Genomic DNA, 72,089 nt, shown 5'->3' with positions numbered 1-72,089 from the left:
ATACCCATCTTGTTCCTATGACCAGTTGATCTTTCGGTCTGGGAACTAGATACCAGACTTTTTTAATCTCAAACTGGTTTAACTCTTCCTACATTGCTAAGATCCAATCCGGATCCACCAATGCTTCATCCACCTTTTTCGGCTCAATCTGGCATATGAAAGCGGAATTAAAGTATTCCTCCAGTTTTTGTCGCCTAGTTTGGATGATTTTTGAAGGGTCACCTATAATAAGCTCAGGAGGAGGATTTGTGTTCCTTTTAAAATTCGGTTCATGAGTATCTACCAAATTACCGTTTGTTTGATCAAGGCTAAACATATCGGTAGGCTGAACAATAGTGTCAGACCAACCGATTTCCTCAGTTTAAACCGAGGTGTCAGCTTCCTGCTGTGTGGCAGCTTGATCCGGCTGAGTTTCAACAACACCCATTTGGTAATGGACAACCCGTCTGTAAACCGGAATTTCATCTTCACTATCAGAATGGATATTATGATTTTCCAATTTGTTGTGTAGATCAAAGGATGATGCGGTGTTACTTTCAATCGATTCATTAAATACAACATGAAGAGATTCTTCCATAGTTAAAGTTCTAGTATTATATATTCTATATGCTTTATTAACCGCTGAGTATCCTAACATTATCTCAATATCAGATTTGGTATCAAAAGCAGATAAGTAGTTTTTGCCATTAATGTGAATGTAACATTTACAACCGAAAATCTTAAGATACCGAATGTTAGGAATTCTATCAAAATATACTTCGTACGGTGTTTTATTGTGAAATTTGTTGATCAAATACCGGTTTTGTGTATAGCATGCATTACTGATAGCTTCAGCCCAAAATTTTTGAGCAACACCTGAGTCGGCTATCATAGACCTTGCGGCTTCCTTGAGAGTTCGGTTTCTTGTCTCGACTAGGCCGTTCTGTTGAGGGGTTCTAGCACTGGACAACTCGTGTCTAATATCGGATTCCTCAATAAATGCATTTAGAGTATTGTTTGTAAATTCGGTTCCTCTATCACTTCTAATGCTATTTATACGTGTTGATTTTTCATTTTATAAACGCTTACGCAGTGTAATTAAATTGGATGCGGTTTTCACTTTTAGATGCCAAAAATGTGACCCATGTATATCTAGAATAATCATCAATAACAACCATAGTGTAATGCATACCACCTAGGCTGGTGACCCTAATCGGTCCAAATAAATCCATGTGAAGAAGATATAAACATCGGTTAGATTGAATGTGTCCTTTACTCTTAAAGGTTGATTTAGTTTGTTTACCCATTTGACATGCTGAACACACCTTATCCTTATTGAATATTATATCAGGAATTCCTTCGACTAACTTTTTATTGCGGATATAGTTTAATGTTGTGAGATTTAGATGGTTTAACCTTTTATGCCATAGCCAGGTTTGATCAGTTTTAGCTACCACGCAAACAGGATGCTCCATTTCATTTTTCCAATCTACCTTGTATATATTTCCTAACCTATTTCCGGTTAGTAGTGTGCTACCCTGAGAGTTTTTAACTAAGCATGCACGTCTAAGAAATTCTACAGTATATTTAGCATCACACATCTGACAAATACTTAGCAGGTTAAAATGTAGATTTTCAACTAGAAGTACATTGTTAATTGTTAAGTTACCATGGACAATCTTACCCTTTCCCACAGTTCTACCTCTTGAGTTGTCACCAAAGACTATCATTGCACCGGTTTCTATTTTGATGTCGGTCAGAAGGTTGTTGTTTCCAGTCATGTGTCTGGAGCAACCGCTGTCCAGGTACCACTCAGAGTTTCCTAGCCGTTTCTTCAAAACCTGCCAAATACACATATTTACAACTATTTGGTACTCATATTTACTTGGGTCCACAATTGATTAGGCCCTTGGGTATCCAAACTTTTATGAGTCGAATAACTTTCCCCGTTATGGTTCTAATTCTTTTTCCTGTGCTTGGCTTGACATCTTTCTGTTGTCCTAAGAGTGTCTTATTTTGTAGTGTCTTTTGGTTTATTCTATGTGGTCGTGGATCGGTTTGTTTACCTTTTGGTCGGTTGTCTTTCCTTCTCTCAGGATGAAGCCATTTTTCGGAGTCAATTGGACTTACATATTTTATTTCTTCTTCGGTTTTGAGTCACTTTGTGCCTCATTGTCGGTTGAAGAGCTCTTGACAAATCTTATAAAGGGAAGATTGTCTTTTGTGAGTTTCATCTCGTTGGATCGGTTCCGGTTGGCGGATCTGTTGTTTTTGTATCCAAGACCAAATTTGCATTTGGGATGTCTTTGATACTTAGACAACTGGTTCACCGCTTCACTGGATCTTTTCCATGCGGCTATTCGATACCTGGTTCGTGCATCTTCCTCTTCGGTCAACTCTTGAACTGACTCCTTGAGCTGTTCAGTCTCAAAGGATAGTTCAGATGCTGCCTCGATTTCTAAGATTTCATCAGGTTGAATACTATCGGTTTCAAGATTGGGGGACCGGGGTGGTACTATGGAGTCAGTTCTAAAGTTGAGTCGGGTTGGTACTAAGGTTAATAGATTTTTATACTCTACTACCATGTCATTTAGTGCATTAACTAAATCATCTTTAGTAAGTTCTTCAAGAGAAAAATCAAATACATGTTCTTCGTTTTCCATAAGACAAGAGAGTTTATCATCGTTGTCACTGTGAGCCCATAGACTTCCTCCATCATCGACTATCAGTGCTTTCTGAATTTCCCTTCCTTCATCGGTTTGTGAGTTGTTGTTTCTTTGGCTCTGATCATCCGGCTTCCGGTCATCCCGTCTTAGTTTTCTGCATTCCTACCTGAAATGTCCCAAACAGTTGCAATTATAACATCTAATATTAGATTTATCACCGTAGTTATAGTTGTTGTTTGTCGGTTGTCTTTTCTTCATGAATCTGCCAAACTTCTGTGCAAGCATTGCCATTGCATCCTCAGTGAATTGTTCAGCGGATTTGATTAGTGCAGCAGCTACAGGTTCTATAGATGTGACTAGTGCCTTAGTAGCAGTTGAGGTTGCTGCTTCATCTTCGATCTTGGATCTCATTTCAAACTCATATGCCTTCAGATCTTCGAATACATCGTGTAGCTTCATTTTGTTTAAGCAGTTTGATTCTCTCATCACAATCGTCTTTATGTCATATGCACTCGGAAGAGATCTTAAAGCTTTGATGATTGTTTCCTTGTTATCATACTTCTTTCCAAGAGTTGATAGCTCATTTATCACATTTGTAAACCGGTCACTGTACTCCCTCATGGTTTCTCCTGGCTTCATCTTGATGTTTTCAAACTTATGGGTAGCCACCATTATCTTGTTTTCCTTGGTTATTTCATTTCCCTCATGAAGTTGAATCACCGTTTCCCATACTTCCTTTGAGGATTTGCAATCTATGACCTTATAGAAGGTATTTCTGTCCAAACCTTTAAAGATATGGCTTTTGGCGTGATTATCCAGATTGTTTCTCCTCTTATCCTCAGCTGTCCAATTCTTTCTATCTTTATCAATCTTTATCGGTCTTTCAGACAGGATGAACGACATCTCATCATCCATAGTGATTAGGTGCAAGTGCATGCATATCTTCTAGTTGGCAAAATCATCACCTTCTAGCATTGGAGGCTTCTCGAAAGTCATGCTTGCTTGCTTCGGGTTGCTTGAGTATTGAAACTAACTGCTCTGATACCAATTGTTAGGATCTAGATCGCGGATGGCGGACCGGGGTCTGGCTACAGGAGAATCTCTTACAACACTCAACGGTTGGCGTTTAATCTGGTTAGAGATTAACACCGGTTTCAATACTACACAGGCTGTCACAAACCCTTGAACCGAGTTCAAGTGCGGAAGTGGTTTGTTTCAGACTGAAGCAACACACACACAAGATGAATAGAGATAGGTTTTGGAGAATATTGGTTTGGAGATTAGGAGATCGGTTTGAGGTTTAGTGAATCGGTTAGAATGATGTAATTCGGTTATGACAGTGTGAGTCGGTTAGAAAGCGGAACCGTCAAAAGTAAAGAACAAGACAGGTTTTTATGGATGTTCGGAGATAAAACTCTTACGTCACCCCTTCTTCTCAAAACCGCGAGAAGGATATTCACTAAAGAATACACAAACACAATACACGATCGAGTATTATTTACTGCTCGATAAACACTCTTACAATTTTCACAGAAATTGTAATCACACTTCAAATGCACACTTAAACTTTGAATCTTGTAGAGAGAAACACAACTTTTAACTTCTTGGTTGTTGGCACTCTTAATTGTTGTAACTGTTCTCAATTTTTGTAACTGCCAACGGTCACATTTCTTCAACGGATACCTTCAGGGTAATCCTTGAATCTGATTGGTTGAGCAGAGGTTCAGCATTGCATTAATTGCGGTTTAAGCTTCTAAGGCATGGAGCAGACTGGCTTCATTTGTCTTTTACTTAATATGGCAACTGCCGGTTGGCCGGTTGCCTATATCTGGAAGACTACACCTTAGACTTGTACCAAAATGGTAACTGTTTCTTCAGGCAATCTTCTACAGCCTTCAGAGTATCATCAGACTTGTATGGATATGGCAATGTCACAGTCTGTTCCTTTGATATCATCTTCCGCAGATACTTAAATTGTTCGTTTGCACCAATTTGTAGATTGTACTTAGTTTGATAATCCTGACTTCTTTCTTTAAGTAGTCTCCTTGTCGGTTTTTCGGTTGAATACTGCATTTTGGTTTAGGAGGTCTACCGGTTGTTCATAGCTTCAGGTTAACCGGATAACTTTCTAGTTTTGGATACATCCTTTGTTTCTTCTTCTAACCGGTTGATTACTTGACCGGTTGGATTCTTGACCGTTCAAAGTTCTTGACTGTTCCTGCACAGGAAGTTTGTTTTGTTAAGTTTTTATTTTAACCAGTCTAATTTATCTATCACTTTCAATCTCTCGAAATCCTTAAGAACCCTAGCTTTCGTTGCATTTCTCTCTCTAAATCTCTCTGAAATATTGTGTCGGTTCACATTCTTTCGAAAATGGTGAAGAAAATCACTCTAGGTCACTGTACTTTGTAGGTGGATTTCCCATCTGTATACACGTTTGATCAACCGGAGGTGGTGAAGATGTTCCAAACCCTAGAATATTCTGGGCTAAGGAAGTATCTAGGCGGACCGTTCATATTCTACAAAAACGAAGTTTGCGAGTTCTTCAAAATGGCAACTATGGTGGGTGATTCCATCGTAGAAACCGTCAACGGAATGGAGTTCTCTTTCGATGAAGCAGTTTATGCGGAGTTCTTTGAACTTCCGATAGAGGGACATTTATTCGACTTGATCCTTTCTTCAGAAATCATGGAGGAGATGAAGAGAACCTTTTCTGTCGATGGTTCGATGATCCATGTTAATGGACTCAAGAAGGCGTTCAAACCGCATTTCATTCTACTGAACGATGTGGTGGCAAAGGCACTGCAAGGGAAATCTGGCTCTTTCCATCTCTATAGTCAAGACCGCTTTGACTATATGTGTTCTATCTCAAAGGGAATCCAAGTAAACTGGGCTCATACCCTTTTTCCAGAACTTGTGCTTTTCTATCTGTTAGACGAACAAGGAAAGTATAACATATGCGGCTCAACTGAGTCATCTGTTGAAGCATTTGGGGGTTCCTGTTGGTGAACCGGTGCAGATCAACTCTCCAAGAGTATTTACTGCTCTTATAGTGGCTAACACACTGATGAGGTTGAAGAACAACCTTGAATCTGCATTTGGTGCTTCTAGTTACCAAACCGGTGGAAAGCCTTCTACCCGATCCAAGCCTTCTGCTTCTGTTATATCAACAGGGGCAAAGAGAACGAAAACAGTGAATAAGTTGGAGGCCAGTTCCTCCAGTTTGAAGAGTCCAAACAAGAAGGACTCTAAATCTGTCGATTCAAGGTTGAAGCAAGGTCCAGGCGTACTTGCTGCAACTCCAATGTCCTCATTATCCACTCCCGCAACTATTTTGAGGAAACCTTCGATATCTTGTGTCTCAAAGGAGAAGAAGACGAAGGCGCCCCGCGCATCTAAATCTGTAAAGGTAAAGTCTTCCAAATCTTTGGCCGTTGTGCCTAAGTTTAATGTTCCTATTGTGGAACAAGCTGAATCTGTATTTTCTCCGTTGAGAGAATCTGCTGAAGGGCCTGTTGTTGAGTCAGCCGGTCCAAATGTTGAAAGTGTTAATAGGAACGTGTATCCTATTATTCCCACTGATCTGGTAGCCGCCGGTTCTACAGAGTCATCTCAACTAGAACAAGGTGTTGTTCTTACCCTTGTGGCTGGTGAACCCAATGTTCCAGTTCCTAAAGATTCATTGGTAGCTGGGAAAGTTGTTCGTGTGGAGCTCCCTGCCGAGCTCTTTAAGAAACTTCAATCTGCATTTGAACTAATGCGTTCCAGAAGACAGGCAGGTGGAATCGTGATTGGTGAACCTAGACCTATTCCAAACCCCGTAGAGGTTGTTGGAAAAGGCAAAAAGATCGCAACTCAAGTTCCTGAGAAGGTATCGGAGGCAACAGGGATCGTTGACCTCATCTTAGAGCAAGTTAAAGTTATTACGGCTGAGAAACTGGAGATTTATGAATCTTGGTCTCTGGAGAGATTGTCTTCCAAGTACAATGATTCTCTATCAAACTCTGCAATAACTAAAGAATGGAAGAAGAGGGTGGCAAACGAAAAGAAAGATCTGAAATGCGCAAGAACTTCAGAGGTCGTTGAGGCTCTGAAGAGAAAAGATCTAGTGGAAGCTTGTCTGTTTGGAAAAGCTCTTTTCCCAATCTTTGAAGCCAGAAAGGCCAACTTTAACCCTGCTGAGAAAGGTTCTGAGGTTGAATTGAAAGTATTGAAGAAGCTGAACGACATTTTGGATAGTTACGTCTCGGTAGCTTCTCGACACATTCATGGTGTCGATTGCTCTGGCACAAAACCCCTCAATGATGATGAAGCTATGGATATTCCAGATGCTGAGAATGATGCCGATGAGCTAGATGCTGCTCTCTCTTGATCGAATTCGGGAATCTTTCTGCCGAAGAGAGACGCATTCTAGATCAACCTATTCAAGAGTGTCCGAATGAAGAAGAAGAAGAAGAAGTGATTATCCAAGTGCCTGAACAAGCTCTTGAGACAAATGAAGAAGAAGTTCTTATAGAAGATGTGACTGAGGAGGTTGTTCAAGCTCCTATTGAAGAAGATGAGATGATAACCCCTGTTGCGAGAACAGAGGTTGTTCAAGAGAAAGTGGTCGAGGTAACTCAGCTAGAAACTGTCAGATCTGAGGGGGAACCCTCTAAAGAAAAGGTTAATGAAGAAGAAAGTTCCTCATCTGAGGAGGAACAGGACCAAAATTCAACATTTAAGAAGACTCTTTTATTTCGCGACACCATTGTGGGAAACGTTCATGAAAATATCAACATTCCTCTTCACTTCACCGGAAATCTCTATGAGAGATTTCAGAGAGCAGAAGAAGAAATAGAAGAAGAAGAGCGAGATAAAGCTGCTAAGAAAGCCGAGGAGAATCAACTGGAGCAATCCTTGTAGATTCATACAAACTTTGAGCCGATTCAAAGTATGGCAGCAGAGTCTGAAGAAAATTCATCAAGTGAAGAAAACTCTGCTGGTGGCAACAAGATGTTAAAATCCATGTCTTCGGTGCTCTCATCTCTTTAGAAGAGCATGGTAAAGTCCTTGAATAATCAGGAAGAAGAAAGAAAGGACTTTGCTGAAATTCTCAAAGTTCTCAAAGAGTTGGACAACACCTTGAAGAAGAACACGTATGAGACTCATGTCTCAAATATAAACTACTCAAAGTTTGAAAAGCAATTTATCCATCGTCAAACTGAATTATTGGACATTTAAAGGCAAATCAATGATGAACGCCACAAGGAAATCTTGGAAGAATTCAGCCTAGTGAAGAATCAGATGGTGAAAATTCAGGGCTGTTTGAGCAGAAATGATAATGAACGTCAGGAATTTGCTGACTCCATTGAAAGGAAGTTTAAAGCAAAGGAGGACGCAAAAGCCAATGCTGAATGTGCTCAACCTCGACCAGCTCAAGGTGAGTCAAGTAGAAGAAACGATGGTGTGTCAACCGGCACAAGATCCAGGCGAGCTCCAAGCACCGATGACAATCCTAGGCCAACCAAGAGAGGTGGAGGTCGAAGTGGTGGTGAGCGTGGAGGTCGAAGTGGTGGTGGCCGGAGTAGGCTATCCAATGTTGATCAAGGTGGATGTGCCAGTGGTGTTGAACGCGGCGGAAGATCAAGTGGAGGCAGTCGTGGCGGTCGCGGCTATCTTCCTTATCTTAACATGCTCCCTGGTCAAGAAATGAGTCCAACCGATCCTCGAGTTAAAAGAGAAGAACAATGATCTCCTTTTTTCTACTTTATTTAACTCTATTAAACAATTTTTCTTTGATGGTTTTTCGAATACTGGTTTTGAATGTATAATGTAAGTGAACAAGGGTTTTGTTTATTTATATGATGAATGCATATTTTGATATATGTTTGCAGGTTTCCAATTTCTTCATCAAAAAGGGGGAAATTGTTGGGTCAAATTATTTTGACTATGTGTTGAAATAATTTAACCACTGAAATTTTGATGATGAAATGACGTATGAGTTTTGATGCAGGTGTATTGAAACAATATGTCATAAGACTTGGATCTAATGAGGGTCATTACACCGATTGTTGGCATTCAATGCATAGAATTAGACGTACGGTCTAACTCATCGGAGTTAGACGTGTAGTCTAATGAATGTAAAGAATTAGACGTATATTCTAACTCATCGGAGTTAGACGTGTAGTCTAATGAATGCATAGAATTAGACGTACAGTCTAACTCATCGGAGTTAGACGTGTAGTCTAATGAATGCAAAGAATTAGACGTACAGTCTAACTCATCGGAGTTAGACGTATAGTCTAATATACACGGAATTAGACGTAAATCTAATGTATTCGAAATTAGACGTACAGTCTAACTCATCGGAGTTAGACGTGTAGTCTAATAGACTTATAATTAGACGGATGGTCTAATAGATATTCAGAATTAGACGTACAGTCTAACTCATTGGAGTTAGACGTGTAGTCTAATATATTTGTAATTAGACGGATAGTCTAATTTATGCGGAATTAGACGTGCAGTCTAACTTAGTGGAGTTAGACGTGCAGTCTAATAGAAAGTGAAAGTTAGACGTGCGTCTAGCTCCTTCAGACAAGTCTGAGGTAGAACCAGAATTATACGTGCAGTCTAACTCAGTGGAGTTAGACTTGCAGTCTAATGGTTATTGGATAATCAGACGTGTAGTCTAATTGATGAAAGTTAGATGTGCGTCTAACATCTTCAGACAAGTCTGAGGTAGAACCAGAATTAGACGTGCAGTCTAACTCAGTGGAGTTAGACGTGTAGTCTAATGGTTATTGGATAATTAGACGTGTAGTCTAATTGATGAAAGTTAGACGTGCGTCTAACTCCTTCAGACAAGTCTGAGGTAGAACCGGAATTAAACGTGCAGTCTAACTTAGTGGAGTTAGAAGTGCAGTCTAATGGTTATTGGATAATTAGACGTGTAGTCTAATTAGTGAAAGTTAGACGTGCGTCTAACTCCTTCAGACAAGTCTGAGGTAGAACCGGAATTAGACGTGCAGTCTAACTTAGTGGAGTTAGACGTGCAGTCTAATGGTTATTGGATAATTAGACGTGTAGTCTAATTCTATTACACCAGGCGGTCTATTAGACATATTTATTTAAAAGGAGATGTGTGATATCATTAGACTGATTATACAATCCGTCTAACTGAAATACATCTAATTCTCAGTTTAAGTAGTATGCTTGAAACTAGCATTTCACCTACCCACGTGCTATAGCTGTACCCTACTCTTGCTCCACTTACTAGTGAAGATTAGTACAACAGCTATATGCAGCCAATCAAGGAATACCACGTAAGAGAATTTTCCTTACATTACATTACTTGTTTTGCAGGTACATCCCTGATGGAATATTCGGCGCACTAATAGTGTTGTACGGCCATGATCCTTGTACTTAGAACCTGCTGTGTACAATGGAGGCTTTCCAATGGAAGAGTGTCACATATCATTCTAAAGATTCGACCGTTAGCTCCTGCTCAGTATTTAATAAATCTCAAGGACAACGGACAATCTACCCCCAACGAACTTAAGCGAATACAACGGACAAGCAATCTGATTTTTGCAGAGAGAGAAACTACTCAATCATCTTTCTTACTAAATTCATATTGTGAAGCTATTTTCTGATTGTACTGTGTGTGAATCAAGAGAGAGCTAGAATCAAAACACCTTTAACTGAGTGATATTCTTCATCTTGTAATTGAACAGAAAGTGTTCTGTTCAATAGTGAGCTAAGTGTGTGTGTAAACTTTATTTGATTCGAATCATATTATAGTGAATCCTTCCAGTGGTTGGAAGAAGGGGTGACGTAGGAGAGTTTCTCCGAACATCCATAAACAAACTGTTGTGTTCTTCATTTATGTCATCTTTTTATATTTCATCTTGTGCTTCAAACCCAAGTAAACAATTCTGCCTTGAATCCATTTCAAGTGTTTACACAAGTTTACGTAGAATAGAAAGCGAATTAAATCCCTAACAGGATTTCTTTCAAACTGTTTTTCATAAGCCTTCATCCTTAGCCAGACTCCAGTCTCTATCGATAAAGCCGACCCTATCACATCCCTACAGGATTCGAAGAAATCCGCAAGGAAATGATATTTAAATGACGCATAATTGTACCACTAGCCTTGAATGGACAGTTCCACAAGGGATAAATCACATTATGCTTTGATTTCCCCGAACCCTTTACCGATCCAGATTTACATATCTAGGTCTTGAAATCTTTTCAGATTGTCCTCATAATCCTAACCCTTTTGTTTGCGTGATTAGGAAAATAACAGATTATTGGCATGACGCCTTGGAAAACTTGGCTCAGATTCCCAAGACAACTGATCTAGCTTAGTAACCTAGCTCGCTTGGTTCCCTAGAAACTGATTCCCTTTCATTCGTTGATACTGTGATCGGCAAAAGTATAATTATTTCTTCTTTCATGTGTAGAGAGTGTTCAAATAATGTATATTGTAAGAAATCTAAGAATAATGATCTTGTTAGATCATCTTTTCTTGCATGTAATAAAATCATCAATGTAACACAATAAGTAGACTTCGAATCTATGAGTAAAAATGATATTTCCTTTTACTCTAACTTAAACATCAAAATCAAACACTTCTTAGAAAGAAAAAGCTAAACGGATGAAAGAGGAAGTCGTGAACAAAATCTGAGAAGAAGTCTAAAAGCAATTTGAAGCTAGATTTCTCGAGGTAATGGAATATCTTACAAGGATAGCTAATGTGGCTCCCGCCTTGAAAAAAGGATGAGAAGATACGCATGTGCGTAGATTATTAGGATCTAAATAAGGCCAGCCCTAAAGATCACTTCCCACTACCACATATCAACATAATGGTCGATCACGCCTCCAGTCATGAACTATTGTCATTCATGGACAAATTTTCTAGATACAACCAAATCCTGATGACTGACACTTCCAAGGAAAAGTGTTGCAATTGAGTTTAAGATCGAGCCATCATAAATAATTTCCATATAGTCCCAAAAACAATGGCGCAGTCGAAGCGTCAAATAAAAACGTGTTTACGATCATCAAAAAGATGACCATCACGTATAAGGACTAGCATGAGAAACTGACATACGCCTTATATGGATATCATACAATTGCTCGAGCCTTAATGAACGAAACTACCTACTCCTTAGTTTACAACATGGACGTTGTATAATCTATCAAAATTGAGATTCCAAACCTAAGAATACTCTTAGAAATCTATGTTATCGAAGAAGAATAGCTCAAATTTTGATATAACCAACTAACATTAATGGAGGACGAGAGGTTAAATACTTATGTAAAACACAAGCCTACCAAAATCGCATGTTAGGCACCTTCATTAGGAAGGTAAAACCTAGTAACCTCAAAAGAGGTTATCTAGTTCTCAAACGAACCCGGGAACTCTTAGACCCTAAGGGCAAGCTTTGAACCCGATGGGAAGGTGATAGAAAATAATTGTTATAACTTATGAAAAGTTTAATGAATAGATAAAACTAATTCAAATATATATGTTAAACCGCTAAGTTATATCAAGTATATTAATTGGTTTAAATATAACAAGAAGCTGTTGTAGCGTAGTGGTAAACGCCTCTGCCTGTCACACAGGTGACTAGGGATCAAACCCCACTGGCTGCAAATAATATTTAAAGTTTTGCTATTTCAGGGAAATTGAGCAAAATCCATTCGGTTGGAAATATATATACCGTTCGGTTGTTTGAAGCAACCGGTTCGTCTAAGAAGTTCAGTCAACCGGTTGGTCAACTGGAGTTCAGACTTCGGTTTGTAGTAAAAGCAACCGGTTCGTCCAAGAAGTTCAGTCAACCGGTTGGTCAACTGGAGTTCAGTTAGGAGATCGGTCAACAGGCATTTAATGAAAGAGGCTCCGGTCAACAGGCACTTAATGCAGCCGCTTCAGTCATAAATGATCCGGTTGATTAAATGCAGCCGCTTAGTCATTAAATGTTCCGGTTCCAGTTGATTAAATGTTGTATGTTCCGGTTGATTAAATGCAGCCGCTCAGTCATTAAATGTTCTGGTTCCGGTTATTGAATGAGCCGCTCAGTCATAAATGTTCCGGTTCCGGTTGATTAAATGCTGTATGTTCCGGTTGATTAAATGAGTAATCCAAATCCAGAAGCAATCTCTAGGCATCAGGTAACTGTCAAGCATGCTTGTCCAAATCCAGAAGCAATCTTCAGGCAGCAGGTAGCTGTCAGGCATGCTTGTCCAAATCCAGAAGCAATCTCCAGGCAGCAGGTAGCTGTCAGGCGGCCGGCTAAGAGCTGCCATGTGTCCAAAATGCAAACCGGCTAAGTGCATGTCTGCCATGTGTCCAACATGCAAACCGGCTAAAGCGCATGTCTGCCATGTGTCCAAATTGATCTGTCCAAGAGGGAAGGCGTGCAAGCCTCTTGATCATTACCAGGAGAGAGAAAATATGACCGTTGTGTCCTCTCAGCTATAAAAGGAAGACGAGACGTCTTCATTTAATGCAGTGAAAAAAGCGAAAAATATCAATCACATCTTTTTAAGAAAATCATTAAGTTAGAGAGATAAAGTCATATATTCCAAAAACCAGTTTGCCTAAAACCGGAAGCCTTTTTTGTGTGTTGTTGTGTTGTGTTGTTGTATTACATCAAATAGTGAGTTTGGTGTAACCGGCGAGTAGCGAAGTTGGGCTCGACCGGAAGTGTTGTTGTAACTCTAAAGAGTTAGTGGAGATCCTTCTCATAACCTGAGAAGAAGGGGTGACGTAGGAGGGTTTGCTCCGAACATCCATAAACAAATCTTTGTCTCGTGTTCTTTCCTTTGCTTTTATTATTCAACCTAAACCTCAAACTATACATACTCCTCCTTAAACCGACTCCTCATAAACTTCATCCGAATCGTATTCGTTGCTTCAGATTGAAACGGACATTTCCGCACTTGAACTCGGTTCAAGAGTCTGTGACAATCTGTGTAGTGTTAAGAGCGGTCTTAGTCTCTAACCGGACTATCACCAAAGAGTTGTGTGTGTTGTAAGCGGTCACCCTTCCTGAAACCGGAAACACCCCGGTCCTCCAAGGGCGTCCCCGATCCTAACAAGTGGTATCAGAGCGAGGTTCTTAACACTCAAGCAACCGAATACCATCATGTCTTTCATCAACGAGCCCCCCATGTTCTGCATTGAAGAATATGTTGATTGGAAGATACGGATGGAAGTCCATTTGGCCTCACAAGACGACGACATGTGGTATGTTATTACCGATGGCCCGATAAAGATTGATAAGCCAAGATACAAATGGACGACGGAAGATAAGAAGATGAATAACTTGGATAATGTTGCCAAAAACATTTTGTTCAAGTCGTTGGACAAAAACATGTTTAGTAAGATCAAACTGTGCTCTTCTGCTAAAGAAATTTGGGAGAAGTTGATCCAACTGTGTGAGGGTAGCGACCAAATAAAGGAGAACCGGAAAGATCATAAGGCTCTGATAGCTTATGAAATCAATAGCAAATGGGCGGATAGCGATTCGGACGACTCATCATCTAGCGACGGCGATGATAAAGTTGATGCATGCTTCATGGCGGAGAAATAATCTGAGGTATTTGATTTCTCTTCTGAAGAATTTACTAAAGAAGACTTAGTTATTGCACTCAACGACATGGTCGATGAGTTCAAAAAATTGGCTGTTTTAATACCGACCCGGACAAAATATGAAACCGGAGAGTCAAGTGGTACCGCTGGTGAGCCAAGCGGAACCGAGACTTACGAACCGGTTGGACTATCCTTAGAGAATGAGAAGCTCAAGGAGACAGTCCAATCGATAACCGAAGAAAATGAGAGAATTAAATATGTCACGGCTTCTTGGAAGAGATCTAGTGAAGCGGTAAGCCAGATGTCTAATTACCAAAGACATCCCAAATGTAAATTTGGTATTGGTTATAACAAATCCGCCACTCACAAGCATTCCAACGAGATGAAACTCACAAAAGACAATCTTCCTTTCATAAGATTTGTCAAGAGTTCATCAACCGAAAATGAGGAAGAATGTTATCTAAAACCGGAAAAAGAAATAAAATATGTAAGTCCAACTGACTCGGAAAAATGGCTTCATCTTGAGAGAAGGAAAGCCAACCGGCCAGCAGGTAAACAAACCGATCAACGACCACATATAATTAATCAAAAGTTACCACAAAATAAGGCACTCTTAGGACAACAAAAAGATGTCAAGCCAAGCACCGGAAAAGTAATTAGAACAATAACCGGGAAAGTTATCCGACTTATTAAAGTCTGGATTCCTAAGGGACTAATAAGCCACGGACCCAAAGAAAAATGGGGACCAGATTATCTATTGTCTATGAATGCAGGTAAATCAAGACAGAAGCTTGGAAGAGACATCATGGCATCCGGACAGCCGGCTGCTGACGAACACCTCATATGAAGGGAACAAGCATGAAGTGGCTAACATCCTCACAAAGCCACTTCTCGAGTCTAAGTTTTCTTCCCTTAGAAATATTTTAGGATTTTTAGATTACAAAATTTGTTAAAAAAAAAATTCTCCTTAAACCAAACCGTTTTCCCAAAAACCGGCCAAACAAGTGTAAGCTCTTTAAAACCGGCCAAACAAGTGTAAGCTCTTCAAAAACCGCCCAAACAAGTGTAAGCTCTTCAAAAACCGGCCAAACAAGTATAAGCTCTTCAAAAACCGGCCAAACAAATGTAAGCTCTTCAAAAACCGGCCAAACAAGTGTAAGCTCTTTAAAACCGGCCAAACAAATATAAGCTTTTTTAAAAACCGGCCACACATTACAAGTTTTGAATATTTATTCTAAATAATCAAAAAGGGAGAAATTGATAGAAAAATTAAGTAGATTAATTTTAAACCGGCCACACATTACGATTTTTGAATATTTATTCTAAATAATCAAAAAGGGAGAAATTGATAGAAAACAATTGTTATAACTTATGAAAAGTTTACTGAATAGATAAAACTAATTCAAATATATATGTTAAACCGCTAAGTTATATCAAGTATATTAATTGGTTTAAATATAACAAGAAGCTGTTGTAGCGTAGTGGTAAACGCCTCTGCCTGTCACACAGGTGACCAGGGATCAAACCCCACTGGCTGCAAATAATATTTAAAGTTTTGCTATTTCAGGGAAATTGAGCAAAATCCATTCGGTTGGAAATATATATACCGTTCGGTTGTTTGAAGCAACCGGTTCGTCCAAGAAGTTCAGTCAACCGGTTGGTCAACTGGAGTTCAGACTTCGGTTTGTAGTAAAAGCAACCGGTTCGTCCAAGAAGTTCAGTCAACCGGTTGGTCAACTGGAGTTCAGTTAGGAGATCGGTCAACAGGCATTTAATGAAAGAGGCTCCGGTCAACAGGCACTTAATGCAGCCGCTTCAGTCATAAATGATCCGGTTGATTAAATGCAGCTGCTTAGTCATTAAATGTTCTGGTTCCAGTTGATTAAATGCTGTATGTTCCGGTTGATTAAATGCAGCCGCTCAGTCATTAAATGTTCCGGTTCCGGTTATTGAATGAGCCGCTCAGTCATAAATGTTCCGGTTCCGGTTGATTAAATGCTGTATGTTCCAGTTGATTAAATGAGTAATCCAAATCCAGAAGCAATCTCTAGGCATCAGGTAACTGTCAGGCATGCTTGTCCAAATCCAGAAGCAATCTTCAGGCAGCAGGTAGCTGTCAGGCATGCTTGTCCAAATCCAGAAGCAATCTCTAGGCAGCAGGTAGCTGTCAGGCGGCCGGCTAAGAGCTGCCATGTGTCCTAAATGCAAACCGGCTAAGTGCATGTCTGCCATGTGTCCAACATGCAAACCGGCTAAAGCGCATGTCTGCCATGTGTCCAAATTGATCTGTCCAAGAGGGAAGGCGTACAAGCCTCTTGATCATTACCAGGAGAGAGAAAATATGACCGTTGTGTCCTCTCAGCTATAAAAGGAAGACGAGACGTCTTCATTTAATGCAGTGAAAAAAGCGAAAAATATCAATCACATCTTTTTAAGAAAATCATTAAGTTAGAGAGATAAAGTCATATATTCCAAAAACCGGTTTGCCTAAAACCGGAAGCCTTTTTTGTGTGTTGTTGTGTTGTGTTGTTGTATTACATCAAATAGTGAGTTTGGTGTAACCGGCGAGTAGCGAAGTTGGGCTCGACCGGAAGTGTTGTTGTAACTCTAAAGAGTTAGTGGAGATCCTTCTCATAACCTGAGAAGAAGGGGTGACGTAGGAGGGTTTGCTCCGAACATCCATAAACAAATCTTTGTCTCGTGTTCTTTCCTTTGCTTTTATTATTCAACCTAAACCTCAAACTATACATACTCCTCCTTAAACCGACTCCTCATAAACTTCATCCGAATCGTATTCGTTGCTTCAGATTGAAACGGACATTTCCGCACTTAAACTCGGTTCAAGAGTCTGTGACAATCTGTGTAGTGTTAAGAGCGGTCTTAGTCTCTAACCGGACTATCACCAAAGAGTTGTGTGTGTTGTAAGCGGTCACCCTTCCTGAAACCGGAAACACCCCGGTCCTCCAAGGGCGTCCCCGATCCTAACAGAAGGACCCTACCTAGTTAAGAAAATCCTCGTTAGAGGAGTTTTTCTCCTATCTTACATAAAAGATATTTCATTGTAACAAGCAATCTCGATGCGCTTAAAAGATATTTTGTATAATATCAAACTATGCACATAATGGTTTAAAAGTTGGACCTTGAAAGAAGTTTATTTCAATAGAATACAATCCCAAGATTTGTATAACTTGCAACATTGATAAAGGACTAATGTTCGAACTACGGAGACCTGATTCTTCTCAATGCTGAAAAATAAAGGTGAGAAGATACGTAGGCAACCTGCATGTTTGCGGGCCAAGTCTCAAATAAATAAATTAAACTCCCAGTCTCTTCCTTAAGAGAAGATAGAATCTTTTGAGAAAGGAAGAAAAACTTGATCTCATCCTAAAGAAGATGTGACGGATTTTACGAAACCAGTAGGGAAAAGTTAATAATATCGCTTCCATTCGAGTGATATTCTCAGAAATAAAATGAGGGTTAAAAATGATAAGGCTCTAAAGCTTAGATATTGGTATCTCTAAAGCTTCTTTAAGGTCTAAGGAGTGTTCTCTAATCCTTGGTATGCTTTCAATCATCCTTTAATTCATACTTCTAGTTTGAAATTAATATTATATATATCTTTTATCTTCAGTTTGTATATTGTCTGGATGTTAAATTTTAAGATTAGAAATCGATCCTAGGATCATTTCTAAGCTTTCTATTTATGTTAGAATCAATCAATCAAACTTAAACAGAAAAACCGAAATTTGAATTTTAAAAATTTAAAAATCGAGTTTGTAGTTATTTGGCTAATCCTTAAGAATAACTGCCCAGAAAACATCACAACATGTTTCTAATGATGTTGGACAACTATTTAGATCATGTTAGATCCATCCCGACCATGTGATCAAAATCAAAATTTTCAAAATAATTGAAAATTTTGAATTCTTGATTTGGTCCAAGCGAACAGTAGTGTTTTTGTTTTGGTACCCATCAAATAAATGAAATATAAGGAAACTATTAGTTAGCTCCTTACACTTCAAAACAACTTTAAAACCAAAATCTCAATTTTTGGCTACAAACTATTTTGAACGAATTGATCATCACCCAGGTTGATAGATACATTGGGATGATGTTGTAAATGTTCCTAGGAGCTTTGTGAAACTACCTAGGCCCTTGGATCAAAGGATCCAAGTCTCCATAAAAAATGCAAAACCTGCAATTTTGATATTCTTGAGGACCGACAGGTCCGAATTAAAACCGAGAATCTTTGGTCCAGACCGAGAAGTCCGACCGGAAAAATTGACCTAGTATTGATAGGTCCGACCAAGGCTTTTTATCTAGGACCGTGAGGTCCGTTCGATGTTCTTCATCGAGGACCGAGAGGTCAGATCGATGTTCTTCATCTAGGACCGAGAAGTCTGACCGATGATTTTTACATCCGATTGAGAAGTTAGGCCTAGGACCGGGAGTCTCCCACTTGATAGAGAAGTCAAACCTAGGACCAAGGAGTCTCGCATCCAACCAAGAACTCTTGAACCTAGGACTGATTACTTCCACCCCAGACCGAGATGTAGGACATAGGACCAAGGAGTGTCACACCAGACTGAGAAGTCCCTAACCTATGACCGATTACTTCCACCTAGGACCGAGAGGTTCGACCGAGAATTCTGGCACATAACTGATAATTCTAGCCCAGGACTGAGAGTCCTTAGAACCCAGATCGAGGTTTTTCATCTAGGATCGAGTGGTCTGATCAAGGATCCTAATCCCCAACCGATAGGCTCTTAACCTAGAATAATGGTTCTTAGCCCTCGACCGATAAAATGAACCTATGACCTAGGACGTTGGTCTTAAGGCCTATTTGGTTCCCATTTTCAAATTCCAAAATGGAATCTCAAACTATTTTCTAAACATCCCAAAAAATTAGAAAATGATTTCAAAATATTTTTAGGATATTTTCACAAAACATATTTTTACAAAGGTTCATTTAGGATTTATTTTAACACCCTAATGCCTTTAAAAACTGATGTTCTTCAGGTATTTTTCTCCTTAGTCAATGTCACCCTTTATAGGTACCATTATTTAAATAATGCACAAACATATGCATGCATAGGACCGAAAGAATAATTTTTTATAATAAAATGTTATAGAGCTGATTTTCAAAAGCCAGATTTATAAGTAGAGACCGTTTTTAAAAAGAGTACGAAGAATGAAGCGCAAAAGCCCTTTCCCGAGTATCACCAAACTACGAACTAAAAGAAACTCTAGCTAAAATGTGTTTGTACACGTAGGCCATTTTTATTGATTTTCAAAATAAATTAATTGGTGACTCTATTTTAAATAAATAATCTTTTAAATTAGTTATGTTTAATTAATTTAAACAATGGATTTCTAAAAAATTAAATTGTAATTTGATTACTACAAATCCCTCGGGTTATTCAAATTTGAACTCTTGACACGAAGCATCAATGAAAGAATGGCATGGTCATTGAAGAAGGTCCTAAAATAAGAAAAGATGTCTTTCAAATGGTGCACACCACAATTGGAAATGGAAGAAGGGTATTATTCTGGCATGATCTTTGGCTTGATAATATTCCTATTATATTCAAAAAAGAAATGCAAGGATGCAGAGTTAGAAGAGAATGCATCAATTCATCATTTAGAGACGTCTATGAAGGTAAATGTGATTTACTTCTGAGGCGTATTCCAGAATGTGATAGAATCCTAAACCTAATAAGGTAGAAGCAACTCAATGAAAGAAATAATGAAATATGCTGGAAAACAGAAAGCAACGAGAAGTTCATTACAGGAAAGGCATGGGAAATAGTTAGAACAAGAGGACGGGAGGTAGATTGGCATAATGTGGTATGGTCTCCAAAGATTATGCATCGTCACCAATTTATCTTCTAGCTAATATACAGGAAAAGGTTGACAACAAAAGACATAATTCAAAAATACATAAACATTCCTGATATCAATTGTGTCCTATGTTCGGGAGTTGAGAAAAGCATAAACCATTTATTTGGGGAATGCTCTTTTGTAATACAAATCTGGAGGAGGTATGCTGCAAATATGAACATCATCAACTTTCCAAGAACATGGGAAGAAATCGAAGAATGGATGAAGAATAAAGCAAAAGGAAGATCCTTCTATGTAAGTATGCTGAAATGATACTTTAGAGAAGTAAACTACAATATCAGGAAAGAAAGAAATTCAAGAACTCACAGTGGAAGAAGTAGAACTGCTAAAGATATTTGGGGAGATATAACTTCGGATGGAAATGCACTTATTCAATCATGGAGAGGAATCGAAATGAATAAATAGAATAAAAAGCTCTACCATATATGGGATATTTCGTTTAAGAAAGTCACAAGTAGAATCAAAGTAAAAATACTATAGGCGCTAATTGATTGTTGTTGTTGTCTGTAATTCAATTATTGTTTCATTGTCAAATATAGAAATTGTCTAGATATGATCTTAAAACTTTAGTATTTTTTCCCTCTTTTGGGTTTTTTTATAAAATGACACTAATCTGTTTTCCAAAAAAGAAATTATTTTTAATTAATTTCAAATGTTGTAAGGATTATTCAATATCTCTTAAAATAATAATTATTTAAAATATTTCTGATACACAAATCGAATATAAAATTCTCGATCCTCGAGCTTGCCACAAAACTAAAAGGGTTTTTTTGGGAGTAACAATTAACTTTTTTTAATTTAAATTTTTAATTTTATATTTTTTTAAATAAATTGTTATATATATATATATATATATATATATATGCATATACCATTTTTAAATTATATATATATATATAACAATCTATTTAATATTCTAATTATTTTTCTACATTTTATACTAAAAAATTAATTATAGTTTATTAATAAAAAGCGACATGTTATTTTTTAATTTTATTAAAAAATAATTAAAATTTTGAAATTTTATTAGTTTACAAAATATGAATCATGCATATAAAAAATTATAAATAAAACTCATCCGTCACAAAAGATCTAATGGTTAAAGTGATCATCTTTCACACTCGATACTAGAGTTTAAATCATTGAAAATATAAATTTAATTGAATTATACATGTGGATAAGAGGCCGATAACAAAAGATTGTGAGGTCACGAGATTAGAGGTCGATTGAGATTGGTGGTTGGTTTTCCAAGAGATAATAGACGTGTGAAAGGGTGATTGAGATTTGGTTTGTCGATGGATAAGAGGCCGGTAATAAAAAATCGTGAGGTCACGAGATTAAAGGTCAATTGATATTGGTGGTTAGTTTGTCGAGAGATAAAGAAGTGTGATTGAGATGTGGTTTGTCGATGGATAAGAGACTAGTAACAAAAGATCGTGAGGTCACGAGATTAATGGTCGATTGAGATTGGTGATTGATTTGTCAAAAGATAAGAGACCATTAACAAAAGATCGTAAGCTCACAAGATTAGAGGTCTAAAATGTGATTGGTGGTTAAAAATATAAAAAGTGAATATCACACATATGTCAAGATATTCTCCTTAGAAATATTTTTCTCTTTTTAAGGAAGTTTATCCTTAATGTCATCTATTTTAAACAAATTTAAAAGATGAACATATCCAATTAATATTTGTTATAATTAAAAGTACAAAAATCTTATATTTGAGTTTTAATATTTAACCATTATAATAATGTATATGAATTTGAATATAATAATTCATACCAACTAATATTTTCTTTTATACATTTTTTTCGTATAAGCATGGAACACATGGGTTCTAGATAGTGTATATAATAACACCCTCACTTTTGGCACGAAGCTCGAAGCTCAAGCCATTGCCGACTCAGATTTCACTTTCATTTTCAGCTTATGCTTCAAGCTCGCCAAATGGAATGAAGAAATAGACACCAATAGCAAACCGCCACAATCCGAATAAGTGTAGATGAGTAGTAGAGGAGGCAAAGCAATGAGGGGGAAACCGGGAAGAGGAAGGTAGCAAGCCACATGGAGCGGGCTCAAGTAAGCTACAAAGAGGGAAAAGCTATAAAGGGAGAAGAACTAAAAAGGGGGAATTTATACTCTGAATATTTTGCATATTTATGTATATATATATGAATTTATCGTTAGTTCCCTACTTTCATAACATGGTTTTAACATCAGGGGAAATTATAAAAAGGGAAATCATTAAATTAAGTTGAACTATGAAGAACGATTTAATTGATTAAAATGAACTTAGGATAATTAAAATGAGCACACATGGTTTTGATGAATGAATAAAACTAAGTTTAGTAATGTTTTAATGCGCATGTAAATTCAAATAAGCGATGGCAGTAGATAAGCTGAAGAAACGCTGGAAGTAGAGTTGCCATCAGCTGAGCTGAAGAAGCGTTGTCAGCAGAGTTCCATTAGTTAAGCTGAAGAAGTGCTGGCAGTAGAGTTATCATCAGCTGAGCAAAAGAAGCGCTAACAGCAGAGTTGTCATCAGCAGATATGAAGAAGCATTGGTAGCAGAGTTGCCATCAGCAGAGCGGCAGAAGCACTGGCAGTAGAGTAGCCATCAGTAGAGTTGAAGAACTGCTAGCAGTAGAGTAGCTCAAACCGTTGAAGAAGCGCTAACAGCTGGGTTGTCAATAGTATAGTTGCCATCAACAGTGTTGCGCCAACAACTAAGTTGCCATCAGCAGTGTTGCGCCAACATCTGAGTTGCCATCAGTAGTATTGCGCCAACAGATGTATTGATTAATAGCTGAGTTCGTTATTAGTAGAGTAGCTAGCAGCTGAGATGATCAACAGATGAGTGCGCTATCAACAGAGTAGCGTGTCAGCAGAGCTCGCTATCAGTACAGTAGCTAGTAGCTGATCTGATCAACAAATAAGTGTGCTATCAGTAGAGTAGCGCATCAGCAAAGCTCGTTATTATTAGAGTAGCGCATCAGCATAGCTCGCTATCATCAGAGTAGTTAGCAGTTGAGCTGATCAATATTTGAGTGCGCTATCAGTAGAGTAGTTAGCAGTTGAGTTGATCAACAGTTGAGTGCGCTATCAACAAAATAGTGCATCAGTAGAGCTCGCTATCAGATGAGTTCCACATCAGCTGAATACGTCAAAATATACAAACAACTCTCTACTATGTCTTATAAAACGCCACGTATTAACGAATATTTCATTCGCCTACGTACTACCCCGTACTAACGAATATTATTTGTGTGCGCACTACCCCGTACGACATGTGTACGTCAAACATACAGTTGTCACGTATAAACGAACTGGATTCGACCGTTGCCACGCTTCAAGGATAAGAAAGCATTTAGAGAACAACGGCGAACTAGCTTAGAGATTTTTCTATCCGTCCTCTCGTCTCTTTGATTACTCTCTCTAGTTCGTTCTTCACAAGTAAATACATTAAGCATACACGTTGCGATATACGTAGAGAGATATTCATTTGTATCATTGCATAAACAGTTTATCTTGTGTAGGTTGAATAGAGAGTCATCTGTTCAACAAGATAGTGTGAGAGCTAGGAGTTCAGACATGCAATTGTTAAGACCCGTGATCTGAGTGAGTTTATGTAGAGTCTATACAAATCAAAGTCTTCTAATGAAATCCTTTTGAAAATAGAAGAATGGGTGACGTGGGAGTTTTATCTCCGAACATCCATAAATTCTTGTGTTGTCTTTTTATTGCCTCATTCCCTCTTATATTTGTCGCTTCAAATCCTATAAGCATTTTCCGTACTTGAAACCGTTCAAGAGCTAGATACGATTTGTCAAATAATATAAACATATTTTCAATCTCTAAATGGACTAAAATCGCATTTAAGTGAAAAATAGCACAAAATTAATTAACCCACCCCCCTTCTACTATTGTCATTGATCCTAAAAGGGTGAGACTGAGAAACATCCCACCGCACCTTTGTAATGCTAAAGCACTTGCCTACCTAGCCGGACATATTAGAATGTCGATTAAGATCGACCCCAAATATGACTTGTTTGAACGGATCACGTTTCCCTGCATCTGCATTGAAATCGACTCAACAAGTGCAAAACTGGAAAATTCGAGCTAAGATGCCGGAATGAAAACATGGCCACCATTGAAGTCAATTACGAGCAGCTAGGAAAAGAGTATGGGGAAAAACAAAAGATGCCCGTAGCCACCCCCGAACAAAAGAATGTCAAGATGGTCAAAAAAATCCAAAATTGAAGTCCTCAAGGCAAATGAAAGGCACAACGAACACGTCAATGAGAACCAAACCGATCCTGATCCCACCAAGCCCGAAACTGTGGTCTTTTTCCCACTAATTAGGTTTGAAATGTTAGGCGTTGACATGAAAGTGTGTAATCGTTTACAAAAATGGCAGAATAGTTTAATAACATCGAGACTACTAATCGGCTAGTAAAGTTATATATAGTTTCATAAGGAAATGTTCACAGGATTACACCTACCTATCCTATATAGAATTTAACTATTTAACCTTTCACCGGATTACTCTTTCAATTTCTATTAATGTGGGGGATAGTTGGATTTAAACTAATTTCATTATTTAAATGGAAATGATATTAATCCAAATGAAATTCACACCAAATTCAATTGTGAATTAATTTTGAAATTTAATCCTAATGAAATTCACAGCAAATTCAAATGTGAATTAATGTGAAATTAATCCAAATGAAATTCACACCAAATTCAAATGTGAATTAAGGTGAAATTAATCCAAATGAAATTCACATCAAATTCATTGTGAATTAAGATTAAATAAAATCCAAATGAAAATGAAAATGAATTTTATTAATTGTTATAATTAACATTAATGTATTGAATGAGGGCAATAACAAGTTGTGTTAATTTCTATTGTAATTATAAAAATACTTATTGTTGGATGTAACTTGAAAGGATAATGTAAAGACAATCAAGAATAACCGTTGGATGGATGGATGATGGATGGTCGTTGGTTTAAAAATTGATTATGAGTTTAATTTTCAACTATAAATATCCCTTCACGTTGTATTCCTCTCCACACATTATCTTATCACTTCTCACTCTAGAATTCTAAAAAAAAAATCTTGTTCCTTTGAGTGTTCTAAAATTCTTTCCTTGTTCCTTTGAGTGTTCTTGTGAGTGTTCTTGTGAGTGTTTTTCAAGTTTCTTGACTCGATCATTTATGTGCGAAATCCAGTGATTGTGATTCAGGTACTTTTGTCTAGTTCATTGGTGTAGTAGTTTTTTGTGCTAAATCATTGTAGGTTCCGTTGTACCATAGGAAGCAGCCACCGATGAAGCTCTCCAGCACAAATGGGAGACGGTGGAACTATTTTAAGGGAACTATGATTTCACAGGCCTCGGAGCAAATGAGGAGACTTTTACTTCATCTCATTAAATAATATATTATATCTATTTTATAATAATTGTATTGTATTCATATAATATTTACGTGTAAATATTACGAGATAAGATTACCAACAATCTTAAAACAAACTCATATTACTTATCTCAGATTTTAACATATTTCTAGTTTTATTTCGTAATAGACTACCGAAACAACTACTTCCATCATGAGGACACTAGTTCCCGCTAACCATCTGGATAAGCCAGAAAAGTTTGATGGCTCAAACTTTAAGAGATGGCAGCAGAAGATGTTCTTCTACTTCACGACCTTGAGTCTAGCGCGATTCCTTACTAAGGATCCTCCCACTCCTAAAATTGATGAGCCATACATGGCTTCATCATCAGATGCAAACGTGCATCCGAAAGTTGATGTGCAAGCGGCTTCGGGCATTGATTCTTGGCACCATTCAGCTTTCTTATGTATAAATTATGTATTAAATGGTATGTCAGATTCATTGTACAATGTGTATAGTGAAAAGAATATGACCAAAGAACTATGGAAATCTCTTGAACATAAGTACAAAACCGAAGATGCGGGTGCAAAAAAGTTTATGGTTAGTCGATTTTTGGACTATAAAACGGTAGATTCAAGAATGGCCATTAAACAAGTTCAAGAGATCCAAGTTATTTTCCACAAAATTACAGCCGATGGCATGAATTTGGGAAAAACATTCCAAGTGGCGGATATTATTGAGAAGTTGCCACCAACTTGGAATGATTTGAAGAACTACCTTAGGCACAAGCGAATGGAGAAGAACGTAGAAGAATTAGTGATTCGTCTACGCATTGAAGAGGAAAATAAAAGTGCCTTAAAGAAATACTTTAGTCAACATTTGGCTTATGAAAATGTGGTTGAGCATGGTAAAGACAATAAGAAACACAATTTTAATCGAAACCTTAATCCTAAAGGAGGAATTTCTAAGAAGTTCACGAGAAAGTATTTCAATTGAAATGACATGGGACATGGATTTATGTGCGTTGATATCTAAGGTTAATATGGTGGGGTCTAATCCACAAGAATGGTGGGTTGACACATGAGTTACAAGACATGTTTGCTCCAACAAAGAAGTATTTTCAAGTCTCGAAGAAGTGAAGAACGGTAAAAAGCTATTCATGGAAAATTCTATCACTTTTGACATACAAGGTGAAGGAAAGTGGTGTTAAGGTTGTCTTCAGGGAAAGATTTAACTTTTTCAACAATTATTGGTCCAACTTTTACCATTTTAGGTAATGGTATGGCAGAGACGATAGCACATTATTCTCCTCAACAAAACGGTATGGTTGAGAGAAAAAATAGAACATTGAAAGAAATGATAAATTTACTTCTATTAAGTTTTGGTCTACCACAAAACATGTGGGGAGAAGCTATTTTGATGGATAATCACCTTTTAAATAAGGTTCAACGAAAGAAGCTAGATAAGAGTCCATATGATTGTGGCATGAAAAAAACTCATCATATGAATACTTACGAAGGTAGGGGTGTCTAGCTAAGGTAGTTGTACCATTACCTAAAAAGGTAAAATTTTGACCAAAAATTGTTGATTGTATATTTATTGGATATGCACATAATAGTAGTGCTTATCGTTTTCTTGTTTTTAAATCGAACATTCCAGATATTCATAAGAATACGATAATGGAATCGAGAAATGTATCGTTCTTTGAACATTTACTTCCCTATAAGTCTAATGCAGAACAACATTCTTCAAAAAGATTTCTTAAACTAGATGAACAAGAAAAGGAGAATAAAGTTGAGGTTTAACTTAGTCGAAGTAAACCAGCTAGAACGTATAATGAGGCAATTACCTCGTCTGAAGGGCCTCAATGGAAAGAGGCAATTAATAGTGAGATATAATCTATCTTGCAAAATCATACATGGGAATTAGTGGATTTCCTCCGATAAATAAACCACTAGATTGCCGATGGATTTTCAAAAGGAAAATAAAAGTTGATGGATCAATTGATAAATATAAGGCAAGACTGGTGGTAAAAGGAAATCGCCAACGAGAAGGTATTGATTATTTTGATACATATTCTCCAATTACAAAAATAACTTCAATTCGATTGATTCTTGCGATTACTTCTTTGTGCAATCTAGAAGTTCATCAAATGGACGTAAAAATAGCTTTCTTAAATGAAAACATGGAAGAAGAAATTTACATAGAACAACCTCAAGGGTTTTCTTCTAAAGGATAAGAAAATAAAGTTTGTAAAATGGTTAAGTCTTTGTATGGTTTAAAACAAGCTCCAAAACAATGGCATGAGAAATTTGATCATGTTATGATCTCAAGTGGATTTAAGATCAATGAATGTGATAAATGTATTTATATTAAAGACACAAAAAATGGTCATGTTATTTTATGTCTTCATGTAGAAGACATATTTATCATTGAAATTAATGATAAAATGGATAAATCCACTAAAGATATGTTAAATTCAAAATTTGACACGAAAGATATGGGATTGGCTAATGTGATTCTTGGAATCAAAGTGATTAAAACATCGGACAAGATAGTTCTTAGTGAATCACATTATGTGGATAAGATCCTTAAAATTTTTAACAAGGATGATTCTACATTGTTTAAGACTCTAATAGATATGAGTCAACATCTATCTAAAAATCGCGGAGAGAGTGTTTCTCAATTAGAATATTCTCGAATAATTGGGAGTCTAATATACTTAAAGAGTTGTACATGACTAGATATAGCCTATGTAGTAAACAAAATAAGTAGATATACGAGTAATCTTGGTAATAATCAATGGAAAGCCATTGTGCGATTACTTACGTATTTAAGAAATACTTGTGATTATGGTCTGCACTACACGAGACATCCTATTGTTATCGAAGGGTACGCTGATGCTAATTGTATTTCAGATATGAAAGACTTTAAGTCAACAAGTAGATATATATTTACACTTTTAGGTGAAACTATATATCTTGGAAATCTTCTAAACAAACTCTTATTGCTAGATCCACGATGGAATCAAAATTTATAGCTCTTGACAAATATGGTGAAGAAGCTGAATGGCTACGTCTATTCTAAAAATATATTCCAATGTGGTCTAAGACAATACCAGCAATTTCTATTCAGTGTGATAGTTAATCTACAATCTGACGAGCTAAGAGTCATATGTATAATGGTAAGTCTAGACATATACGTATTAAAAATAATACCATTTGACAATTACACTCTATTGGAATTATCTCAACTGATTACGTAAAATCAAAAGATAATATTGCGGATCCGCTAACCGGTTAAATAGAGAGTTGGTGTTAAAGTCCTTACGAGGAATGAGACTTAAGCCTACAATAAGTTAGTATGAAGGGAAACTCAACTTATGATGACTAGAAATCCCAAGAACTGGGTTCAATGGGACAACCTAATTGTACTAAACTTGGTAGATTGTTATGGGTGAAAAATCCTACGATAAAATAGTATTTCAGGAAAGGATAAGCACACGGGCTTTTAATAATTCTTTGTTAACAAAGATATCACCTATGTGAGAGAGAAGTGGGGCCACTACGAAAGAATTACACGGCCCAATTCTAGACCCTATCACTGAACCAAGCGAGTGTTAATGGTCAAAACGAACACAATAATGAGAATTGACATGTATCATGAAGAATTCTATGTGAAAGTGTGTAATCATTTACACAAAAGGAAGAATAGTTCAATGACATTGAGTCTACTAATCGGTTACTAAAGTTATATATACTTTCATAAGGAAAGGTTCAAAGAATTACACTTACCTATCCTATATAGAATTTAATTGTTGAACCTTTCATCAGGTTAATCTTTTAATTTCCATTAATGTGGGGGATTATTGGAATTAAACTAATTTCATTATTTAAATGAAAATGATACTAATCCAAATAAAATTCACACCAAATTCAAATGTGAATTAATTGTGAAATTTAATCCAAATAAAATTCACACAAAATTCAAATGTTAATTAATGAGAAATTAATCCAAATGAAATTCAGACCAAATTCAAATGTAAATTAAGGTGAAATTAATACAAATAAAATTAACATCAAATTCATTATGAATTAAGATGAAATTTAATCCAAATAAAAATGAATTTTGTTAATTGTTAAAATACTTATTGTTGGATGTAACTTGCAAGGATGATGAAAAGGCAAACAAGGATAACCGTTGGATGGATAGATGATGGATTAGTGGTCTTTGGATTAAAAATTGATTATAAGTTTAATTTTCAACTATAAATATCCCTTCACCCTGTATTTCTCTCCACACATGATCTTATCACTTCTCATTCTAGAATTCTAAAAGTTTTTCCTTGTTCCTTTAAGTGTTCTTGTAAGTGTTTTTCGAGTTTCTTCACTTGACCATTTCTGTGCGAAACCCGGTGATTATGATTCAGGTACTTTTGTCTAGTTCGATGTTGTAGTGTTTTTTGTGTTAAATCATTGCAGGTTTCGTTGTACCATGGGAAGCAGCCATCGAAGAAACTCTCCAACACAAATGGGAAACGGTGGAACTGTTTTAAGGGAACTGTGATTTCACAGGCCTTGAAGCAAACGAGAAGACTTTTACTTCATCTCATTCAATAATATACTATATCTATTTTATTATCATTGTATTGTATTCATATAATATTTACGTATAATTGTTAGGAGATAAGATTACCAACAATCTTAAAACAATCTCATATTACTTATCTCAGATTTTAACACGTTTCTAGTTTTGTTTCGTAATAGACTACCGAAACAACTACTTCCACCATGAGGACACCGGTTCCCGCTAACCATCTAGATAAGACAGAAAAGTTTGATGGCTCAAACTTTAAGAGATGGCAGCAAAATATGTTCTTCTACCTCACGACCTTTAGTCTCGCACGATTCCTCACGGAGGATCCTCCCACTCCTAAAATTGATGAGTCATACGTGTCTTCATCATCGGATGCAAACGTGCATCCGAAAGTTGATGTGCAAGCGGATTCGGCCATTGATGCTTGGCACCATTCATCTTTCTTATGTATAAATTACGTATTGAATGGTTTGGCAGATTCATTGTACAATGTGTATAGTAAAAAGAATACGACCAAAGAACTATGACAATCTCTTGAACGTAAGTACAAAACTGAAGATGCGGGTGCAAAAAAGTTTATGGTCGGTCAATTTTTAGACTACAAAATTGTAGATTCAAAACCAGTCATTAAACAAGTTCAAGAGATTCAAGTTATTATGCACAAAATTCATGTCGTGGGCATGAATTTGGGAGAAACTTTCCAAGTGACGGTTATTATTGAGAAGTTGCCACCATCTTGGAAAGATTTTAAGAACTACCTTAAGCACAAGCGAATGGAGAAGAACGTAGAAGAATTGGTGATTCGTCTACGCATTGAAGAGGAAAATAAAAGCGCCTCAAAGAAATACTTTAGTCAACATATGGCTTATGCAAATGTGATTGAACATGGTAAAGACAAGAAGAAACACAGTTCTTTTACCAAAAATCAGAACCTTAATCCTAAAGGAGGAATTTCTAAGAAGTTCACAGGAAAGTATTTCAATTACAATGGCATGGGCCAAAGGTCTTCCAATTGCAAGAAGTCGAGAAGAGTTCGAGAGGCTAACTTAACTCAAGGATTATCGGACATGGATCTATGTGCGATGATATCTGAGGTTAACTTAGTGGGGTCTAATCCACGAGAATGTTGGGTTGACACAGGAGCTACAAGACATGTTTGCTCCAATGAAGAAGTATTTTCAAGCCTCGAAGAAGTGAAGAACGGTGAAAAGTTATTCATGGGGAATTCTTCCACTTGTGACATACAAGGTGAAGGAAAAGTGTTGTTAAGGTTGTCTTCATGAAAAGATTTAACTTTGTCAACAGTTTTTGGTCCAACTTTTACCTTTTTAGGTAATGGTACGGCTGAGACGACATCACCTTATTCTCCTCAATAAAACGGTACGGTTGAGAGGATAAATTAAACATTAAAAGAAATGATAAATTCACTTCTATTATGTTAGGGTCTACCATAGAACATGTGGGGAGATGTTATTTTTGAAGGCTAATCACCTTTTAAATAAGGTTCCACGAAAGAAGCTAGATAAGAGTCCATATGATTGTGGCATGAAAAAAACCCATCATATGAATACTTACGAAGGTGAGGGTGTCTAGCTAAGTTAGTTGTACCATTACCTAAAAAGGTAAAAGTGGGACCAAAAACTGTTGATTGTATATTTATTGGATCTGCACATAATAGTAGTGCTTATTGTTTTCTTGTTTTTAAATAAAACATTCCAGATATTCATAATAATACGATAATGGAATCGAGAAATGCATCATTCTTTGAACATGTACTTCCATATAAGTCTAATGAATAACAACGTTCTCCAAAAAGATTTCTTGAACTAGATGAACAAGAAAAGGAGAATGAAGTTGAGGTTGAACTTAGACGAAGTACACGAGCTAGAACGGAAAAATTATTTGGTCCAGATTTTATTACTTTCATGACAGAAAGTGAACCTGAAACGTATAATGAGGCAATTACCTCAACTGAAAGGCTTCAATGGAAAGAGGCAATTAATAGTGAGATATAATCTATCTTACAAAATCATACATGAGAACTAGTGGATCTGCCTCCGAGAAATAAACCACTAGATTGTCGGTGGATTTTCAAAAGGAAAATGAAAGTTGATGGATCAATTGATTTATATAAGGCAAGACTGGTGGTAAAGGATATCGCCAACGAGAAGGTCTTGATTATTTTGATACATATTCTTCGGTTATGAGAATAACTTCTATTCCATTGATTCTTGTGATTACTTCTTTGCGCAATCTAGAAGTTCATCAAATGGACGTAAAAACAGTTTTCTTAAATGGAGACTTGGAAGAAGAAATTTATATAGATCAATCTCGAGGGTTTTCTTCTGAAGGACAAGAAAATAAAGTTTGTAAATTGGTTAAGTCTTTGTATGGCTTAAAATAAGCTCCAAAACAATGGCATGAGAAATTTGATCATGCTATGATCTCAAATGGATTTAAGATCAATGAATGTGATAAATGTATTTATATTAAAGACACAAAAAATGGTCACGTCATTTTATGTCTTCATGTAGATGACATACTTATCAATGGAAGTCATGATAAAATGGTTAAATTCACTAAATATATGTTAAATTCGAAATTTGACATGAAATATATGGGATTGGCTAGTGTGATTCTTGGAATCAAAGTGATTAAAATATCGGAAGGGATAGTTCTAAGTCAATCATATTATGTGGATAAGATCCTTGAAAATTTTAACAAGGATGATTCTACATTGTCTAAGACTCTAATAGATATGTGTCAACATCTATCTAAAAATCGCGGAGAGAGTGTTTCTCAATTAGATTATTCTCGAATAATTGGGAGTCTAATGTACTTAATGAGTTATACAATACCAGATATAGCCTATACAGTAAGCAAACTAAGTAGATACACAAGTAATCTGGGTAATAATCATTGGAAAGCCATTGTACGATTACTTAGGTATTTAAGAAATACTCGTGATTATGGTTTGCACTACACGAGACATCCTGTTGTTATCGAAAGGTACACTGATGCTAATTGGATTTTAGATATGAAAGACTCTAAGTCAACAAGTGGATATTTATTTACACTTGGAGGTGCAACTATATCTTGGAAATCTTCTAAACAAACTATTATTGCTAGATCCACGATGGAATCTAAATTTATAGCTCTTGACAAATATGGTGAAGAAAGTGAATGGCTACGTCTATTCTTATAATATATTCCAATGTGGGCTAAGCTCGTACCAGCAATTTCTATTCATTGTGATAGTTAATCTATGATCGGACGAGCTAAGAGTCATATGTATAATGGTAAGTCTAGACATATACGTCGTAGACATAATACCATTAGACAATTACTCTCTACTGGAATTATCTCAATTGATTACGTAAAATATAAAGATAATATTGTGGATCCTCTAACCAAAGGGTTAAACATAGAGTTGGTGTTAAAGTCCTCGCGAGGAATGGGACTTAAGCCTACAATAAGTTAGAATGAAGGGAAACACAACCTATGATGATTGGAGATCTCAATAACTAGGTTCAATGGGACAATCTCATTGTACTAAACTTGGTACATTGCTATGGGTGAAAAATCCTACGATAAAATAGTATTTCGGTAAAGGATAAGCACACGGGCTTTTAATGATTTTTTGTTAACAAAGAGATCACCTATGTGAGAGAGAAGTAGGGTCGCTTCGAAAGAATTGTACGACCCAATTTTAGACCCCCTCACTGAACCAGGCGAGTGTTAATGGCCAAAACGAACACAATCATGAGAACTAATATGTATCAAGAAGAATTTTAAGTAAAAGTGTGTAATCGTTTACACAAATGGAAAAATAGTTCAATGACATTGAGTCTACTAATCGGCTAGTAAAGTTATAAATATATACTTTCATAAGGAAAGATTCAAAGGATTGCACATACCTATCCTATATAAAATTAAAATGTTGAATCTTTCACTAGGTTAATCTTTCAATTTTTGTTAATGTGGGGATTGTTGGAATTAAACTATTTCTATTATTTAATAGAAATGATATTAATCCAAATAAAATTCACACCAAATTTAAATGTGAATTAATTTTGAAATTTAATCCAAATGAAATTCACACAAAATTCAAATTTGAATTAATGTGAAATTAATCCAAATGAAATTCAGACCAAATTCAAATGTGAATTAATGTGAAATTAATCCAAATGAAATTCACATCAAATTCATTGTGAATTAAGATGAAATTTAATCCAAATGAAAATGAATTTTGTTAATTGTTATAATTAACATTAATGTATTTAATGAGGGCAATTAATAATTGGTGTTAATTGTTATTGTAACTACAAAAATACTTATTGTTGGATGTAACTTGCAAGATGATGAAAAGGCAAGCAAGGATAATTGTTGGAATGATGGATGATGGATTAGTGGTTGTTGGATTAAAAATTGATTATGAGTTTAATTTTCAACTATAAATATCCCTTCATCTTGTATTTCTCTTCACACATTATCTTATCACTTCTCACTCTAAAACTCTAAAACTTTTCCTTTTTCCTTTGAGTGTTCTTGTGTGTATTCTTCGAGTTTCTTGACTCAACAATTTCTATGCAAAACTCGGTGATATTGATTCAGGTATTTTTGTCTTGTTCGTTGTTGTAGTGGTTTTTCTGTTCTAAATCATTGCAGGTTCCATTGTATCATGGGAAACATTCACCGACAAAACTCTTCGGCACAAACGGAAGACAATGAAACTGTTTTAAGGGAACTGTAATTTCACAGACCTAAGAGCAAACGAGAAGACTTTTTCTTTATCTCATTAAATAATATACTGTATTTGTTCTATTATTATTGTATTGTATTCATATAATATTTACATGTAACTGTTACGAGATAAGATCAACAACAGTTATGAGCTAAATATTGGATTAAGAGTTTTTGCCAAGAAATATTAAAAATTGTGTAAGCTTTTAGTTTTATCTCCATTTTACCTGTAATTTGTTGATTTCTATATAACCCGATTTGAAGATTTATTTTTCTTTAATATCTTGTGTCACTTGACTTTATTTTATACTTGTTATTGGCTTAATTCTTAACAAATATTGGAAGCTCTCTATGTTGACAAAACCGATCCAGTTTACATCAGAAATGCCCAAATTCGAATTCAGTTAGTTTGGGTTTCCATTTTTGGTTCTTCGGTTAGAAGTCGCCTGGGTTTATCCTCTCGGCCTGATCACAATTCAAATGTTTACTTGAAGCTAATGGCTTGAAAGGAGGGTCATATATGCCCCTTTTACAAAACTTTCAAAAACCTGCACTTAATCTTCTTCATTTTACTTTCTTGTTTTCCTTTACTACTTTGTTGCTTATTTTAGACTTTAGTTTAGACGAGTAGTTGGTAGCTTATGTCGAAACCCACCAGTTCACGATACCAGCAAACTGTAAGTAACTCAAATATGAATAAAATACAGAATGGGTAAAAAAGAAGATGATAAAAAAATAGCAGAATGGGCAGGGAAGAAGACAAGAGAATAGAAAAATGTCAAGAACTAAGGTTCAAAATGATTTATTAGAAGAAAGATAAAGTGTTAATCAAAAGATATCTCCAAAAGTTATAATCCCCTTCTATTTATATTAGGAGGATTTAATCATATACACATTTATTTACTAATTATTTTTATTACTTAATTACAGTTATTAATTTACTATTTATTTAAATGATGACAGGTGGCATTTCTTTTAATGAAACTTCTTCTGTCTTCAGCTTTCAGTATTGACGATCTTTTAATTGAACTTATGCATTAGGGTTCTGACAACTTAGTACTTAGCTGCACAGGTGAGTCGATGTTGGAACCGAGATTTGAAAGATGAAAGTTACAGTTTGGCCAAGAAACCAATAGAAAGGTCAAGAGTACTGTAACATAGTTTCCGACCAAGAAAACTACGGAATAGCCTGAATCCTCACCGAGAATCTCCTTTACGGTCTAGCCTGATTTCCAGCCTAAGAATCTCAAGCTTGACTTCACATCCAACCGAGAAGGTGCGCCTTCATGGCCTCACATCACTAAGGATTCTATATATGCACTAGCCTCACATCCGACCGAGAATAATATGACCGATAATTTCTTGTCCTTGCTTGACAAACGATCGAGAGATGCGCTTACATGATTGTCTAGCGATGTGGGTGCTATGTCGTCTAGATGTTGAACGATCGACCAAGGATTGAATTCCAACCTTAACATATATTTTATTTTTCCTCCAGCGTAGCAGACCAGCGCTCAAGTACTTGCGCCCATGACTTTATATTATGTTCGATTCCTGACTGCATCTGTGGGCTTCGCCCATGACCCATGCCCTACTAATCAGTGGATCTGCCCGATTCGAGAGGTCATTTGATTTTGTTTGTTTCGGCCTTTTGGCAAAATTTTGTTTTTGGCATTTTAGGTCTTAAATTATTTTTATACGAAATCTTAAAATAATAATTAAATAAATATTTTTCAAGAAAATTATAAAAAATATTTTTCTTGGATTTTATTTTTATTTTTATTTTATAATCTTGATTGTTTTACTCTTTTAGGCACTTCGAGAATTTATGTTATATGTAATTGACTTCTCTTGGATTATTTATTTTTCGTGAACTATGACTAAACCTGTATTCATGGTTAGAGATAGATTGATATTCAGCGCGTAGGCGCATATCTTGATAGGATGGATTTATAAATATAAGTAAGAAGTCAAAAACCTTATTTTTTTTCAGTATTTTTCGCGCATTACACTCTTTAACTCTATATTTTGACATGTATAAAATAGTTTATAAATATTATTTTAATTTATAATATTAGTATATATCTATATTTTTTATACAAAATATTATAAAATTAAATTATTATTATTAAATAAAAATAATTATTAATGTTATTATTTAGCAAAAAAATATAAATTCTTTTTTTAAATATATTATTGTTTAAAAGGACTGAACTAAAATGAAAAAAAATGAAAGGAAGTAAAACAATTTCATAAGATAAACTTAGACAAATTAATAATAAAAAATATTTAAACTACAATAATAAAAGTATATTTAATTAAAAATGTTAACTTTTAAAAGTGATTGAAAAATATATTTGAAGTTTATTTATTATTATAAAAAATTAAATTAAATATTATATATTTGAAATAGCAATTTTAGAATTGAGTAATGATAGGGGAGCGAAAATATTATAACGAATGACGTGTGAGTATGAAGGTGATTAGGATCGATGACTAAATCTAATTTAAAATATTTATTTATCCTTCCTCTTTTCATTAATAATTTATCTCTTCTCTTCATTTATATTTTTTCTCTCTTTTTATCTATTAATTTATAATTATATATTTAAATTAATTTATTTATTTATATATTTTTAAAAATAATAAATGGAAAAATTAAGAAATATATATATATATATATATATATGAAAAGAATAAGAAATTAAATATGATTATGATTATTTTTTAATTTAATTAATTATTTTTTTATCTATTAAGTTTTGTGGTTAATAGTTAATTAATTTATTTTTAATATAAATAATAATAAGGAGAATGAATAAATAAAATTAATAAAATATATAAATGTATTAAATTATAAATATAAATATATATAAAATAAAAATTAAACATATATCTATAATTTATTAAATTATTATTTCTCTTTTTAAAATTTATCATTCTTATTTCTCCTTAAAAAATTATTTCTTTTTCTTATCAAATATATATTAAAATTCATTTTGTACCTAATATTATAATTTTTTCTTTTAAATAATATTTTCTAGTTTGAATTCTATTTATTATAAACATTAATAATTTGTATTTTGAGTTGAAAATTAAAAATTTATCTTTTTCAATTTTAAATTAAATGAATATTTATAATAATTTTATAATAAAGTTAAAAAAAAGTATTAAATAATTTATTTAAATGATAAAAAAAATTAAAAGAGTGGAATTATTCTCATTCGTTACCATTAATATATTATCACATTTTTTGGCTCCCCTATCTTTAGAATTATACAAACTTTATATTAGAGAGAAAATATATATTATCACATTTTTTTTGTTTAATTATATATATATACCTCTTTTATTAATGAGAAAATATATATTGAGAAATGATTAGGTGAGGGAATTTAGTGAGGGAATTTGGTAAGAGAATGACGTGGCATAATCTTATTCGCTGAAAAAATCAAATAATTTCTCTCTTTTCTCTCTTTCCTCCCACTTTTACATTTTTCAACGATCACACGTCATTCCCTTACCAAATTCTCTTACCAAATTTCCTCACCAAATTTCCTCATATATATTATCACATTTTTTTTTGTTTAATTATATAAATATACCTCTTTTTATTAATGATTATTTTTAAATGTTAATATTTTTTTATCTCTTCAGTTTTAAGCTAAATAATATTAAGTTATTTATGTCTTGAATATGAATATAGTTTTTAAAAACTAATTATATCATTTAAATAGATTTGGTTTAATATTCAAAAATTTATTACATATTACCTATTTTATTTTTCAAATTACAAAAATAGTTAGGGGTGAGCATTGGGTGGATTAATCCGAAATCCAATATGAATTTTAAATAATAATTCGGATTGGATATTTTGGATTGGATTGAGATCGAATCGGATTGAGTTCGGATTGAGTTCGGATTGAATTAAATCCGATTGGATTAGGATTATTCAAATTATTCAAACAATCTAAATAAAAATATATTTTTTAATTGGTTTATTTTTTAAATTAAATTTCATCTTAATATAATATATATTTTACTTATATCACTTTCACAACGATATTTTATTTTATTTTTTTTAGATTCAAATTTAATAATAATAAAAATTTCGAATTAAAAAAAAAATTGTTGACTAATTTTAAGTTGATATATATAAATATTTTTTAGTTTGGATTATCCAAAGCATTTTCAATCTAATTCGTATCCCGTATTAATTAGTAAAATTGTTTGAATTAGGGATTAGATAAATTTAGTTTAGATTTAATACGGATCGGACAAAACGAATTGATTTTACCCATTTGCTCAACCCTACAAATAGTATATGACAATTACATCCAAACTAATTATGATTACAAAATTAAGACGATGTATAATGTATCAATAATTGACATTCAACCAAATAATTTTATAAAATATGCGGATTAACCTGTGGCATTTCATATATATTAACTTAAACTATAAATCACCCATAAATGCAAAATTATAATATAATAAATAACTAAAATATATAGATAATTAATTTGAAACAATAATCAAGATACTTCTAAAGGACTTGTGCACACATAGTAAACTGTTTGCAGGGATATTATTAACTCACTTTTTAGTTAGTAATTAATAGTGCCAATTTGAAATATGAGTAATAAAAAAAAAAAGTTAAATTGAATAAATAAAAGAAAATAATTATTTTTTTTATGAAACATAACCATATTTACAAGCTTTAATTTCATTTGCACAACTTTAAATATCTTTTAATAAAAAATATAAAAATATAGTGTCATTAGCAATAAGTTCATTTGTGCAGGGAGAGAATTACATTTTCAGACAAAGAATAAAAGAATCTAACTTCATTTGCTCTCAATATGTTTCTATAAGAATTTTGATATATAAAATATAAATTGGATCTTGATGTTTGGATGTTGTTGATGAAATGTGAATTGAAATGTTTGTGATTTTTAAATGAATTGTTTAATATATTTTTTATTTAGCTATCTTGAATTTGTTAAACTTATATCATAGTTATTCGATTTAAGTGAGTCACTAATTTTCTCGCTCATATATTTTAAAATTTTAATGTTAATGTTTCAACTTTTTTGTTATGAAAAAATAATTTTAATTATATGAGTACATGTTAGGTATGGTTAGAATCGATAAAAAAAAACAAGTAATTTAAATCAAATTTATTTGTTTTACCATTATTTCTAATTTATCTATCTTTTGTGTACATGGTAATTTTATGTGGATGTATTTTATTTGAAATTTTTATAAAATTATTTTTTCTTTTATTTTGAGGAGGATTTTGAGGAGGGAATAGGAAAGGGAATGACTTGCATCACCTCATTCTCATTAGAAAAATAGAAAAGTGGGAAAAAAAGAGAGAAGAGAGAGAAATTATTTGATTTTTTAGTAAATCAGATTATGTCACGTCATTCCCTCTCTTATTCTCTCACCTAAATTCTCTCCTCAATCATTTCTCTTTTATTTTAGTGTTTAATTTTAATCAAAAATACTTATTTTAAATATATATTAAAATAATAAAAATATTATGGATAAAGGTTCAAATTGTTGTTAAAAAATATTAAAATTGGGTAATGGGTTTTCTTTGCAAGGTTTTATAGTAGCCCCAATTGAATTAGGAAGGGAGAAACTACGGCCCAATATCCTTAAGCCCCACCGCTCGCTTTTCTTTTATTTTTATATTTTTGTTTCTTCTTCACTTCACTTTCACTTCTTCTCGAGAACTAAACAATCTAGACCTACTCTTGAGTTCTTCACCAGTCACGTCCGCCGGAAATCTCCAACCAGCCTCCAGGTATCAATTTTGACTCACGTTTCAATTTGATCTATTTACGACCGGATTGATTTTTGAATCTTTTATTATTCCAATCCGGAAACAAAACTCATACAACATTAACTGTTAATCTGTATGTTAGTAAATTTAGACTAATGTTAGACTCGAAGACACCAAAACTGTTCATCTGTACGCTGTTAAATGTACTATTAGAGTTGAAGATTAAGAATTTGGAAACTGTTAAATGAAAGTAGGTCAATGTTTATGATTTGATAACATTGGTTGTCTTCTGTCTAGCAGACTAGCTGTAGATAGATTTAATACATCCAAAACGCCAAATTCTGTTATGTGTATTAGTTCTTTGAAGAATGGTCTTCTGTCTAGCAGTAGATGAATTTGCTATGTATATTAATTCTTCAATTTATTATATCTTTATTTGTATGACATTGTTTTAGGAATTTGAGTAAAGGCCCGTTCTTCCCATTCGTCGTTTTGGTTTGCTGCTGCCGCTTGGATTCTGTTTCTTTGCTCTGCGAGAGCAGCCATAGAGAGAAATGGAGACTCAAGCAGATGCCAATGAAGAAATGACCAGGATCAAGGATATGCATCAACAGCTGAAAACACGGATTGACACGGCACAAAGTGCTCAGCTTGAACTTATCGCTTCTCTTCAGACCCTTGATCCTAGCATGGTCTCTTCCATTGATCTTTCTATGAAGGTTCTGTCTTCGTACAATGGCATACCCTACACTCCTCTTCCTCAATCCCTCCCAAACCCTAACCCTAACCGAAAGCTCAAGCGTGCACCTCCTCCTCTTCCTGTCTCCGACAACCCCTCCCACTCCGGCAATGCCAAATCTCAGAGACCGAAACCGTCTCATGAAGTTTCCAGCAGCAGAATGGACACTGACAAGTTCACTATCGATGAGAGCGGCGGTCCATTATCAGTTGTGAGGTCTGTTGTTGCGGTTTGCTTGCTGGAAAGGGTGCCTTTTGAACCGATAGATTCCTCTACTGTTCTGCTTCGGCTGGAGAATGGTCAGTCGGCAACACCTGCGGAGAAAGCTGCTCTGAGGGAGCTGGGAGGGGAATTAGGTGCCATACTTGCGGTGGAGATGGCGCTCAGGTCCATGGCAGAGGATAACGGTGGCGTGGAATTGGAGGAATTTGTAGTTGATGGGAAGTCTAGAGTTAGAGTCATGGCAATCGATCGGTCTCAACTTGTCAAGGAACTGCCAGAAAGTAAGCTACATAATAATAATGAATCTAATGATGGAATTCAAATGCAAAAGCAGAGTGCAGTGAAGAGTGGTGGAGTTATGGGAGGGCCAATAATACCACGGCCGATGCAGGACATGTGGATGGGGCATCATTTGCCAGGTTTATCTCCAATGTTTCCTGGTCAGGGTTCACTAATGGGACCTAGAGGTGGGCCTAGAGCCATGGGTGGCGGGATGATGGTCATGCCCAGTCATAGACCTCCTATGGGAATGAATACTTCATTGGTGGTTAGCTCAAATGCAATCCCTTTGAAGGCAAAAACTGAAGAGGATGAATTGAAGGATCTTGAAGCTTTATTGAACAAGAAGTCTTTTAGGGAATCACAGAAGTCTAAAACAGGAGAGGAACTACTTGATCTCATTCGCCGTCCCACTGCAAGGGAAACTGCTGTCGCTGCTAAGGTTCAAGCTCATACACTTTATACCTTAAATAAACAGGGTCTTATAATAATGTCAATCATGCTCTTCTAATTCTTTATGCATCCAAATATCCATTAGAATGGGTTAACTGATTTTTGTTTAACTTTTTTAAGCGCGAAAAATAATGTGACATATGAACCTGGGTTTCTGGCATGACCTTTACTTGAACCAAGGAATTCATGTAAAAAAATAAACAGACTAGATTACTCCCGGCTTTTGTTTTGCTCGGCTTCTAGATAAGGAAAATGTGATGGCAGAAATGCCAAAGAAGAATTGATTGTTTATTGGTGATCTAAAATTCATGCTCTCACTGAAACTTAATATTTTGACTTTCTAACCCCTGTTCATCATAGATGAAATACTGTTTGTTGATCTATATATTTTGCTAGCTTCAAGTTAAAGTTTCTTTTGGAAATAAATTTGTTTGTTTAGATTTTTGATATATTAATATTTTGAACCTCCTATTATAGTTCAAAACAAAAGGTGGTTCTCAACTGAAGGAGTACTGTACAGCTTTGACGAAGGAAGATTGCAGACGTCAATGTGGTTCTTATATTGCATGTGAGAAGGTTGGTTGTTATGAATGGAGCTATTAGAAATTACTTACTATATTAGCTTGCTTGCTTGTGTTACACAGTATCACTTTTTGCAGGTTCATTTTAGACGCATAATAGCTCCTCATACTGATCTCAACCTAGGAGATTGCTCCTTTCTTGATACTTGCCGCCACATGAAGGTATAGTAGTTTACATACTAGGATGAGCAATTTGATCATATATATAATTTTTTTTTTCTGCTGTTTCAGACTTGCAAATATGTTCACTATGAGCTTGACAACAGCCAAGAGATAATTGGTGTTGCTTCATCAATATCATCTATCCCCAGACCATTGAAGCCTCAAAAAGCATACTACTGTTCTGAAGTAGAACTGGGTGAATCTCAGTGGATAAACTGTGATATTAGATCGTTTAGAATGGACGTATTGGGGCAGTTTGGAGTAATAATGGCAGATCCGCCTTGGGACATTCACATGGAACTACCTTATGGTACAATGGCTGATGATGAGATGCGTAGTCTGAATGTTCCTGCATTGCAGACTGACGGTTTGATATTTCTTTGGGTTACCGGACGTGCTATGGAATTGGGACGTGAATGGTAAGTGCAGCTGGAATTTCTATTTTTATTTTGTTCTTGTAGTTGATTAAATGATTTAAGTGTGAAAAATACACAGCTTAGAACTATGGGGTTACAAGAGAGTCGAGGAGCTGATATGGGTAAAGACGAATCAACTTCAGAGGATTATAAGAACAGGAAGGACGGGGCATTGGCTGAACCACAGCAAGGAGCATTGTCTGATAGGAATAAAAGGGAATCCGGAAGTGAATAGGAACATTGACACGGATGTGGTTGTGGCGGAAGTTAGAGAAACTAGTCGTAAACCAGATGAGGTTTGTTTGGTTTTGTTTGTTTTGTTTTGTTTTGTTTTGTCTTGTCTTGTTGGGTTTGATAACGATGATAATGATTGTTGGTTTGATATAAATAAAATTCAGATGTATCCTATGCTGGAGAGGATAAGTCCAAGGACTCGGAAACTGGAATTATTTGCGCGAATGCATAATACTCATGCGGGGTGGATGTCTCTTGGGAATCAACTGAGCGGGGTAAGGCTGGTGGATGATGGTCTTAGGGCTAGGTTTAAGGCTGCTTATCCCGATGTAGAAGTCCAACCTGCTTCACCTCCTCCTCCTCCCAGACCTTCTTCTTCTCCATCTCCTACTGAATTAGGAGTAGGAACAGGAGGAGTAATAGACTCTTCTACTTCAAATATAATATTAAAGAGTCCAGATTTAACCGAGGGGGCACCTGCCCCAACTGCTGCTGCTTCTTCTTTGGGACCCAACCCTTCGCCTTCTTCTTCTTCCGACCCAAATCAGTGAATAGTCATCATTCTAACACCGCGACTTTTCGACTTTTCCTTGGGTTATTAGTATTAACATTGTCGGTGTTTGTTTGTTTGTTGTAAATGTTTTTTTTAAATGTATTAGAATAAGATATGTTCTCTCCTCATTCCCTTTTATTATTATCTAAATTTGGTGGCATACAATTTTATAAAATATTTTCAAGGCTTATTAGTTTGATTCAGTTCCAATTTATTTATTGCTTTCTCTTTATAGAAAGTAGGAAAAGGTAAAATAGGCATACAAACATTATTTATTATAGAACAAGGCTCAACTTCCAATTCCAGAAAAATAAATAGAATCTTATGCTCCTCTACAGAGACAGACAGAGTAACAAAGACAACATCCTAGGAAAAATCAAATTGAATATAAAATATCATTGGAAAGTGAAATGTCCATACTACCCTTAATCACCACGAACCAGGGCCATCTATCGGGTCAGGGTCAAACAGGCTATGGCAGCTGACAATATAAGCCATGAAGAGGATGATGTGGCGGCGGCGGAGGAGGAGGATGTAAGTGGGGAGGAAGGAGCCATTGGGATGGATCCAAAAACAGTTGGGTAAGAGGGAGAAGGAGCTGCCGGATCATCTGAGAAAGACCCATTTCCACCGACAGAGATCCGAAGCTTCTGGTGCTTCTCACAGTGGCCGGAGACACCGCTGGTGAAGTAAAAGACTCCATCTTTAGTTATGTTGAAGAGGGAGTTACCATCGTTCATAAGCAAGATTGGATCTTTAATGCTGCAGCTGTTATATGACTGCCCATTCACTTGGATAACTGAATCTTGGCTTGGTGGGTATAGAAACACTTCAAAATCCCATGGAAAGAGAAAGAAAGAAAACATTCACCAGATCGAAATGGATGATCATCTTTAATTCAATTGATAGGAGAGAGATAATAATAACTTACAGAGAGAATCACCAATGGTTAAATTGTGGTTGTTTGCCCAGTATGTATACACATTTGGATTTGAAGGAGATGGTATGTTCCAAGCATCTAAATCTCCAACCTTGTATTCATAACTTAAAACTCTCGACAGAATCAACAAAAACAGGCACGGTACTAAGCTCCATGTTCTTCTTCCACTACCCATTATTCTCTCTCTCTCTCCAAATACTAAATCTGTCAAAAGAACTCAGAATGGAGAAATATATATATATTATTAGATATAGATGTGACAGTGGAATAAAAGGACAAACTGGTTCGAATTTACATTAATATTGCCCGTTGTTATTTAAAAGTTACCTTGATTGTTATGAGGTTTTTCCTCATAAAATTATATTGTTTAGGTTAAAATACTATTCAAAAATGAATTATTTAAGATTAGATAAGTTAAACCTCTAAAATATTTATAATTTGTAGATGATAATTTTATTGAAGATAAGATGTAAACAAATTCACTCTTTATTCAAACAAGGTCTTATACATAAATAAATTTACATTATTTTAAGTCAATAATTTGTTGAGAAAAATAAGAAGGTAAACTAAAGCAGAGGATCTATCTAAGGGCTTGTTTGAAGTTGTTTATTTGAGGGTTTTTTATTTTATGAAAAAATATGATATTTGTGTTTATAATTGGTTGAATTCATATAGTATTTGTTTTATTTAAAATTTACAAAAATAAAATAAGAATATTATAATTGATGTATTAAATGATTTGACAATTAAGAAAAAAAATAGAATAGATTATATAAAGTTGAGTAACCCCCACCCAAAAAAAAAAAAAAAACCTAAAATCAAAAACTTCTTAAAGCTTGTTTGATGTGAATTTGTATCACTATAATTTTAATCATCAAATCATTTGTCATTAATTTAAAAAAAAGTACTATAATTCTCTAATTTTATTTTTATAAAATTTAAATACAAAAAAATATCATAATAATTTAACAAATTAAAAACTCAAATAAACTATTTTTTTTTGTCAAACAAAGTACTTTGAGATAAAAACTAAAAAAAACAAACAAAACAAGACATGAAAAACCAGTATGTAACAAGCTCTTATTGTTAAGTATAATATTTCTATAAAAATAAATGATTTTAAGAGTATTTATTTAAACATACTATTAGTAAGTCATAAGATAATAGTAAGTCATAAGATAGATAGATGGGGGAACATGTGAGAGCATCATTATTGTTACCATTGGCCAGCAAAATCACATGGTAGACAGTTGGACCATTATTATTATTAGAGTATGTTTTCTCTCTATAAATCTGATGAATTAAATTTAAAAGTTCAAACAAAGTCGAAAAAGAGGATTATTTTATGGTCACAGTATAAATGACAAAAGGATTTGTATAGACAGAGATACGATTCAGTTTATACTGAAACTATACCACAGACATCAACGACATCTCCTTTTCATCGCTTGCTCGCAGTCACGCGCATGAACACAATCATCAATTTTGATTATTTCCTCGCCATTTCTTTTTCACCATCGTCATATAAAAGGAAATTTCTGTTTTTTTCACCAATCAAATTCACACGCACATACAACTACTTCACATGTTACACAAACATCACATTCAAGCATCAGCCTCCCTCCTCACTTTATCCGTTTCTTCTTGTAACTGCCATAGAATAAAAAATGTTAACAAACTATAAAAACAAATATCTGGTTTTCTGAAAAAGAATTCGACAACTTACTTGCATGTATTTCTGTTTTTCTGCAGTCAATTCAGCAGTCAACTCGATCATCCTGTAAATCAACAGCACAATAATTAGACGATTGTTCTAATTCCTTCTTCTCAGTCAATATACATACTACCTAGTTTGAAGGTCAGAAATCTTCGCAAGCAACATCTGTTCTCGTTCAGAAGCTACCGATGATGATGATTCTGCCACCCCCTGTGCAATGGTAGTTACATTTCCGTTGCTATCTGAAATCCTAGGTAGCGGGGGAAGCAGTTTTCCATTTGGAGAAGCTGATACACAACAATTAAGACAACCAAATAAGATTTTTCTTTCTTTCTTTTTAATGGTCTATGCAATAATTCAAATTATTCATAACTGCAGAACAACACTTCAACTCACCTTCTACCTCACCAGCAGCACCTTGCAAGTTATTCAAAATATTCACAATCAAATCCTGTATTTGGTTTGTACACAAACAACAACCAAATATTATTCACATATCTAAAGTTTGATAAACAAAAACAATAAGAGGTTAGACAGCATCCCAACTGCCATAACCTCTTTAAGTTCAGGAATTGTTACAACTTTCAGGGTTATCTTTACCTGTTGAAAAGACGTTTGCTGAAAAAGGTTTTGAAGTTGTGGCATGAGAAGTGATGCAGATATGTTAGTGTTGAAAACTTCTTTAGCTGATGATTGACCTATAGGCTGAAGCAAAAGCATCATTATCAGTTCTAATTACGTTAATGAAAATGTAGTTTGGCATCATCGAATGGTAGTAACAAACCATTTGTTTGGCATCAAATATCCTTTCTCCAACACTAGCAGACTTCCTTAATGGTGAACCCTAGGGAATTTAATGACAATACAATTTTTTTAAGTAGTGGACATATAAAAGTGAACAAAGTCACATAGAACTTCTTAATTGACAAAACCTTACTTGAGAACGCCTAGGAACTGCCGACAATGGAATGTCCTGAAAAAGATCATAACTTTAGCATGACATTTTTAGAAGAAACGATCAAAGCAAAATATACCTTTACAAGGTCTACATTCTCTGATGTGACCGAGAATCGCCCTTTTATTTGCACTAAATTTGTTTTTGACTTGTCTTCCAGTGAATCTCTGAACCCTATATAAGAAAACACAAATTCAGAGAAAATGATCTACAAATTTTAACCAGGAAAGATAACAATGCAAGGAAATTCAGTACCTCCTGATGACTTTATTGGAGCGGATAAGCTGTTAGACGATGCTCGGTTTGGAAGCATCAGAGGACCACTAAGGCTTGGTGTTCTTCGGATGTCATTTTGGTTTTTCTCAATCAATGATTGATTATCATTTTCATATCTGGTATGTGGAAAACCCCCTCTATCAGTTAAATGCAGCGTGTTGCATGCCACAATTATAACTAAAGGAACTAGTATTAGGCGAGAGAGCGCACATGAATTAAAACCTATATTTTCTTCATTTTGGGCTAAACTTCAGTAAGTTTTTCGCTATAAAAGATGTAGCTATAAAATAACATATATGATCATGCATCCTAAGTTATTATGTCAAGATATATTTTAGAGTTTAGAATAACAGATATAATATATTGAAACTGGAGGGAACCTCTCAAAGGGGCGGATCTTTTCAGATGCTGAGTGAGTTAGCACAACACCGGGCATTAGGGGGCCACTCTGAGTCTGACGCTGCTTCCCTGGGATTGTTCTTGCTTTCTGTTGTACATTATCTTTCTCTGAGGTTGATGGTTGGAGCTGAGTTCCTGATACTACCACTTGTTCAGGACTAGTTTTCCCTTGAAAACTGGAATCAAGCAAATCACTCTTTGGAACATTTCCTTTATCATTAAAGGAGACAGATTGAGATAATTCACCACCATTTATCTGTTCACTGAAAAAAAAATGTTTGAATGTGAAAGACAAGTAGACAACACACCAAGGCCTAGTTTGATCTAGGGTTATTTGAATAACCAAGTAACCTAGTTTAATGTAGGTTATTTAGGGAAAAAAAGAAATTAGAGGTATAAATATATAATGAAAAAATAAAAAGTTATTTTGGTTGATGATTTGAATGATGTGATTGATGATTGGATAGTGGGTTATTTAAAATTAATCTCAAATAACCAACATCAAACAAGGCCCAAAACAACTTCTTAGTTCAAAACTAGTAGTTGGGAATATAAAAGGTCACATATCCACTATTAGAAGTAAAATGTACCGGGGAGAATTACATAAAAACAAGAATCAATGTGATAGCACTGAAATAACTAAACTACCTGGAGATAATATCACTTGTAGAAGTTGATTTTCCAACACTGCTATCCTATCAGCGATAAAGGACATAAGAGTTTTAGAAAAAACTTCTAGAACATACCAATGATTAGATTAATAATCAATTGGAATAGAGAACAGTCGGATAAAACTGACAATGTGCAAAAGTTTCAGAAAATAAAGATGCATAGTTCAACAACCTTACTATTAGCACCAAATTTCATGTATTCCTCTTCTTCCTTGATTTCGTCATAATCTTCTAACTGTCAAAGGAAATTTCAGGTTGAGCAGATAATGTAAGGGAAAAAAGGGAAAATTTATAAGTTAATTTTCAATCAGAGAAAAATTACCCATGCACCACTAATGGAGCAACATTGACCAACAGTTAAAATAAACTTAACTTTAGTTACTTTTAACAAAAATGACTCATTATTTCCCTTTTTCCATTTAATGTGAAGGCTGAATCGTATTAATTGCCCTACTTATGGCAGACAGGATCCATTCCACCACGAGGGGATTTGACTTGATTTCAAGGAAGTGCAATCATTCACCACTGAGGATAGTATAATATTGCCGATGGGAACTTGTTCCATTTCCACCTCTCTATTGACTCCAATTCTTCATTCATATTTAAGTTTTGAAACACTTTTTCTTTTTAGCTTTGTTTCTGTCCCGCTTCAATTTTACTTCCAATTGTTTGAGTAACAGCTCTAGGGTTTGTAGCGAATGTCATAGAGTAGTTGTTTCAGGGAAAATTGATGAATTAACGGAACAGTACAAGATATAAAACAAACTGACTTTAGGGACAAAATGAATGGAAGAGTAATGGGAAGAAGGCAATAACGGGTCCATTGATAAAATGAATGGAAGTTAATTTATTTAGCAGTTGGTCAATGTCGCACTTTATTAAAGAAGTGGAAGAATAATATTCTCCTTTAATAGTACATGGATATTTTTGATCTTATTAAAAAAGTTGTGTAAGTTGGCCATATTATTCCTAATGTGAGGGCTCTCATAGTAACACTAGTCTTAAAAGGATTAATTAATCATATCACTTAGCACACTTCATATAAGGTCAAAAGATTGAATGTGAAAGACACACCAGAGATGCTTGAATTTTCAAATCTTCAATGTCGAAGTTCCAGGCACTAACACCTCGCTGATACTCACTCTGGAAGAAACAAACAATATTTAATTAAAAAAAAGTTAAAAGAAGAAAAAGGCAGAAGGTAAAACAAAAACAGTATCCACAAAAATTCTGACAATTTTCACCTTCATAAACCAATAAATATAGAATAGTTACAATTCATCACCACAATGTAGACAACCACAAATCTTCTATCTTAAACACTTGATAAGAAGAATGAAACTTTAAACTGGTCACAGAAAAACTGATTTTGTTGCTTGTATGGATGAAATAATACTAGTATGAATGAAAAGAACACCGCTAGCTAAATGCTACAACTTTCTTACAGAAGAAGAGTTAAAGTACCATAAAGATACTTTCTACATGGAACTATTAATTCTGACCTGTGATAATGCTTCTTGTTCGGACGAAGGCATTTTCTTCAGAGCTAATTGAGCAGCATCTTTCAGCTGCAAAAGATTTTCTCAAATGCATCAAAATGCACAACAAAAAGGTAAATAAAATAAAAGAAGAGCAAATTAAGCATTATTGTCATGAGATACCTCAAGTACTTTCACTCGATTCCAAAGTGGAGGCAAGTTAGAAAAAAGCTTCTTCACCGCAATCTGTGGAGGCTTAGCATTCTTGAAAAATGAATGCTTTAACAACTTTCCTGCAGTGGGTCTCTTTGTTTGATCTTTCACCAAGCACATGGCAACCATTTCTTTGAAAGACTGTGCATGATATAAAATACTTTTACTATATCCGTCTCTATAACTATTAAATTTGGTAATATAGCATGTTAGAATAATAGGACAATTTGCAAGAGTGGGGGCTTATTAGTGAAAGATTGATCAAGATTTGAGATAGTTTTCTTTTTTATTGCTTGTTTGATTTTGAAACTCTGATGTGGAGTTGTTTGAAAAACTTTGCTTATGAGCCTTTTGACTAGTTCTACTAATAAAAGATTTTATCTTTTCCCATAAAAATAAATAAATTGGTAACACAGCATGGAGCATTCTACCTAATTATAAAACAAATTGTGGTTTTATCCTTCAATTCATATGTTCCAACAGATATAAGAGGGCATACTTATAAATGTTCATAGAATTTTCATGGATAAGATCCTTGTACCTTAGAGAATTTCTTATCTCGGTCATAGTCAAGTCCTGGAGGAGCATTCTGTATGGTCATCAGGAGAACCTGTTCGTCATAGAGAACAAAAAAAAAGATGTTGAACAGTGTCTAGTGCTGTAATTTCATGATATACTTTTAACATAAATACTGCAAAATGCAAAATTGCTTTATGGGATTCTATCATGCAACTACAAGCCATATACCTTCATTGGAGGATACTTTGAAAAGGGTGCATGACCATGAGCTAACTCCAATGCTGTAATTCCAAATGACCATATATCAGCTCTGAAACAGTAATAAACAACCAGTGATCAGAGGAACTTTACTATCCTTAATGCTTTACTACTTTCTGTAGTAGTTATCATGAAGACCGATATTATTACTCATTCAGGAATTAATTGCTCTACCAAAGCAAGTACACATAAAGTAAGCTATCAATTTTTGCTCAATGTCATGCATCCAAATAATCGTGAACACAGTGGGGGAACGTTGTAAATACAAATCATAAAATGCAAATGCAATTTAGAAATCAAGTCAGAGCTCAATCATGGAAACAATGCCTAGATTATGAAACTTCCCAGAACTTTGTCCAAATTAGGGAATATCAATCTTCAAGTGTAAATCTGACAAGCAAAGACATAGAGAGATTGTTAAGTATAAACTACTTTAGAATCAACCATCATCTCTCCTATATATATTTTTGAATTATTTTAATCCAAGAATAAGTACTTATGCTTTTTTCTTCTTATAACCAATTTATTAATGACACTGAAATCGCAATTATGCGTCAAATATTGAAGGAGATATCTTCATTTCGATACAGTTAACATCAAGATCCATGCCACTAATAACATAGTCAAGAACAAAATAAAAAATATATATATCTCGTAATCAGCAAGTGGAAATCAAAGACCTTGCGATCATCACCCCTAAACAAGTCCTATACTTTTGTAATCTTGAAACAAGTCAAATAGGCATCAAAATGATCAAAAACTGCCCCTAAATATCTCAGCATCTCAACTCAAGACCCAGTACGGAGAATCACTCATTGCTCTAAGTCAAGATTCTCGCAACTGCTAACATCCACTTTAAGGGGGATCCTCTTCACTCTCGTGGCGTTCTGCATTACACTATCAAAGCTAGTTCCCTTCACCTTTTGTAATCATAATTAATATCAATGTTTAATCTCTTTCCCTTCCTATCTTGATTTGATTTGCGAATCTTTGTGTCACTTCAGGTTTTTTTCATTCTTCTTTCAGTAACCTCATTTTCATCACAGTTAGATACTAAAACAAAACTTCTCACCATGATGAGCCTACCTTCACAATGCATTTGTCACTCTCATTCATACGCAGCCTATTTTGCTCATCCTTGGACCTCTCGTACAGAAAAACCCTATGTTATATTATCATCATCCTCTTGATAATCCAATGTATTTTCTCACTAACAAGGATCTGATTGACATTTTTTCTAATTTTGTAACGGTGTCCCCGCACCCTCACCTCCGATCGGCGGGCGAACAGCCCATTTTCCTTCTTTAACCATGGCGGCTGGAGCTTTCATAAGGAGAAGCCCCGTTATTCCCTCTATCTGCACATTCAATGCTCAAATTTGTCTCTCTTATTAATTCATTGCTCTACAATGAAGTTGATATTGAAGGAAATTAATCCCTTTGCAGAAATTGAAAAGAATAATATTGTTGTAATTGGTAATAACGTTAAATCACCAAACATATTTGTCCTGCTTACTTTTATGATATCGCATTTAATGTTAAAGAACAACTCCACATTGATTATAAATGATAATTTTCCCAATAAAAAAGGTGAAGAATATATAACAAAATTTAAGTGCATGCCATTTATTGCATATGAGACCCATTTGTTGCTTAACAGAAAAGAATGTTGTAATTGCACTTCCAATATATGTATTGGTTGTCCATTGGAGTGAGACTTTTCTAAAAATAAAATAAAAAAATTAAATGCTAGTGAGGTAACTCTACCATGTAAATCAACATGTTTTACATTTACCCTCCTAACTATGGCCCTCTATTAACATTTCCTTTTGGGAAACATCACAAAGGATGGAGGAATGCTTTAAATTGAAGGTAAATGAGCTGTGTACCCACATTATATCCATCACAAGGCCTTGTTAGATGAATCCAAATAACTCTTTATCTCATCATCAATCAAAGCATCAACTAAATTACCAATTATCCTTACTTTATTTTAAAGGAAATATTAAATAATAAGGAAAATTTCATCATTTTACCCAAATAACCCACTTTTTACATAGAACATATATTTTTCAAATAACCCTACATCAAACAAGTTCAAAGATAATACTCACTTAAAGTCATATCCAGTTCCTGGTTGCAACACTTCTGGTGCCATCCTATAAAACATAATTTAAGTAAATTACAATCAAAGAGGAGTATACGAGATAGATAGATATACAGCCTTCATGGATTTCTCCACCTAACTCACCAGCATGGAGTTCCAACAAAAGTGTTTCTTGATCTTTGTCTATCACATTTGTCAAATATGCAAGCAGAAACCCCAAAATCACCAAGATTTATATCCCCATTACTATCAAGTAGTATATTTCCTGCCTGCAAAGTGCAAAATCAAAACAATCAAATCAACCCAAAAACAGTCAACTTAAATTGGAGAGGAATAGAAAGAAGGAATTGAGTGGAAACCAAAGATACTTAATCACAACTTATGCATCATGTAAGATGGCAAACCTTAACATCGCGATGGATGTGTCCTTGTTGATGCAGGTACTCCAAGGCCTTGAGAGTTTCTTTGAGGATACAACAAATAGAGGACTCCTCAAAACCATCTGGATAAGCAATCTTCATGAGGTGCAGGCAAGAGCCTTCGGCCATGAAAGGCATTACAACCCACAAGTTTTGGTTAACAACAAAAGAACAGTAAGCCCTTATAACATTGGGGTGATCTATCAAGCTCATTGTTTGAGCTTCCCTACGAATATCATCCTGCAAAAGAACACAGTGTCCATTCAAAAGATATTCAAGCAGTTGATGCAGTCTTCTGGACAAAATGACTCAATTTATAGATTTCATTTAGAAAAATGAGATATTCAAGAGAATAGAGGGATATTGCCATATAACAAACCATATAGCCCAAGCATGATCTAGGTAACTTGATTTGTTTTAAGTTTTAACAAAGACAAGTAGGATTTTAAGTGAAGGACATGTTAAGACATTGTGAAATTGCAATATGGGAGTATTTCTGTTTATATAAACAACTGACGCAATATGGGAATATTCCTGTTTATATAAACAATTGACCCTAGCAGACCGTTGTAAACTCTTTTCTGCAACAATATCTATATAAACCCACACGATAATTTATCCTATTACCAAAAACAATATCTTGCATAACAATTTATGAAAAAATGTATAAGCACGACTTCTTGGAATTATTTTTCGACTACGCTAAGACAAAATTTAGATGATCAAACAATCATTTAATAAGATTGGGAAGTTGGTGATGGAAGACAAAGCATGATAAGATTAACCTTAAAAACATGATTAAGTTAGCTTCATGAACTCAAATCGTCTTGAAAAGGTCGTAGATTCTTTTCCGTCAGCACAATGATGCGACTCATTTGAGTTTGGAAATAAAACATATTATGAGCTACATTAAAGCTTTATTTAAAAAATATATTTATATATACGAGAGGTCAAGCATGCATATGGTATCAACAATAGAATTAGGTTTCTAGGATTGGAAAAAGTGATGATTGTTCATTCTATTCTAGTATATTCCTTTCATAGGCTCGTTGAACAGCGTAGAAACAAGACTCTTGGAAGTCTTTCGGGACGTGAGAATCATTCCTGAGGAGACTGGAATAAACTCGCTATAAAAGGGTATTTTCGTTTTCCATTAAACAATCAATTTCTTGTGAAGATGTAGAATGATGTGGAGTTGTTTCTACATAATGCACAGGAGAGAGAGGATTATGCTTCTTGCATCAATCAACTGATGATTTTGGTTCTTGCACAAGGGGCATAACATATTGCTGCTTGGCAATGATAGCAAACATCATTTCAAACCTATTATAGAGTAAGTCATGTTCTTCACATCAAACCAAAATAACTTGCATGTGAGATTAGAACACTGGGAGCATCCAAAGGTCTAACAACTAATAAATAATTCAGCGAATAAAGCATTATTCCAGTGGTAAACAACAACTAGACAATCATTCATCAAATTTCCCAGGTCAGATGATCTAAGATACTTAATTTCTATGAATTGTTCCACTTTCGATCAACATACTGAGTAAAAGAAAAAGCACAAGTATTGGCAAAAATCTGCAGCAGAAGGATGGGAAATCAATCCCATATCCAATCAAGTAAGCCGTAAAGTAAAGAAAGAAGCTTGATGAATTTGTTGAAGAAGTGAAAATAAAACTGAAATAGAGAAAAGAGGCGAACCAGATTGCTGTTGCATCGATCTAGATCCAAGCATTTGACGGCCACAAGTTCATTGAGTGGGAGATAGATCGCTCTATAAACCGTGGCGCTGGCACCGTAACCGACCTCCTCAAGGAGCTTATAGTCATTGGGATTAGCTGAAAAACCCTTTCCGTTGGCCAACTTGCCCATGGCACACCACCGGAGAAAGGTGCGGAGGAAAGAGATCTCCGCCCAATAATCTAGATAGAGATAGAGAAAGAGAGAGAGAGAAAGAGAGAATAAAATCCCCTGTAGATTTTCTCCCTCCCTTGTTGAAGAGTCAAAATATATTTATGTTGAGTGTGTGCACTTTGTTGATCTTAGTTGAGAGAATGTAATCTTCTCTCCATATCCGGTCGATGCGTAATCGTCGATGCGTTGACTGCCATGGGATTGCACGCAATTCAGGGTTCAACGGGAGGGAGTAAGTTGACACATGACGTGGATTATCGGAGCTACACTCACGTGTATATATATCATATATATATATATCAACGCCCAACCCATATACTACCAATATTAATTAATACCCCATTTACTTAAAATCTTTCTAATTTTAAATCATTATTTTATGTAACAATTTCCATTTTATTTTTATTCATTATATTATATTTGATTCACTAAACATCCAAACAATTTAATTTAATTCATAATATTCTATTCTAAGAATAATCTTTACTACAAGTATATTTGAAACCGTAACTTTTAGTTTAGATAATATTACATTATCTTATCCTGATACTTTGAAGATCCATATTAATTATGATAGTTTTAGAATAATATTTGATAAAGTAAGTTAAGTGCCGTGTCTCGTTTAAGATGATCCTCAAAATCTAAAAATTTGTTAGTTCGAGAAATTTATACTATTATAGTATAAGTTCTAAGAGTGACCTAGTATTGTCTAAGAGCTTTTTAGTGTTGAATGAACTATCCTCTCGTATTTAATAAACTCAAGAATGAAATGAAAGGGGTTGGAATATCTTAAAGTGTGTTCTCATTGTATGGAAGATGTTGAAAGCTAATAAGCTACTTTTCGTAAATAATAAAAAAAGTCATATCGTTAAAAATAAAGAGACTTAGAGTTAAAAGTTATTAAAAGTTGACTAAAACTTTGAAGACTTGTGATAACAATGATAAAATCAACCTTCTATAACAAGAGTGATCATGAATGTGATAAACTAAAGTATGCTTGCCATACATAGGTATTTTGGCCTCCATTTAAATGTGTATTTTTTCATTCAAACTAGTTATTTATATAAAAGTTACTCTAGCAATATAGTTTTATTGTGATTGATCTATAAATGGTGTTTTTTACTTATTATGAGTGACAGTGTCGCTGAAAGACATGCATGTTTAATGACAAAGTTCTATTAATTGTCAAGCTATTCTTAATTTACGTGATATTTTATATCGTTGTTATTCCTAGTTTACGTGTGATACTTTGTGTAGTTGATACAGCTATTTTCTAACTTTTCCCAACTATGGGACGTGATATTTTGTGTCATTGCTATTCCTAATTTACGTGATACTTTGTATCATTGATACAATTATGGGACGTGATATTTTGTGTCATTGTTATTCCTAATTTACGTGATACTTTGTGTCATTGATACAATTATTTCCCAACTATGTGACGTGATACTTTGTGTAATTGTTATTCCTAGTTTACGTGATACAATGTGTTATTGATACAACCATTTCTCAACTATGGGACATGATGTTTAATATGATTGAGACCTTGAATGAGATTTCTAGTCATGAAAAAGGGGCCAGATGAGAGGTTCAATCAATTCAAATGGAAGGACATTCGATTTCGTTTAGAGAAACTATAAATGATCATTTAAAGCATTGGTGAAGACAATTGAAGAGAGATAGTGAATCTTGAAATAATATTCTTGAAATGTTATTTGTTTTTGGATTCAAGAAACTAGTAGATTGCAAGTTAATTTGTTCAAGGAGAAGTATGAAGTTCAAGTTGGTTGAGTAAGCAACGTTCAAGGCAAGATGAGTGACAAATACTTTGTCAGATCTTGAGTTTAAGAAAAGAGATGTCGTGATAATCTAATTTATTTGTTATGAAGTAGACGATAAAAGATCGTCTCAGGTCTTCTCATTTTTCGATCGATATCTTATTTTGAGGAAGTAGACGATGGAAGTTCGTTTTGGGTGTCCTCAATTTTTGATAGATATCTGATTTTGAAAAAGTAAATGATGAAAGTTTGTCTAGGGTCTAATCGGTATTTTGGTTTCAGTCAATTGTTGGACTTGAAAAATAAGACACTCAATTTGTGGCAAACAAAGGTAAAAATTATTTTGACATAATATAGAATTGTTAATTCTAGTTTTCGCATATGTCAATGGGTATGAACAAAGATTGGGAAAAGTTGTTGAATGTCTCTTGTCATTGAAATAACGTGGTTATCCAAATTTACTTGGTGTTATAAACTCTATGATTTTATCTTATAAGGGCTTTTGAGCGGAAGTGGATGTATAATGATTTATCTTGTGAATGGCTCGAGCAGTGAAGATTGATGTGTGACTTATAACCTTTTGATGGCGCGATATATGTGATGGTGGAGATTGTTATTCTTCTAAGGGCTCTTGAGTGGAAGTGGAGGTACGAAAAATTATCTCATGAATGGCTCGAGCAAAGATGAAGATTGAAGTGTTGAACCCACTTATTTCTTGATGGATTGACTTTTGTCAAAGTGGAGATTGATGAGTACGACTCATGTATTTCCTAAGGAACGTGAAATTCGTCAATGTGAAGATTGTTGAATTTGTTATTTATTCATCACATCTCAATAAGCGCGGTATTCGCCCAAGGTGGGGATGGTTGGGTTTTGGGCTCATATTTTATTAGTTTATATATTGTAATTGGGCTTTAAGCCTTTATTGGACTTAGGAGTAGTAGTTTAGTCTTTTTTGATTTTAATTACTTCTATAAATAGAGACATTGTAACATAAGGTTAATTGAATTATTATTTCATGGAAAATCAATAGAATGGACGATTCCCGAGGATGTAAGCATTGTTGGCCGAACCTCGTTATATGTTGTGTTCTTTATTATTCTTTACCACTTTATTTTTATATCTTCTTTTATCGTGTATTTAGATTAAATTAGATATTTTCTTAACACTCCAGACTTCAAATAGGCATGTATGTCTCGAAACTTTTCCTATATAAATGAAGAAAATCATTCTTTAATAACTAGCATTACCATATGATATCTAAACCAAGTTATAATCTTATCATGCATCTACATAATTCAATTAATAAAGTTATCGAAATAACCAGAATAAACATATCAGATATCGTAGATAACAGGTAAGATAATATATATAATCTGAATTTGAGTTAGAATTATATCCAAACAATTTATAATAACAAAATATGATACCCCTTCGAGATATTTTTGTATTTAATCGCACCTTGAAATCGGGCTTGAAATTGATTGTCATATTATTTTCAATTTGCAGATTTTCTAATTTTTATAATTTTTGTTACTTTAGGCATGGGCCTTCTTAAAAAATTACTTAGGCTGGTAAATAAAAATTGGGCAGCCAATATCTAAAATAAAGAATTTATTAATTTACAGTTTATTTTCATCTTATTCATGTCAACTTAGTTTATACGTCTATCTTATTTAATTTTAAATTTATAATATTATTTAATAATTAATATAATATATATATTTATTAATTTAATTTTAAATATTAATAAATGATTTAAATTAAAAAAATAGTATATTTGAAAATAAATTATATTAATATATTATTTTTTATAAAATTTTATTAATATAAAATTTTAAATATTAATAAATGATTTAAATTAAAAAATAATATATTTTAAAATAAATTATATGAATATATTAATTTTTAGAAATATATTTAATATAAATATGATATAAAAATATTTAATAATATTTTAAAATTATCAATTTACTCTCTCTCATTTAAAAATCACCCTTTTATCTCCATTTCTATTTCCATTTTTTTTTAAAAATATTTAGATAATTTATTCAATAAAGTTTTTAAAAAAAAACATATTTAGATGATTCATTCAATAAAGAAAAATAATTTTTATTATTATTAATATTATATATCTTTTCATCTTTTCACACATGCTTTTGACTCAATCTTTTAATTATCAATTCATTTTTTTACTCTCTCACCCTCTCAGTATTATTATTATTCATTTCGATCACCGTTATCAATATCAATTACTTTTAGATAATTAGTTAAGGCTAGTTTGATTTCTAAAATTATAATTATAAATAAAAAAAATAACAATGTATTTATATTTCATATGCTTAATTATTTTATATATTTAGATATATATTATAAATAATTAATAAAGTGTTCAGAGTCTGCTGTATTCTGGTACTATGTGCGGCCTTCCAATGGACACTTGTCATGTGTCCACAAAGAAGATTCGATCGTTGGTGTCCTTCTACTATAAATAGATGCTCAAGGACAACGGGCGAATCAACTGGATCAATTAAACACACGAAGTTGCTTGCTTACTCATTCATTTTTGCTCTTACTAACTTTTTACATTCTTCAAGATTAAAAGAGAGAATCAATTACTGTCTAGTTGTGAGAATATTATTGAAAATATTGTAAGTTGAACAGAGGTTGTTCTATTCAACAAAGAGTTTCATAGTTCAGTAAATTGTATTCGATTCAAAGTATTTAGTAGATATCCTTTCGGTTGTGGAAGATGAAGTGACGTAGGAGTTTTATCTCCGAACATCCATAAAACTCCACGTATTCTTTACTTTCTACCATTTTCCTTCAGTCGTTCAAAGCTTCAAATCCGACGAACACTTCCTCACTTGAAACCGTTTCAAGAGTTCGAAGGATTTGTGAAGAATAGAAATATATAATAATCCCTCACAAGATTACTATCGAAGAGTTTATCATAAGTTGTTAACAATAGTCAGACCCTAGTCTCTACTGTTAGCACCGATCCTATCAAGTGGTATTAGAGCCAAGTTTTCTCTTCTCAAGCTTCTAAAGAACCTGAATCATGACTAAAGATGCCAACTCCTCCAAGATTTCTATGTTTTCGAAAGAAAACTACATCGTGTGGATGAAGAGAGTTCGTGCTCATCTTGCTTCCTTAGATGATGACATATGGAGTATCGTCACAGAAGATCCTATCAAGATAAAGAAAGATAAATCAGAGTGGACAAATGAAGACATGAGGAAGAACAACCTCGACAACTTGGCCATGAATATCTTATACAGATCTCTTGACGATAGCATGTTTAACTACATCATATCATGCGAGTCTGCCAAAGAAGTTTGGGAAAGACTCACTCAACTTTGTGAAGGAAATGAGAAAACCAAAGAAAATAAGATTACGGTTGCCACCTAGCAGTTCGATAACTTTAAGATGCATCCTGGAGAGACGATGTTTGAGTTTGATGCAAGATTCAGCAAAATCGTCACCACTCTCTCTATTCTGAGCAAGACTTACATCAACAAAGAGATTGCTATAAAGGTCATGCGAGCTTTTTCCAGGGAGTGGGACATCAAGATTATGGCGATGAGGGACCTCAATAAGATGGAGCTCTTTGACTTTCTTGCCGATCTGAAGGCCTATGAGTTCGAGTTGAACTTTAGGAATGAAGAGGAGCACCCCACATTCACCATCATAACCAAGGCTTTGGTGACTGCTGAGGAGCCATTAGTTGCCACTGAAGTACAGACGGCTACCCAACAGCTCAGCAGCGACGCAATGGCTCTTTTCGTGAAGAAATTCGGAAAATTCATGAAGAAGAGCAATTCTAAATCAAACTCTTCAAACAATAACAATGATGATAAGACTAACTCTAAGTCTAACATGAAGTTTTTTAACTGTGGAAAACTAGGTCATTACAAATCGGAGTGTATGAAGCCAATACGTGACGAGAAAAAGAAAGACAACGAGAAAGAGCTGAAGTCTCTCATGGCGGATGACAGCAAGGCTAAGTGGATCCAAAGCGACTCAGATGACTCATCATCCAGTGATAGTGATGTTGAAGAGGTTTCTTGCTTTATGACAAGAGAAGATGAAGACTTTAAGGAATCTGAGGTATTTGATTTGTCTTCAAAAGAGTTTACACGAGATGACTTAATTTCCGCACTCAATGACATGGTCATGGAGTTCAGAAAGCTATCTGACTCTCAAAATGATATGAAATCAAAATATGAAACCAATAACTCTGTTTCATCTCAAGTTTTTGAACCAAAAGTTTTTGAAAACAACATGATCGAGATCTTATCTGAAAATGAGAAACTTAAGGAAAAGGTTCAAACAATGTTTTTCTGAAAATCAATGTTTAACTTACATTGTCAGTTCTTGGACAAGGTCTAGAGAAGCTGTTAAATATCAATTAGTCTGTTAAGGCCTGCCGGATGCAAATCCGGTTTAGGATATGACAAATCTATCCCAGACAAGTCCAGTGAAAAAGTTAAACTCATCAATAGACAAGTTTAAGCCAATAAGCTTTGTCAAAGAGAGTTTAATTAATAATGGAACTGATCTAAACTGTGAGGATCTAACCTTAAATGATGAGATTATTTATGTCCTACCAACGGTAAGCTAGTTGAAACTTAAAAAGGAAGCAGCCAGCAAGTCTGGCATATCAAAACCTGACAAGAAGTCAAGGAGTTTTAAACAAAAATCATCCTCTAAAGTTAAGGGATCAACTTCTAGTAGGAAGACGTCTACTAGGCCTAAATCATATGCACTAATCACAACACAAAATGGGAAGTCCATCAGAATAACTCAAATATGGATTCCTAAGGGACTGATTGACCGAGGACCTAAATAAATGTGGGTACCAAAAGATGTAAATACATTTTTATGTAGGTAATATATGACAGCTGCATGGAGGAAACCTTGAGCACACTCTCTTGAGAACATGCTCCAACAGATCAACAAGTGACACATTTGCCACTCCCATGGACTAAGTTTTTCTTTCCTAAAATTATTTTTGGGTCGTGAGGACCTCAAATCTCTTATTTATTTGTTTTAAACATGCATAAATTGAGGGGGAAATCTAATGTTTAAAATGTTCATACAGATGCACGCAGAAGAAAGCTTTAATCGGTCTAATAGACGTGGTCGTCTAATAGAAAAACAAGTACTTAGACGTATATTTGCTTAAGTAGTCAGTGCTTCTAAGTTGGATAATTGTCTTGGTTTAAAACATACGAATGTTAGAGGTATGAAAGATAAGCGTAGTTAGATGCTCATGTCTAACTAGACACACATTTAACACATGTTGTTCAAGCGTAATTAGACGTCTACGTATAATAGACGTCTAGATGTTTGTAAGGCAAGTGTAATTAGACGCCCGTGTCTAATAGACTTATATCCAACTTAGATGATGGAATGTGGACAACAAGTTAGACGTCTAACTACGTGTGCAGTTAGATGCTTCATTTTCGAACTAATTGAGGACAATTGTCATCTATATATGCGTTGTCATCTAATTTTCCCGACCAAACATTAAAACTGTTAGGTCAAATTATTTTGACTAAGGGTCAAATCATTTTGACTAACGGAATTTTGATGATGAGTTTGTATAAAACTTGAATAAGAACGAAACTAAGCCATCTAGTTGTTTTTGTGCAGGTGTATCAAAAACTTGTTAAATTAGACTAAGTCTGAATGAGGTTCATTAGACTTACTGGCTATTAGACGCATTGAGTTAGACGTGCAGTCTAATAGACGTAGTTAGACGTGCAGTCTAATAGATACGTAAATAGACATACAGTCTAATATACGTAGTTAGACGTTTAGTCTAACGGATACGTAGTTAGACGTGCAGTCTAACGGATACGTAGTTAGACGTGCAGTCTAACAGATACGTAGTTAGACGTGCAGTCTAACAGGCATAGTTAGACGTGTAGTCAAATAGGCGTAGTTAGACGTCTAGTCAAACAGATGAAAGTTAGACATGCAGTCTAACTCCTTCATATTAGTCTAAAGGGACTCGTAGTTAGACGTGCAATCTAACAGATACGTAGTTAGACGTATAGTCTAACAGATACATAGTTAGACGTGTAGTCTAATAGATACGTAGTTAGACATGTAGTTTAACAGGTATAGTTAGACGTGCAGTCTAATAGATACAAAGTTAGACGTGCAGTCTAACAAACATAGTTAGACGTGCAATCTAACAGATACGTAGTTAGACGTACAGTCTAACAGATACGTAGTTAGACGTGTAGTCTAACAGACGTAGTTAGATGTGCAGTCTAACAGATGAAAGTTAGACGTGCAGTCTAACTCTTTCAGATTAGTCTGAAGGGACTCGTAGTTAGACGTGTAGTCTAACAGATGAAAGTTAGACGTGCAGTCTAATAGATAAAAGTTAGACGTGCAGTCTAACTCCTTCAGATTAGTCTAAAGGGACTCGTAGTTAGATGTGTAGTCTAACAAACGTAGTTAGACGTGCAGTCTAATAGATACATAGTTAGACGTGCAGTCTAACAGGCGTAGTTAGACGTGCAGTCTAACAAATGAAAGTTAGACGTGCAGTCTAACTCCTTCAGATTAGTCTAAAGGGTCTCGTAGTTAGACGTGCAGTCTAACAGATGAAAGTTAGACGTGTAGTCTAACTCCTTTAGATTAGTTTGAAGGGACTCGTAGATAGACGTGTAGTCTAATAGATGAAAGTTAGACGTATAGTTTAATTCCTTCAGATTAGTTTGAAGGGACTCGTAGTTAGACGTGGAGTCTAACAGATGAAAGTTAGACGTGCAATCTAACTCCTTCAAATTAGTCTAAAGGGACTTGTAGTTAGACGTGTCGTCTAACTCCATTAGACTCAGTGGTCTAATGAATCCTACTACTAGACGGGGGCGTCTAACTCTATCACACTTGTCAGTCTAATTGGAGAACGTCTAATTCCATGCTTCAGCAGTTGCTTGAAGTTAGCATCCGTCTACCCACGATTAACTAGCCGTACGCTACTCCTGCTCCACTATTCTGTGTAGATCAGTACGACAGCGAGTTACATCCAATAAATTAATGCCACATAAGCAAATATTCTTCCGACTACTTGTTTCTTTCAGGATAATCCTAGAAAAATATTCGGCGCAATACCAGATTGGTATGACCATGATCTTTATGCACCGAGTCTGCTGCACCTGTGTACTATGGAGGCTCTCCAATGGGTATTTTCCACGTGTCATTATAGAAGATTCGACCGTTAGTACCTGCTCTCTATTTAAGGATACTCAAGAACAACGGACGAACGGTTGGCCAGACACTTGCTTGCTGAACTTACAATCTTACAAATTGCTTTCTTGTTTACTGTGTTTGTACATCAAGAGAGAGAGATAGAATCAAAGTATTGTCTAGTTGAGTGATATTCTTCAATATACTGTAAGTTGAATAAAATCAGTTCTATTCAACAATGAGCTAGCCTTGTAACTGTATTTGATTCTAAGTAAAGTATAGTGAATCCTTCCAGTGGTTGGAAGAAGGGGTGACGTATGATAGTTTTTCTCTGAACATCCATAAACATCTACTTATGTCATTTACATTCTGTCATCTTATCCTTCATCGGTTCTTAGATTTAAACCTGAGCAAACGTTTCCGCACTTGAATCGTTCAAGAGTTTGTAAGGGTTTGTGAAGTATAGAAAGTGATTTAAATCCCTAACAGGATTTCTATCAAACCATTTTTGTACGAAGTTGTCATGAATAGCTAGACCCCTGTCTCTATTGGTGCCACCGATCCTTTCAAAAAACAGTTATTTTTTAAATTCGAATAACTTGAAGACACATGTCTTTAAATGTTAAAGAAAATGACTAATATATCTTTAAACATTAAAATATTTTTGGTAAAAACTAAGTTAATGATGACTATTTTTGGAAAAAGACGTCTAAAATTAATTGATGGGTTTTCTTTTTCAAAAAGTGACGGTTAAACATGTGACTGTTCGAATTCTATTTAAAGATATTTTTCATTTATAGGGTTCTTACGCTTCCTATTTTCATAGAACCATAAATTTTTCTCTACCTTCTCTCTAAGAAACTTTGTTTATCTCCGTTCTAATCCGTTTCTTACACTCAAAATGGTTGACAAGAAGGTTATCTCTCTTGCTCACAACACCTTGCAGGTGGATTTTGATTTTGTCTACTCTATCGATCAACAGGATGTTGTGGAAATGTCCCGTTCTCTTGAGTACTCTAGCCTTAGAAAGTATCTCGGCGGTCCTTATACTTTCTATAAAAAGGAGGTCCGTGAGTTCTTCAAGATGGCAAATGTGGTTGGTGACACGATAACGGCGACGCTAAATGGAAAATATATTTCTTTTGATGAATTGGCGTTCGCTGAGTTCTTCGAACTACCATCAGAGGATCACACCTTGACGTTGCTCTTCTGGCTCAGGCTATTTCAGAAATGCAGATCGTCTTCTCAAACGATGGTAGTTCGATCAGACTGAACGGAAAGAAGAAGGTCCTGAAGCCCCACTTTATTCTTCTAAACGACATTGTGGCGAAGGCTCTTCATGGTAGGGCAGGTTCGTTTGACCTTTACAGTCAAGACATATTCAAGTACATGATGGTAATATCAAAAGGTATGTCAATCAACTGAGCATCTACCTTATTTTCAAATCTCTGCCAGTTAGTTTATTCAAAAAACAAGCAGAGTGCGGGCTTCTTAGTCTAACTCGGTTGGTTCATGGAGCATCTGGGTGTTCCTATGGGCGGGGGTGAGGCTGTTAATCCCTGTCATATTTTCACTAATTTCTCCGTGAAAGGCACCATAGCAAGGTTGAATCCCTCAAATGAAAGGATCTAGTAGTGGCCAATATTATGGGTCGAGCAAGGTTGAAGCCCTCAAAAGAAAGGATCTAGTAGTGGCCAATATTATGGGTCGAGCTCTCTTTCCCCTACTTGAGGCAAGAAAGGCTAATTTTAACCCGCTTGACAGGGATGCTCTTGCATAACATAATGCATTGAAGCGACTCGATTTGGTTATGAATGACTACTGCTCCATAGTCCTTCAACACGTTCACTACTCCAAGTCTTCCCAGTCAAATATATTTTATGACATGTCTTCCAGTAATGACGAGCCGATGCAAATTATTGAAGGTGATCAGTTTGTTTCTAAAGAAGAAGAGCAGGCTACTGTCCATCTCATTGAGCTGTCCAACATATCCTTTGAAGAAAAGTGCTTAATGGCCTAGCATGTTGAACAAACTCCTGTCTTGGTTTAATCTGAAATCAACATAGAAGAGGAGGTAGTTACTTTTGAAGATAATCAAACGCCCATTCCACAGAAGGAGACATCTGAAGTGGCTCCTTCTATATCTGAAGCAGAAAAATCTCCATTGGTTGCGGAAGACTCACCAAAGCCAATTGATTAGACACCAGGGTCACAGGCTGAGGTGAAACTCTTAAAGCAAGTATATTCCGAGAAGATTTCTTCTGCTAAGCGGGAACAATCTGAAAAAGACGAGTCATCCTCATCATCAGAAGAAGCACCATTAGAAGAAAACCATATTCCGTCTCCACCTGTTCATCGATCATCCTCCATTAGGACAACTACATACATTGTTGACAACGTTGTTGATCTACCTCTTCACTTTGAAGATATTTTAGAGCGTATTAATCAGGTATGTGTAGATATTCTAAATGAACAAGATATGTCTAAGGATGCATCAAAGGCTCCCTCTTCCCCTCCTAAAGATAAAGACCAGATCGTTCTTTACAAATGAATATGCATGTGAACCCCATTCGCACTGCTCCAACATGTTTCCAAGCCGTATCGTCGGCTGCTCATTCCTCTGAAGAAGCTTTTCCTGGAGGAGCAAACTTTTGTAATTCAATCATGGATGCGCTGAGTTCAATGCAACCGAATATAATGGACATATCGTCCAAATTGGCTCATCTTGAAAAGGGGTCTTCTTCAAGTAAAGAAGATCTCTTCCATTCTTGCCACCCAAAAAGAAACTGAGAAATCTCTAAAGCGAAATACATACGAAGTCAACCTCCTTCATACTCAGTACAAGAAGCTGGAAAAGAATCTCTTTAATCGACAATCGGATCTTCATGCTAAAGCTAAGACTTTCAACCTAGAGCTTCACCAAGATAGAAGATCCCCAATTGATTTTATTTAGGCACAAATAATGGAAATGTCAAATTCATTAAATAGAGTAGAGGCTGGGCGACTAGAGAAGACTGATACACTTGCAAGGCAATTTCAAGCCGTAGAAGAGGTTGAAGCTACTGCTGAGAAGGAAAGAGCTCTTGTTGCTGCCGACCCTGATAATGTTAGAAAGGGGAAGGAAGCAAAAAAGGGGGGTCAACGTCTTCTAGAGGAACTCAATTGAAATCAAAGCGAAAAGTTGCTGGAGGTAGTGAAGACGGTTGTGCACCAGTAAGAAGAGGTCCAGGCCGTGGAGGCGACAAAGGAGATGGCAATGGAGGTCGAGCGATTACACGATTCCATAACATCCTAACTAGAGAATCAATTCCTGATAGCTGCGCGGATCCAAGAGTGAAAAGGGAAGGACCCTAAATCTTTCTCTATGTTTCTCGTACTTTAAACTTATGTTTTAATACTTTGGAGAACTACTTTGGTGAACTACTTTGATTTCAATCTTATTTGATGGGTGATTATTTTTCTTTATTAAGATTGCATAGTTTTAACATCATAAAAAATGGGAAAATTGATGGGAAAAATTTAAAACAAAGTAAAGAAAAGAGTTAATTAAGTGAAAAATAATTAACTTAGAAATAAACAAAAGTTATGAAACATTAAACAACATAATTTTGATGATGTTTAAATAGAATAAAGTTAGATGTTTAAATTGAATAAAGCTAAGTTGTCTATTTGTTTTTATGTAGGTGCATATGAATATGTACTTTAGACGTGGTCTAAAAGGAAACGTAGTTAGAAGTGGTAGTCTAACTCCTTTAGACAAAGTTTAAAGGGAAACATAGTTAGACGTGGTAGTCTATCTCCTTTAGATGAGGTCTAAAGGGATGAGTAGTTAGACGAGGACGTCTAACTCCTTTAGACGATGTTTAAAGGGATGCATAGGTAGACAAGGATGTCTAACTCCTTTAGACGAAGTCTATAGAGAAGTGTAGTTAGACAAGGACGTCTAACTCCTTTAGACGAGGACGTCTAACTCATTTATACGAGGTCTAAAGGGATGCGTAGTTAGACGAGAACGTCTAACTCCTTTAGACGAGGTCTAAAGGGAAGCGTAGTTAGACGAGAATGTCTAACTCCTTTAGACGAGGACGTCTAACTCCTATAGACGAGGACGTCTAACTCCTTTAGACGAGGTCTACAGGGAAGTGTAGTTAGACGAGAATGTTTAAATCCTTTAGAAGAGGTCTAAAGGGAAGCGTAGTTAGACAAAGACGTGTAACCCCTTTAGATGAGGTCTAAAGGAAGCGTAGTTAGACGAGGTCGTCTAACTCTTTTAGACGAGGTCTAAAGGATGCATAGTTATACGAGGACGTCTAACTCCCTTAGACGAGGTCTAAAGGAAGCATAGTTAGACGAGGTCTAAAGGATGCATAGTTAGACGAGGACGTCTAACTCCTTTAGACGAGGTCTAAGGGGATGCGTAGTTAGACGAGGACGTCTAACTACTTTAGACAAGGTCTAACGGAGTACGTCTAATGCCTTTCTTTAGCAGCCATCTGAAGAAAGCATGCGTCTAACCATGATCAATTAGATGTCTGCTACTCCTACTCCACTCTCTTTTGTGCAGTCTGTCAAGACAACTAATTGTATTAAATGAACTAACGCCACATACGCAAATATCCTTCCAACAACCTGTCTAGTACAAGACAATATCAGAGGATATTCGGCGCACTATTAGTTCTGTACGACCACGATCCATTTTCTCAGAGTATGTTGTATTATGGTAATATGGGCGGCCTTCCAATGGACACTTGCCACGTGTCCACAAAGAAGATTCGATCATTGGTGTCCTTCTACTATAAATAGATGCTCAAGGACAGCGGACGAATCAACTGGATCAATTGAACACACGAAGTTGCTTGCTTACTCATTCACTCTTTCTCTTACTAACTTCTTACATTCTTTAAGATCAAGAGAGAGAATCAATTACTGTCTAGCTGTGAGAATATTGTAAGTTGAACAGAGGTTGTTCTGTTCAACAGAGAGTTTGCTAGTTTAGTAAGTTGTATTCGATTCAAAGTATTTAGTGGATATCCTTCCGGTTGTGGAAGAATAGGTGACGTAGGAGTATTATCTCTAAACATCCATAAAACCCCCTATGTTCTTTACTTTCTGCGATTTTCCTTTAGTCGTTCAAAGCTTCAAATCCGAAGAACACTTCACACTTGAAACTGTTTCAAGAGTTCGAAGGATTTGTGAAGAATATAAATAGATATTAATCCTTCACAGTCCAAGACAAATGTTCAAAACCTAAAATAAAATAGAGGTGAAGAACTTTTATAAGATAATTCAAATATTCATTTTCATGGGTCTTTGGGGAAGAAAGAGCAGCCTTATATAGTTGCTGTCTTTCCCCACAATATTCAGAATTATTGTTGTAACACATAACACAATTCAGTTTGAGAAATAAAAGAAAAGGGAAACAAAACAAAATATTAAAACAAAAAACAGAAATGTAGCCCAAGTGCACACTAGGACCGATAAAGGGTGCTAGAATTATTCTAGGACCGATACATTAATTTGGAGAACATAACATTATCTCCCCCTTTAAAGTTCGTCGCCCTCGATGATAAGACCGTTGTCTAGTCAACTTCTAATTCGCAGCCTCCTATCTTAAAATAAAACTATTTTCTTTTGTTTCGGTCGGATTTCAACATGTCTAACAAAGGTCGGAGAATAGGACCGCAATCCTTTATAAGCCTTTGATAACATCTTTTCAGTAGTGGAGCTGGAAAGATCCTTGTAGTCTTTAGCACTATCGGGTCAGTCGTCACTCCACCCATGTAAGAAATTTTTGTGCACCCAAAGTCGACTTTTATATTGTTTAGAGTTGACCTTTGTTGCTGCATGTCGCCAAGACTTGGAGCAGATATATAAAAAAACTTCTTCCAGCTCTGATTATACTCTATAGTGTCTTCAAAAACCCAGGCCAAGTATTTTTCCCGAACCAGCATCACAAGGGCAGCAAAAGAGCCATAACTTCTAATTATTCTCCTAACTTGTTGTCGGTCTTCGGGTTCCTGGAATAGAGCGTTGAACACTTAAAATAGTTGCTGGAGATCTTCATGAATATCTTTCAAGGTCATTGCCGCGAGTGACACAATTTGGCCTTCATACTGACTTTTTATTTTCACCTTGGCAGCAACACTACATTTTTCTAAGGTTTTTTTCCAGTTGGTTGCCATGCATCAGAGTGACCTGTGCCCAAGGAATACCCTTTAGGACCGTGGTTCTGCCTTGCTTCTCATAAAAAGAGTTAGCTTTTCAAAATTCTAGGATGAGGGACCTAAAGTAATCAACCATTCAATGCCCATCACAATATCATATCCGTCCATGGAAATTACCTTCATTTCTGTTTGATAGTCATTGCCTTCCATCGACCATTTAAAGTCTTTATAAATGCTAGAGCATAAAATATTGGATCCATCAGCCACTCTAACCGATTACGCCTGGGTTGCCATACTTTTGTGTCCTATTTTCTCCAAAATCCTACTATTGATAAAATTATGAGTGCTGCCTGTATCAATCAGGATCACTACCGGCAGGTTCTCGATCTTGCCATGAATCTGGAGCATTTGAAAAGTTTTAGAACTGGTCAATGCATGTAAGGATATGACTGGTTCATCCCCTTCCCCAAGAAACAAAGGTAGATCATCAAAAATGTGTTCTTGAACGGGTTCTTGGACTTCTTGATGATTAGCCGAGACCATGAATAATTTGGATTTGCACCTATGATTGGGCTCCCACCTTTCATTGCATGTATAACACATGCCTTTCTTCCTTTTCTCGTCTATTATAGCCGGATCTAATTTCTTCATGTAGCCCTGGTTTGTGCTGGAAGAAGATGCAAGGGAAGAATTATTGGGATCGGTGGTCAGGTTGGTACTTGGCCAGGCCGTGTTGACATTGGATGACTTGAGCAACAACGATGCTTCAGTGTTATA

The 72,089-nt window shown here is 35.1% G+C and overlaps 3 protein-coding genes across 3 annotated transcripts; 1 reads left to right on the top strand and 2 right to left on the bottom strand.

Moving 5' to 3' along the window:
* The first annotated feature begins 40,589 nt into the window (after positions 1-40,589).
* Positions 40,590-44,489, top strand: LOC124944992 (N6-adenosine-methyltransferase MT-A70-like). The gene is made up of 7 exons (XM_047485347.1): positions 40,590-40,674; positions 41,109-42,335; positions 42,824-42,922; positions 43,006-43,089; positions 43,159-43,508; positions 43,585-43,801; positions 43,904-44,489. Exons 2-7 carry the CDS (start codon positions 41,208-41,210, stop codon positions 44,288-44,290), a joined length of 2,265 nt encoding a protein of 754 aa, XP_047341303.1. The 5' UTR covers positions 40,590-40,674; positions 41,109-41,207; the 3' UTR covers positions 44,291-44,489.
* A 63-nt stretch (positions 44,490-44,552) lies between these two features.
* Positions 44,553-45,435, bottom strand: LOC124944993 (mavicyanin). Its single transcript, XM_047485348.1, has 2 exons — positions 45,224-45,435; positions 44,553-45,121 (listed from the first exon to the last, which is right to left on the bottom strand). Exons 1-2 carry the CDS (start codon positions 45,405-45,407, stop codon positions 44,742-44,744), a joined length of 564 nt encoding a protein of 187 aa, XP_047341304.1. The 5' UTR covers positions 45,408-45,435; the 3' UTR covers positions 44,553-44,741.
* Positions 45,436-46,336: 901 nt separating this feature from the next.
* LOC124945023 (serine/threonine-protein kinase BLUS1-like) lies at positions 46,337-56,410 on the bottom strand. The gene is made up of 21 exons (XM_047485387.1): positions 55,948-56,410; positions 54,229-54,483; positions 53,969-54,093; positions 53,832-53,876; positions 51,689-51,770; positions 51,483-51,551; positions 50,912-51,082; positions 50,753-50,818; positions 50,325-50,393; positions 49,423-49,485; positions 49,228-49,274; positions 48,561-48,842; positions 48,160-48,296; positions 47,984-48,078; positions 47,887-47,922; positions 47,734-47,793; positions 47,550-47,654; positions 47,346-47,400; positions 47,080-47,236; positions 46,959-47,010; positions 46,337-46,882 (listed from the first exon to the last, which is right to left on the bottom strand). The coding sequence occupies exons 1-21, from the start codon at positions 56,116-56,118 to the stop codon at positions 46,838-46,840; spliced, it is 2,187 nt and encodes a 728-aa protein (XP_047341343.1). The 5' UTR covers positions 56,119-56,410; the 3' UTR covers positions 46,337-46,837.
* Between the last annotated feature and the right edge of the window lie 15,679 nt (positions 56,411-72,089).

The sequence above is a fragment of the Impatiens glandulifera genome, chromosome 7 (assembly GCF_907164915.1).
Source record: "Impatiens glandulifera chromosome 7, dImpGla2.1, whole genome shotgun sequence".
In the NCBI taxonomy this organism is placed as follows: Eukaryota; Viridiplantae; Streptophyta; class Magnoliopsida; order Ericales; family Balsaminaceae; genus Impatiens; species Impatiens glandulifera.
Note: the sequence above shows the minus strand (reverse complement) of the source record. Positions and strands in the feature narration are given on the sequence as shown.

Coding starts and splice junctions, on each gene's coding strand:
- LOC124944992 (XM_047485347.1), top strand. CDS start 41,208: ATGGAGACTCAAGCAGATGCCAATGAAGAAATGACCAGGATCAAGGAT. Junction 43,509..43,584: donor ATGGAATTGGGACGTGAATG/GTAAGTGCAGCT, acceptor AAAAATACACAG/CTTAGAACTATGGGGTTACA. Junction 43,802..43,903: donor CTAGTCGTAAACCAGATGAG/GTTTGTTTGGTT, acceptor AATAAAATTCAG/ATGTATCCTATGCTGGAGAG.
- LOC124944993 (XM_047485348.1), bottom strand. CDS start 45,407: ATGGGTAGTGGAAGAAGAACATGGAGCTTAGTACCGTGCCTGTTTTTG. Junction 45,122..45,223: donor AACCATTGGTGATTCTCTCT/GTAAGTTATTAT, acceptor GGGATTTTGAAG/TGTTTCTATACCCACCAAGC.
- LOC124945023 (XM_047485387.1), bottom strand. CDS start 56,118: ATGGGCAAGTTGGCCAACGGAAAGGGTTTTTCAGCTAATCCCAATGAC. Junction 53,877..53,968: donor TTTGTTGGAACTCCATGCTG/GTGAGTTAGGTG, acceptor TATGTTTTATAG/GATGGCACCAGAAGTGTTGC. Junction 47,794..47,886: donor CAGTTCCTAGGCGTTCTCAA/GTAAGGTTTTGT, acceptor TAAATTCCCTAG/GGTTCACCATTAAGGAAGTC.